Source organism: Oncorhynchus masou, unplaced genomic scaffold, assembly GCF_036934945.1.
Source record: "Oncorhynchus masou masou isolate Uvic2021 unplaced genomic scaffold, UVic_Omas_1.1 unplaced_scaffold_1850, whole genome shotgun sequence".
Lineage (NCBI taxonomy): Eukaryota > Metazoa > Chordata > Actinopteri > Salmoniformes > Salmonidae > Oncorhynchus > Oncorhynchus masou.
The window spans coordinates 1-57,687 of NW_027008359.1; the positions used below are offsets into that span (position 1 = coordinate 1).

The 57,687-nt window shown below is 45.8% G+C and overlaps 1 protein-coding gene across 1 annotated transcript; it reads left to right on the forward strand.

The window, feature by feature from the left end:
* Positions 1 to 6,753: 6,753 nt before the first annotated feature.
* LOC135532385 (tetraspanin-11-like) lies at positions 6,754 to 37,664 on the forward strand (the record flags this gene model as incomplete). The annotated part of the gene is made up of 8 exons (XM_064959942.1): positions 6,754 to 6,855; positions 11,488 to 11,670; positions 25,019 to 25,093; positions 26,068 to 26,172; positions 26,695 to 26,853; positions 30,399 to 30,485; positions 33,872 to 33,994; positions 36,334 to 37,664. Coding segments are annotated over 7 exons (789 nt in total), but the record flags the coding sequence as incomplete, so codon positions are not given.
* Between the last annotated feature and the right edge of the window lie 20,023 nt (positions 37,665 to 57,687).

Sequence of the window (57,687 nt, forward strand, 5' to 3'; positions counted from 1 at the left end):
CTCTCACAGGAAGCGGCGCAGGTCCTAATCCAGGCACTTGTCATCTCCCGTCTGGATTACTGCAACTCGCTGCTGGCTGGGCTCCCTGCCTGTGCCATTAAACCCCTACAACTCATCCAGAACGCCGCAGCCCGTCTGGTGTTCAACCTTCCCAAGTTCTCTCACGTCACCCCGCTCCTCCGCTCCTCTCCACTGGCTTCCAGTTGAAGCTCGCATCCGCTACAAGACCATGGTGCTTGCCTACGGAGCTGTGAGGGGAACGGCACCGCAGTACCTCCAGGCTCTGATCAGGCCCTACACCCAAGCAAGGGCACTGCGTTCATCCACCTCTGGCCTGCTCGCCTCCCTACCATTGAGGAAGTACAGTTCCCGCTCAGCCCAGTCAAAACTGTTCGCTGCTCTGGCCCCCCAATGGTGGAACAAACTCCCTCACGACGCCAGGACAGCGGAGTCAATCACCACCTTCCGGAGACACCTGAAACCCCACCTCTTCAGAATACCTAGGATAGGATAAGTAATCCTTCTCACCACCCCCCCTTAATGATTTAGATGCACTATTGTAAAGTGGCTGTTCCACTGGATGTCAGAAGGTGAATTCACCAATTTGTAAGTCGCTCTGGATAAGAGCGTCTGCTAAATGACTTAAATGTAAATGTAAATGTAAGTATTGACTCTTACTGTCATGTCTTGTTATGTCTGTTCCTGTCCTTTCTCTTCACTCTGTCTCTCTCTGCTGGTCTTTTTAGGTTACCTTCTCTGTCTCTCATTCTTCAGCTGTTCTACATCTCCCCTAACTAGCTCATTCACTCTTTCACACCTGTTCTCTCTTCCCCCTCTGATTAGGTCTCTATTTCTCTCTCTGTTCCTGCTACTTTCAGTGTCTGATTCTTGTTTGTGTTTTTGATGCCAGAAGCAAGCTGTCGTCTCGTTTGCTTCCACCTTGTCCTATCCTGTCGGAGTCTGCCTGGCAGGTGCATCCTGCACTATACTACGTTCTTTTTGTTCCATTGTCAACGTTGGAAGAGGATTTATGCCATTCCTGTTTTTCATTAAAGAACTCTGTTTTCTGTTAAAACCGCTTTTGGGTCTTCACTCAAGTACATAATAGAAGAATCAGACCAAGAATGGACCCAGCGGCTCCGGGACCCTTTTCACTCCGCCGTCGAGATCCAGGGAGCGCGATGCTAGGCAGACACGAGGAGGAATTGTCTGCTGCTCGACATGCCGTTGAGACCCTGGCCGTCCAAGTCTCCGACCTCACAAGACAGGTTCACCAACTCCACCTCGATCCACCGCCCACTTCCAGGGTTTCCGAGTCTCCGGAGCCCAGGATCAACAACCCGCCCTGTTACTCAGGGGAGCCCACTGAGTGCCGCTCATTCCTCACTCAGTGTGATGTGGTGTTCTCTCTCCAGCCCAACACTTACTCCAGGGGCGCAGCCCGCATCGCCTACGTCATTTCTCTCCTCACCGGACGGGCGCGTGAGTGGGGCACGGCAATCTGGGAGGCGAGGGCTGAGTGTATTAACCAGTTTCAGGACTTTAAGGAGGAGATGATACGGGTTTTTGACCGTTCTGTTTTTGGGGAGGAGGCTTCCAGGGCCCTGTCTTCCCTATGTCAGGGGAATCGATCCATAACGGATTATTCTATTGAGTTTCGCACTCTCGCTGCCTCTAGTGACTGGAACGAGCCGGCTTTGCTCGCTCGTTTTCTGGAGGGTCTCCCTCGTCGAGGTTAAGGATGAGATCCTCTCCAGGGAGGTTCCTTCCAGTCTGACTCCTTAATAGCTCTGCTATTCGCATAGAGCGACGGTTTGATCTTCGTCGCCGAGCACGTGGAAAGGAGTTCGCGTTCTCCGTTGCTCCCCTCTCCACATCACTGCCACCTGCCGCATCACTGCCACCCTCCTCCGCCGGCTCGGATGCTGAGCCTATGCAGCTGGGGGGTATCCGCATCTCGGCCAAGGAGAAGGAACGGAGAATCACCAATCGCCTCTGTCTCTACTGCGGCTCCGCTGGTCATTTTGTCACCTCATGTCCAGTAAAAGCCAGAGCTCATCAGTAAGAGGAGGGCTACTGGTGAGCGCAACTACTCAGGCCTCTCCTTCTGGATCACGCACTACCTTTCCGGTCCATCTCCGCTGGCCCGGTTCATCTGCTTCCTGCAGTGCCTTGATAGACTCTGGGGCGGAGGGCTGTTTTATGGACGAGACCTGGGCTCGGGAACATGACATTCCTCTCAGACAGTTAGGGGAGCCAACGGCCTTGTTCGCTTTAGATGGTAGTTCTCTCCCCAAGATTCAGCGTGAGACGCTGCCTTTAACCCTCACTGTCTCTGGTAATCATAGCGAAACCATTTCTTTTTAATTTTTCGTTCACCTTTTACACCTGTTGTTTTGGGTCATCCTGGCTAGTGCGCCATAACCCTTCTATTAATTGGTCTAGTAATACTATCCTATCCTGGAATGTTTCTTGTCATGTGACCTGTTTAATGTCTGCTATCCCTCCTGTTTCCTCTGTCTCTTCTTCACAGGAGGAGCCTGGCGATTTGACAGGGGTGCCGGAGGAGTATCACGATCTGCGCACGGTGTTCAGTCGTTCCAAGGCCACTTCTCTCCCTCCACACCGGTCGTATGACTGTAGTATTGATCTCCTTCCGGGAACTACTCCCCCGGGGTAGATTATACTCTCTGTCGGCTCCCGAACGTAAGGCTCTCGAGGATTATTTGTCTGTTTCGCTCGACGCCGGTACCATAGTCTCCTCCTCCTCTCCCGCCGGAGCGGGGTTTTTTTTGTTCAGAAGAAGGACGGGTCCCTGCGCCCATGCGTGGATTATCGAGGGCTGAATGACATAACAGTTAAGAATCGTTATCCGCTTCCTCTTATGTCTTCAGCCTTCGAGATCCTGCAGGGAGCCAGGTTTTTCACCAAATTGGACCTTCGTAACGCCTACCATCTCGTGCGCATCAGGGAGGGGGACGAGTGGAAGACGGCGTTTAACACTCCGTTAGGGCACTTTGAATACCGGGTTCTTCCTTTCGGCCTCGTTAACGCTCCAGCTGTCTTTCAGGCACTAGTTAACGACGTCCTGAGAGACATGCTGAACATTTTTGTTTTCGTTTACATGGACGATATCCTGATTTTTCACCGTCTCTCTCGATTCATGTTCAGCACGTGCGACGCGTCCTCCAGCGCCTTTTGGAGAACTGTCTTTATGTGAAGGCTGAGAAGTGCACTTTTCATGCCGCCTCTGTCCCTTTCTCGGTTCCGTTATTTCCGCTGAGGGCATTAAGATGGATCCCGCTAAGGTCCAGGCTGTCATTGATTGGCCCGTTCCTAAGTCACGCGTCGAGCTGCAGCGCTTTCTTGGCTTCGCGAATTTCTATCGTCGTTTCATCCGTAATTTCGGTCAGGTGGCAGCTCCCCTCACAGCCCTTACTTCTGTTAAGACGTGCTTTAAGTGGTCCGTTTCCGCCCAGGGAGCTTTTGATCTTCTTAAGAATCGTTTTACATCCGCACCTATTCTTGTTACACCTGACATCTCTAGTCAGTTTGTTGTTGAGGTTGACGCGTCAGAGGTGGGCGTGGGAGCCATTCTTTCTCAGCGCTCTCTCTCTGACGGCAAGGTCCATCCTTGCGCGTTTTTCTCTCATCGCTTATCGCCGTCAGAACGTAACTATGATGTTGGTAATCGCGAACTGCTCGCCATCCGCTTAGCCCTAGGCGAATGGCGACAGTGGTTGGAGGGGGCGACCGTTCCTTTTGTCGTTTGGACTGACCATAGGAACCTTGAGTACATCCGTTCAGCCAAACGACTTAATGCGCGTCCAGGCTCGTTGGGCTCTGTTTTTCGCTCGTTTCGAGTTTGTTATTTCTTATCGTCCGGGCTCAAAGAACACCAAGCCTGATGCTTTATCTCGTCTCTTCAGTTCTTCTGAGGTCTCCACCGACCCCGAGGGGATTCTCCCTGAAGGGCGTGTTGTCGGGTTGACTGTCTGGGGAATTGAGAGGCAGGTAAAGCAAGCACTCGCTCACACTCCGTCGCCGCGAGCTTGTCCTAGGAACCTTCTGTTCGTTCCCGTTCCTACTCGTCCGGCCGTTCTTCAGTGGGCCCACTCTGCCAAGTTAGCCGGCCACCCCGGCGTTCGGGGTACGCTCGCTTCCATTCGCCAGCGTTTCTGGTGGCCCACTCGGGAACGTGACGCGCGTCGATTTGTCGCCGTTTGTTCGGTCTGCGCAGACTAAATCTGGGAACTCTCCTCCTGCCGGCCGTCTCAGACCGCTTCCCATTCCCTCTCGACCGTGGTCTCACATCGCTTTAGATTTCATCACCGGACTGCCTTCATCAGCGGGGAAGACAGTTATTCTTACGGTTGTCGATAGATTCTCTAAGGCGGCTCATTTCATTCCTCTCGCTAAGCTCCCTTCTGCTAAGGAGACGGCTCAGATCATTATCGAGAATGTTTTCCGAATTCATGGCCTTCCGTCTGACGTCGTTTCCGACAGAGGCCCGCAGTTCACGTCTCAATTTTGGAGGAGTTTTGCCGTTTGATTGGGGCTTCCGTCAGTCTCTCGTCCGGCTTTCATCCCCAGTCTAACGGTCAAGCCGAACGGGCCAATCAGACTGTTGGTCGCATTTTACGCAGTCTTTCTTTTCGTAACCCTGCGTCTTGGTCAGAACAGCTCCCTGGGCAGAGTACGCCCACAACTCGCTTCCCTCGTCTGCTACCGGTCTATCTCCTTTTCAGAGTAGCCTCGGGTACCAGCCTCCGCTGTTCTCATCTCAGCTCGCCGAGTCCTGCGTCCCCTCCGCTCAGGCTTTTGTCCAGCGTTGCGAGCGCACCTGGAAGGGGGTCAGGTCGGCACTTTGCCGTAATAGGGCGCAGACTGTGAAGGCCGCTAATAAGCGTAGGACCAAGAGTCCTAGATATTGTTGCGGTCAGAGAGTATGGCTCTCCACTCAGAACCTTCCCCTTAAGACAGCTTCTCGCAAGTTGGCCCCGCGGTTCATTGGTCCGTTCCGTATTTCCCAGGTCATTAATCCTGTCGCAGTGCGACTTCTTCTCCCGCTATCTTCGTCGCGTTCACCCGGTCTTCCATGTCTCCTGTGTTAAGCCCGTTCTTCGCGCCCCCGCTCGTCCCTCCCCCCATCCTTGTCGAGGGCGCACCCATCTACAGGGTTCGTAAGATTTGGACATGCGCCCTCGGGGCCGTGGTCATCAGTACCTAGTGGATTGGGAGGGGTACGGTCCTGAGGAGAGGAGTTGGGTTCCCTCTCGGGACGTGCTGGACCGTTCGCTGATCGATGATTTCCTCCGTTGCCGCCAGGTTTCCTCCTCGAGTGCGCCAGGAGGCGCTCGGTGAGTGGGGGGTACTGTCATGTCTTGTTATGTCTGTTCCTGTCCTTTCTCTTCACTCTGTCTCTCTCTGCTGGTCTTTTTAGGTTACCTTCTCTGTCTCTCATTCTTCAGCTGTTCTACATCTCCCCTAACTAGCTCATTCACTCTTTCACACCTGTTCTCTCTTCCCCCTCTGATTAGGTCTCTATTTCTCTCTCTGTTCCTGCTACTTTCAGTGTCTGATTCTTGTTTGTGTTTTTGATGCCAGAAGCAAGCTGTCGTCTCGTTTGCTTCCACCTTGTCCTATCCTGTCGGAGTCTGCCTGGCAGGTGCATCCTGCACTATACTACGTTCTTTTTGTTCCATTGTCAACGTTGGAAGAGGATTTATGCCATTCCTGTTTTTCATTAAAGAACTCTGTTTTCTGTTAAAACCGCTTTTGGGTCTTCACTCAAGTACATAACACTTACACAGTGTGTGGCAGTGACTAAAACCATTCTATGCAATGCTTTGGACATAAACCTTCATGAAATTAGTTGATGAAAATGGCATAACTAGTCAATAAAGACAGTTTTACGGGAATAGTTGACTCTTGTTAGTATCTCAGTCCTATGATTGACAGGTCTGAGAAATGAAGAAGTGGATAGCCATGCCATATTAGATTACGCTGTTCAGTGATGCTGTCCAGTGATATTGTCATGGCGATGTGTCAATCAAAGGCCTTCAGAGGCGAGGCAGCATCTTTCTCCCTCTATTTAATTGGAATGTGTGTGTGTGTGTGTGTGTGTGTGTGTGTGTGTGTGTGTGTGTGTGTGTGTGTGTGTGTGTGTGTGTGTGTGTGTGTGTGTGTGTGTGTGCGTGTGCGTGTACATGTCTCCACAAATACTTTTGTTTTGGCTTTTGTTATAACACTCAACGCCTCTTCACAGGGTGTTCACAGAGTGTGAGGATAGTCAATGTCCCTTGTCTGGTGTGCTACAAGGCTACAGTTGCTAGTTATCGTGCAGAAGGGAGGAAGTAACCAACAACAGTTTGACTGACTGTGATTTGGGTTATTGTTTCTGCTCATGTCATACCTTGTGTGATGTGTTATTGTCCTCAAAATGTCCCCACATTTTATGTCTTAATTTGAATTAGAATAACCGGTTTGCATTTTCTATGTTGTCAGACCATTTTTCAGCCACTTGAAATGCTATGTGAACTGTCAAGTACTCAGAACTCCTGGCCTGATTGTTTTGTACCCTGTTCTTAGAATATTCTTCAAACTTTGGAGAATCTTGTGAGAACAGAAAGTCTGTGAGAACTGCTGCTTGGGGTTTTCTACCCTGTTTTCAACCCTGCTGACTGTAAAGATAACAGTCAAGTACTTCAGATTCAGAACTGCCAGTGTAAGTTTTGTGCCCTGTCTGTCCAGAGCTGTGGAGGGGAGATGACGGCCGTGTACAAAGACGACCAGGGTGACTGGATGACTGTCTGCCTCAAGTACCTCCTCTTCGTCTTTAATGTCCTCTTCTGGGTGAGTAGCACTAGCAAGCTACCCTGCATCTGTTTGTGCTGCAGTAGCCAACAACCATGGGAGTTGGTCATAGGAGTTTGCTATACATGACAAACAGATCTGGGATCAGGCTATAGCAAATTAGCAAGCCCTCCTGTTTGTCTTCAACTTTCTCTTCTGGGTGAGTAGCAATCTAGCCTGGTAAGATGGCCTGGTAAACTGGCCTGGTAAGATCTTTTTGTGTTGGGAAAAACTAAGTGAGTTGGCTTGACAGCACAAAACAGATCTGGGATCAGGCTGTATTAAACCTCTAGTACACAGAAACGATAGTTTTCTTCCAGTGACAGGTTCATAGTTGATTTATTTCAGAGGGGACTCAGGGAGAGAGTGAATTGGGTTAACGTTCGCAAAGGCATGCACAGGGAAGGTTTTTACATCAAAGTTAGACTTCTTGTGTGACTTCTTGTGTTGCTCTTTCTTAGCCAAGAGAGAGAGAGAGAATCAGAGAGAGAGAGTTACGGTGAGGAATGAGAGGGAGAGAGTTACGGTGAGGAACAAGAGGGAGAGTTCAGGTGAGGAGAGAGTTATGGTGAGGAACAAGAGGGAAAGAGTTACGGTGAGAAGAGAGTTACGGTGAGGAACGAGAGGGAGAGAGTTACGGTGAGGAGGAAGAGAGGGAAAGAGTTACAGTGAGGAACGAGAGGGAGTTACAGTGAGGAACGAGAGGGAGAGAGTTACGGTGAGGGAGAGAACGAGAGAGGAAAGAGTTACAGTGTTACGGTGAGGAACGAGAGGGAAAGAGTTACAGTGAGGAACGAGAGGGAAAGAGTTACAGTGAGGAACGAGAGGGTGAGAGTTACGGTGAGGAATGAGAGGGAGAGAGTTACGGTGAGGAACGAGAGGGAAAGAGTTACGGTGAGGAACGAGAGGGAAAGAGTTACGGTGAGGAACGAGAGGGAGAGAGTTACGGTGAGGAAGAGTTACGGTGAGGAGAGAGTTACGGTGAGGAAAGAACGAGAGGGAAGAGTTACGGTGAGGAACGAGAGGGAGAGAGTTACGGTGAGGAGAGGGAGAGAGTTACGGTGAGGAACGAGAGGGAGAGAGTTACGGTGAGGAACGAGAGGGAAAGAGTTACAGTGAGGAACGAGAGGGAGAGAGTTACGGTGAGGAGAGAGTTACAGTGGGAACGAGAGAGAACGAGAGGGAGAGAGTTTACGGGAGGAACGAGAGGGAGAGAGTTACGGTGAGGAACGAGAGGGAGAGAGTTACGGTGAGGAACGAGAGGGAGAGAGTTACGGTGAGGAAAGAGTTACGAGAGAGAGAGAGTTACGGTGAGGAGAGGAGAGTTACGGTGAGGAACGAGAGGGAGAGAGTTACGGTGAGGAACGAGAGGGAGAGAGTTACGGTGAGAACGAGAGAGAGTTACGGTGAGGGAGAGAGTTACGGTGAGGAGTTACGAGAGGGAGAGAGTTACGGTGAGGAACAAGAGGGGAGAGAGAGTTACGGTGAGAGAACGAGACGGGAGAGAGTTACGGTGAGAGAGTTACGGTGAGAGGGAGAGAGTTACGGTGAGGAATGAGAGGGAGAGAGTTACGGTGAGGAATGAGAGGGAGAGAGTTACGGTGAGGAACAAGAGGGAGAGTTCAGGTGAGGAGAGAGTTACGGTGAGGAACGAGAGGGAGAGAGTTACGGTGAGGAATGAGAGGGAGAGTTCAGGTGAGGAGAGAGTTACGGTGAGGAACGAGAGGGAGAGTTCAGGTGAGGAGAGAGTTACAGTGAGGAACGAGAGGGAAAGAGTTACGGTGAGGAACGAGAGAGAAAGAGTTACGGTGAGGAACGAGAGGGAGAGAGTTACGGTGAGGAACGAGAGGGAGAGAGTTACAGAGTGAGGAAAAAGAGACACAGAGGGAGAGAAAAAACATGACAGAGAGATGGAGTGGGAGATTACATTTAGGAGCGCAAAGAAATGGACTTCGCCCAGTGTACTCTAATATTTATGGCCTGTCGGTGTTGAACCGATGGGCTGTGGATCAAACCTGGTCCCTGGCAGCTGGTGTACGTTTAATGTCTAATAACACAGTTAACTATTAAAGCTATGTTCTGCTGGGCCTGAAAACAGCTGTTCTCTGTCTACAGAGGAAGGGATCAGATTCAAACAGGTTCTCTTTTATATCTCTCGCATTACATTTCACACTAACCTAAGGACTTCCCTTCAAACCCCACATTGTGTAACAGTAATGCCTCCCACTTTCCCCAACGGCCACAGCCCCAGCCTCCCTGTTTCTCTATATTGTAACTCTACACCCAAAGATACTACATACTAATACTCCAGAGTTGCCCATTCCTTTAATTAAACTATCACGTTTTCCCATGGCATGTTGTTTTAGCACTACAGATGTCACATCTGAATTTGAGCCAGTTTGCTACAGAAGGAAAATAATCCAATAATCCTGCAGCAACAGGACATGTGAGTTATTATGTGAATTATAATTAATGGACATTTTTATAAGGGTTGATACATTTTCCAGTGGAAATGACAAACGTCAGAAGCCTTTTTAAACCTAAAATACGCTTCATGTTTGAGTTCTGCAACAGGGGGATCACATTAAGATCCTACATCTGTAGCAGCAGTGCTTGTTGTTTGGGAGTAGGGGCTTGGCGTGTAGAGGAGGAGGAAAAGGATGGAAGGCTGAATAGGAGCAACTCTCCCTGGGATTTCCTGCACGTCCGGGTGTGTCATAGATGACAGAGATGGGGAAAACAGATTAATGGCATCGCCACGTCACCCCTCTGATGTGGCCACCATTGTTTATGGAAACAAATCACTCCACTCTGGCTCTGTTTGGCTCTCTCTCCTTTTTTGTCACTCTGCTCTCTTCCTTTCTCGCTCTCTTTTTCTCTTCATTTATGTCTCTCTTTTCTCTTCCTTTCTCTCTTCTTTTCTCTTCCTTTCTCTCTCTCTTTTTTTCTTCTTCTCTCTTCCTTCTCTTCCTTTCTCTCTCCTTTCTCTCTCTTCCTTTCTCTCTCTTTCTCTCTCTTCCTTTCTCTCTCTCTCTTTCTCTTTCTCTCTCTTTTCTCTCTTCTCTCTCTTTCTCTCTTCTTCCTTTCTCTCTCTCTTTCTCTCTCTCTTCCTTTCTCTCTCTCTTTCTCTCTTCCTTTTCTCTCTCTTTCTTTCTCTTCCTTTCTCTCTTTCTTTCTCTTCCTTTCACTCTCTCTTTTTCTCTTCCTTTCTCTCTTTTTCTCTTCCTTTCTCTCTTTTTCTCTTCCTTTCTCTCTCTTTCTATTCCTTTCTCTATCTTTCTATTCCTTTCTCTCTCTCCTTTTCTCTTCCTTTCTCTCTCTCCTTTTCTCTTCATTTCTCTCTTTTTCTCTCTCCTTTTCTTTTCCTTCCTTTCTCTCTCTCCTTTTCTATTCCTTTCTCTCTCTTTCTATTCCTTTCTCTCTCTCCTTTTCTCTTCCTTTCTCTCTCTTTTTCTCTCTCCTTTTCTCTTCCTTTCTCTCTCTCATTTTCTCTTCCTTTCTCTCTCTTTCTATTACTTTCTCTCTCTAATTTTCTCTTCCTTTCTCTTTCTTTCTATTCCTTTCTCTCTCTCATTTTCTCTTCCTTTCTCTCTCTTTCTATTCCTTTCTCTCTCTCTCTCATTTTCTCTTCCATTCTCTCTCTTTCTATTCCTTTCTCTCTCTCCTTTTCTCTTCCTTTCTCTCTCTCCTTTTCTCTTCCTTTCTCTCTCTTTCTATTCCTTTCTCTCTCCTTTTCTCTTCCTTTCTATCTCTCTTTTTCTCTTAATTTCTCTCTTTTTCTCTCCTTTTCTATTCCTTTTCTCTCTCTCTCATTTTTCTTCCTTTCTCTCTCTTTCTATTCCTTTACATTTACATTTACATTTAAGTCATTTATTCAGTTTCTCTCTCTCCTTTTCTCTTCCTTTCTCTCTCTTTCTATTCCTTTCTCTCTCTCTTTTCTCTTCCTTTCTCTCTCTTTCTATTCCTTTCTCTCTCTTTTTCTCTTCCTTTTCTCTCTTTCATTTTCTCTTCCTTTCTCTCTCTTTCTATTCCTTTCTCTCTCTTTCTTCCTTTCTCTCTCTCCTTTTCTCTTCCTTTCTCTTCCTTTCTCTCTGTTTCTCTTCCTTTCTCTCTTTTTCTCTCTCTTTTTCTATTCCTTTTCTCTCTTTTTCTCTTCCTTTTCTCTCTCCTTTTTCCTTTTTCTCTCTTTCTCTTCCTTTCTCTCTCTTTCTATTCCTTTCTCTCTCTTTCTATTCCTTTCTCTCTCTTTTTCACTTCCTTTTTCTCTCTTTTTCTCTTTTTCTCTCACTGTTTTTGTGCATATCCCCTTCCTCTCTGACTCACTTTATTGACACTGCTTTCTCTCTCTTTCTATTCCTTTTCTCTCTCTCTCTCTCTCTCTCTCTCTCTCTCTCTCATCCTCCTCTTTGTTTTTCTGTCTCTCTTTCTCCCTCTCTTGGTCCTTGTTTGTCTCCCCTTTCCCTCTCTGACTCACTTGTTGACAGCCAACACTCTCCCCCTCACACCCCTCCTGTCACTGTTCCTACTCTCTCTCTCTTCCATAATTGAATTGAATTCAATTAGATTTCATGAAACATTTAAAGCCAAAACAAACATATGGGAACACTTTGACATCAACTTTTCTCTCCTCAGGTGGGCTCGGCGGTGATGGGTGTGGGCATCTGGACCCTGATAGACAAGAGTGATTACCTGAGCCTGCTGGCCTCCAGCACCTTCCTGTCCGCCTACATCCTCATCCTGGCCGGGGCCCTGGTCATGGTCACGGGCTTCCTGGGCTGCTTTCTCATCAGGGAGCAGAGGAGCTGCCTGTCCACGGTGAGGGAGCCTTCCTTGGGCAGGGTGACTACTCTAGGCCCCAGGCTTTCTGGATGTCTGGAAGGCCCTATTCCGGTCTTCTAAATGTTTATGTTGATTAAAGGGATAGTTTTCACATATTACAACATTAGTTAGATGCATTATATTGAAAGTAGTGTATGGCTCATAGATAACTCTTCAGGGTAAGATCTAACTAATGCTGTAGTTTGTTCTTTATCTCTTTAATGGCAGTATTGGTGTTTGCATAAGAAAGGGGCAGGTTATATACTGTAGGTGAAATGAGAGCACACAATGAAACAAGGAGAATCCTTTATCTGCACTTTCTGTTCTCCTTAAGGGAATGTTCATTTAGAACATCCGCTTAGCTTGTTCAATTCAAACTCACCTTCCTTTTGCACTCATGACTGTTTTTGGGTACATTGTATACTTCTGACTCACCCCAGATACTGTTTCCTTTGAAACGTCACTCTCTCTCTCTGACGCTCCTTCCCTGCACTCCCTGCTCTCACAACTCCACTTGTGTTTTTCTCTTGTGCGTGTGCTCGCGAGCTTGTGTGTGTGTGTACGCTGGGAGCTGACAAATGAGCTGACAATACTGTCCTCATTGTTTTAAACAGACAGGCCAGGCAGGAGAGGAACAGGCCGGAGGTGAGCTGTTCCACTAACTCTGCTACTGCAGCAGGATTGGTTATAGTCAGGCATTAGTAGTCATATATGAAACTGATGGAGGGGGAGGGGGGCTTTGGGTGGTGGAGGGCAGTGGTATAAATGACATAAAAACCTTTAAAGTACTCCTAAGTAGTTTTTTGGGGGTATCTGTACTGTACTATTTATATTTGACAACTGGACCCTGACGTTCCAAAATAAAGTGATGTACTTTTTATTCCTTACATTTTCCCTGACATCCAAAAGTATTTTAAATCTTGGCAGGGGGAAAACGGTCCAATTCACGTATAAAGGATCATCCCTGGATCATCCTACTGCCGTCATCTAATCAGAGGGGACTCACTAAACCACATGCTTCATTTGTAAATTGTGTCTGAGTGCTGGAGTGTGCCCCCGGCTATTCGTAAATTTAAAAAAACTAGAAAATGGTGCTGTCTGGTTTGCTGCCTGGTTTCTTAATATAAGGAATTTTTAATTATTTATACTTTTACATTTGATACTTAACATGTTTAAAACTAAATACTTTTAGACTTTTACTCAAGTAGTATTTTACTGGCTGACTTTCACTTTACTTGAGTCATTTTCTATTAAGCTATCATTACTTTTACTCAATGTGAGTGTTGAGTGTTTGCATACCAACACTGGTGGAGGGTGTGTTTTGGTTGTGGGGTTAGGTGAAATGTGAGCACACAATGGAACAAGTGAAGAGTTGGTGTTCATCAGATCACTATGGCTGTGGGGTTGTATGAAAGGAGATGTGTCTGTTGTCTGTGTGTGTTTGTGTAGAATACAATATAATTCAATATTATTGCCAATCAACAATGGCTGTTAGGAATTAGCTTTAGTGTGGTGTGTAATTACCCTCCCACCTTCCTCCATCTGCCATAACCAATTTTACATTTACACTGCACCTTTAACTCATCTTGTGTCTTTATTATCCGTGTGCGACGCGAGCAAATTGTGTGAATGTCACCTTGTGACATCAGTGGAACAGCCACTTTACAATAGTGCATCTAAATCATTTAAGGGGGGGTCCTCATTGTTTTATCCTATCCTAGGCCAGAAGAGGTGAGAGGTTTCAGGTGTCTCCGGAAGGTGGTGATTGACTCCGCTGTCCTGGCGTCAGGAGGAGTTTGTTCCACCATTAGTAGCCAGAGCAGAAACAGTTTTGACTGGGCTGAGCGGGAACTGTACTTCCTCAGTGGTAGGGAGGCGAGCAGTATAAAGAGGTGGATGAACTTTAAAGTACTGTTTGGTAGTTTAGGGGTATCTGAGCCTGTACTATTTATATTTCCCCTCACAGCTTTTAGGCAAGCACCATGGTCTTGTAGCGGATGCGAGCTTCAACTGGAAGCCAGTGGAGAGAGCGGAGGAGCGGGGTGACGTGGAGAGAACTTGGGAAGGTTGAACACCAGACAGGCTGCGGCGTTCTGGATGAGTTCACACACGTTTAATGGCACAGGCAGCCCAGCCATCATCCTACTGCAGTAATCCAGACGGGAGATGACAAGTGCCTGGATTAGGACCTGTGTCTGAGTCCTGTGTGAGGCAGGGGCGTACTCTGCGGATGTTTAGAGCATGAACCTAGAAAATGGTGCTGTCGGGCCACCGCCTTGATGTTAGTTGAGAACGACAGGGTGTTTTCCAGGATTACGCCAAGGTTCTTAGCGCTCTGGGAGGAGGAAACAATGTTTCAACCGTGATGGCTTTTAGACTTTCATGGAACGGGTAGTATTTTACGGGAGGTGAGCTTTCCGTCTTGCTGAGGTTCAGCTTGAGGTGGTGATCCGTCATCACACTGATTTCTGCCAGACATGCAGAGAATTCGCCACCTGGCCATCAGAAGGGGGAAAGGGAAGATTTTGTGTTGTCTGCATGGAGCAATGATGTGAGAGACCATGTGTTTATGACAGAGCCAAGTGACTTGGTGTATAGCGAGAATAGGAGAGGGCCTAGAATGGCTGTGGGGACACCAGTGGTGAAGAGAGATGTGTCTGAGACAGATGTCTGCCACGTGTTTGGTAGGAACCTGTATAATTCAATCCAAGCGTATTGCCGCAACAATGGCTGTTAGGAGAGGGTGCTTTAGGAGGATCTGATGGTTCACAGTGTCGAAGGCAGCCGATAGGTCTAGAAGGATCCAGAGGAGAGAGAGTTGCCATAGTGCGGAGCATTCTGGCATTACCACGCACACACTGTGTTTGTTGATGATGTGTGTGTGCTTGTGCGTGTGGCTATGCGGGTGCACGTGTGTGTGTAGTGTCATGACGTGGCCCTCTTTGGGTATAGCGAGTGCCTTCCCCCTCTCTCCCTCTTACACCCAGGTTCTGTTATCTCAGGTCGTAAATTCCTAGAGGAGACTCTCCTCATGGCCAGGCAGTATAGAGAGAGAGTTTCACAGTAGAACAAATTAACTTATTCTACAACACAGAACTTGAGAACTGAACAATATCCATGTTTTGGAGAATGTGTAAACGGCCGGTGGAGAATCCAGGTACGACCGGTCCATTTTGTTTTATGATTGTGACCTCAGGAAAGACAATACAGCCACATTGCCATAATACTGTTTATACAGGAGCCTCCGTTCTGAGGCTTGCATCTAATTATTGTTTAAAATGAATGAGTAAAGATGAAACTATTTGTGAAATGCTGTTATGTGATTTTAAACCTTTAATGTGAGAGAATTGTATTTCTGTTTAAAGTTTCACTAAGTTATTGGCCCGCCCCCATGAGCACTGACATCGATCTGGCGTCATGGGACAGCTTTTCAACAGTTCCGAATAAAACCCCACCTGGAGTAATCCTCTTTAGACCATGCCTACCTCGGTCAGCTGAGGGAGCTAAGGTTTGAGTAGAGACCAGAAAAACCTCAGGACAAGCTAAGGTTGTAATGGTTGCTGAATTCTTAACTATACCACGTGGTTAAACTCTGAGACTATCAGTACCGACAGAATAAGAGCAACTCTTCAATACTAATTACTAGTCTGCAGCTAGGAATTATGTACCATTGAATGCGAAGACCGAAAACCGCCAAAACATCTATCTTTAAGAACATTTCTGAATGGAACTCTGAAGTATCCATTCTAACCACGAAGACTCCAGGGACGCAAAGAGAAGTTCAGATGAACTTTCCAACAGAAAGACGTACGATTCCAACAGAGATCATGACGACACACTGAGCGTAAATATATATACTGATTGCAATTATTCCCGAATGAGTAAGGATTAGCATTTCAATTATTATAATTATCAACTGTGTAGTGTCTTCTGTCTTTTGCACCCTTCTCAGTCCCTTTGTCGACCAAACCGTCATATCGGTTTAGCCCACTAGGGCACATCCTCTATCATTTCCTTGTAACCATATCTACTTTTGTTTGTTTGTTATGCATTTCTGTGATTATTTAGTTAGTAAATAAATGATTAAGACAATTGGTGTATGGATGACTCATAGTGAAGACTGGGTTCGTGCAGATAGCCAACAACTTACGGCGTTTGGAATGAGGCTAACGTGAAGTAAAGAACAATTCATTAATTAGAAGACTAATTGATCAGATATTAAAATATCTGAAAAGTTATATTAGAAAAATTATAACTTTGTAATCTGAAGATTTTCCTTGGTGCCCTGACTTCCTAGTTAACTACATTTACATGATTAGTTTAATCACATAATAATAATTACAGAGAATTGATTTGATGAAATATCAGTCTTCAATTTAATGATGCCAAAGACACGACAGTAGCCTGCAAGTTAAAGAGGAAATGGCTGCTTTAACTCTGTTATAGACTATGGTCTCCTAAATGAAGGCTCTCCTGCATCTGTGTGTGTGTGTGTGTGTGTGTGTGTGTGTGTGTGTGTGTGTGTGTGTGTGTGTGTGTGTGTGTGTGTGTGTGATAAACAATGGTTTTGGCATAGCTTTGTTTTTCCTCACCTCCACGCGTCACATCAGCGCCAGGCTGGGAATGAGCATCTGTCTCCCGGTGATGGCCTTGAGCGCCACGCTGCACGCCAAACGCTTTGTGTCCCGCCTCTACAACAGGTGTGCCTAATTAGCCTTGGTGTGTGTGTGTGTGTGTGAATGTGCACGAATGTGCCTGTGTGTATAGCTCTCTAAAAAGCTCAACTACCCGTCTTGTTAGTCCATTGTTGCTTTGTGTGTATGTGGTTGTGTACGTGTGGTTGTGTGTGTGTGTGGTTATTTGTGGTTGTGTGTGTGTGTGTTTGGCTGTGTGTGTGTGTGTGTGTGTGTGTGTGTGTGTGTGTGTGTGTGTGTGTGTGTGTGTGTGTGTGTGTGTGTGTGTGTGTGTGTGTGTGTGTGTGTGTGTGTGTGTGTGTGTGTGGGTGAAACATTCTCACCATTTACATACTCTGCTGTTAAATCCAAACAGTGTTACGTCACAATGATACAGAAGAAGATTTTACACAGCAGATAATGGTTGGTTGGAACCGCCTATCCCCCAGCCACCCCATTTCTCATTGATAAAATACACATATTGATATCTTCCAGACTAATTGGCTAATAAGGTGCTAATAAGGCCACTGAGACTTGTGTGATGTCCTCTCTTCTCCAGTAGCATACTAATGATGGTTTTGTTTTAACAAAGCGTTTTTCTATTAATGTTGCATTCTGTGGCCACGATTTCTATGAAACATCCACAGTAGATTCATTTATAGCACCTTAGTTATATCACCCCGTAACATAGACTTTATAAGCATTGCTGGAAAAAAAATCCATAACAGCTCATAGCTCCTTTTAGGAATGTGTTGGATGGACATTGGTGGTACAATGCATTATAACACTTGATTCATTCATAATGGCTGATGATCCATATGAGTGAATATAAATGTATGTATGCCTCCAGTGCATCATATATAACTCATTATTGAAAGGTAGTTTAAATGAGTTACTAGTATTATTATTAATTGTCCAGAAGTGACTCACAGAAAGTCTTACCTGTATTTTTCCTCCCATGAAGCCTGTATTTCAGCTCTATATCAACATAATCATACAGTAGCTAATCCCTGGATCAAAGCTTTTTCATTCTGTCAATATTGCTGTTGTTTTCTGGTGTTCTTGTTGCACCACTGAACGAAGTACTGAATGTACTGGTTTGGAGGTGTTGCAGGATTCTTTACAATTAGTTTAGAGGTGTTGCAGGTTTTTTTGTACAATTAGTTTGGAGGTGTTGCAGGGTTCTTGACTATTAGTTTGGAGGTGTTGCAGGTTTTTTTTGTACAATTAGTTTGGAGGTGTTGCAGGGTTCTTGACTATTAGTTTGGAGGTGTTGCAGTCTTTTTTTTTACAATTAGTTTAGAGGTGTTGCAGGGTTCTTGACTATTAGTTTGGAGGTGTTGCAGGGTTTTTTACTATTAGTTTAGAGGTGTTGCAGTCTTTTTTTTTACAATTAGTTTAGAGGTGTTTCAGGTTTTTTACTATTAGTTTAGAGGTGTTGCTTGGTTTTTTACTATTAGTTTAGAGGTGTTGCTTGGTTTTTTACTATTAGTTTAGAGGTGTTGCTTGGTTTTTTACTATTAGTTTAGAGGTGTTGCAGAGTTTTACTATTAGTTTAGAGGTGTTGCTTATTAGTTCATCTACAAGGTCATCTACAAGTCCATGCTAGGTAAAGCTCCGCCTTATCTCAGTTCACTGGTGATGGCAACACCCATTAGCACGCGCTCCAGCAGGTGTATCTCACTGATCATCCCTTCATTTGGCCGCCTTTCACTCCAGTACTCTGCTGACTGGAACGAATTGCAAAAATCCCTGAAGTTGGAGACTTTTATCTCCCTCACCAACTTCAAACATGTGTTTGAGCAGGTCGCTGCAGCTGTACATAGTTATTTAAATAGCCCACCCATTTTCAGTCATCCCCATACTGTTTTTATTTATTTACTTTTCTGCTCTTTTGCACACCAATATCTCTACCTGTACATGACCATCTGATCATTTATCACTCCAGTGCTAATCTGCAAAATTGTAATTATTTGCCTACCTCCTCATGCCTTTTGCACACAATGTATATAGACTCCCCTTTTTTTGTACTGTGTTATTGACTTGTTAATTGTTTACTCCATGTGTAACTCTGTTTGTCTGTTCACACTGCTAGCTTTATCTTGGTTTGCAAATGAGAACTTGTTCTCAACTAGCCTACCTGGTTAAATAAAGGTGAATTAAAATTAAAAAAAATCTAAAAAAAAGTTTGGAGGTGTTGCAGGGTTATTTACTGAGTACTGGTTTGGAGGTGTTGCAGGGTTTTAACTAATAGTTTGTAGGTGTTGCATTTTTTTTTTACTGAGGACTGGTTTGGAGGTGTTGCAGGGTTATTTACTGAGGACTGGTTTGGAGGTGTTGCAGGGTTATTTACTGAGGACTGGTTTGGAGGTGTTGCAGGGTTATTTACTGAGGACTGGTTTGGAGGTTTTGCAGTTTTTTTACTGAGGACTGGTTTGGAGGTGTTGCAGGGTTATTTACTGAGGACTGGTTTGGAGGTGTTGCAGGGTTATTTACTGAGGACTGGTTTGGAGGTGTTGCAGGGTTTTAACTTTTTACAGTTTTTTACTGAGGACTGGTTTGGAGGTGTTGCATTTTTTTACTGAGGACTGGTTTGGAGGTGTTGCAGGGTTATTTACTGAGGACTGGTTTGGAGGTTTTGCAGTTTTTTTACTGAGGACTGGTTTGGAGGTGTTGCAGGGTTATTTACTGAGGACTGGTTTGGAGGTGTTGCAGGGTTATTTACTGAGGACTGGTTTGGAGGTGTTGCAGGGTTATTTACTGAGGACTGGTTTGGAGGTGTTGCAGGGTTATTACTGACTGGTTTGGAGGTGGCAGTTTTTTACTGGACTGGTTTGGAGGTGTTGCATTTTTTTTTACTGAGGACTGGTTTGGAGGTGTTGCAGTTTTTTTACTGAGGACTGGTTTGGAGGTGTTGCATTTTTTTTTACTGAGGACTGGTTTGGAGGTGTTGCAGGGTTATTTACTGAGGACTGGTTTGGAGGTTTTGCAGTTTTTTTTTACTGAGGACTGGTTTGGAGGTGTTGCAGTTTTTTTTACTGAGGACTGGTTTGGGGGTGTTGCAGTGTTTTTTACTGATGACTGGTTTGGAAGTGGTTTTTTACTGAGGACTGGTTTGGAGGTGTTGCAGGGTTTTAACTATTCATTTATAGGTGATGCAGTTTTTTTGTTTACAGAGGACTGGTTTGGAGGTGTTGCAGGGTTATTTACTGAGGACTGGTTTGGAGGTGTTGCAGGGTTATTTACTGAGGACTGGTTTGGAGGTGTTGCAGGGTTATTTACTGAGGACTGGTTTGGAGGTGTTGCAGGGTTATTACTGTTTTTTTACTGGACTGGTTTGGAGGTGTTGCAGGGTTATTTACTGAGGACTGGTTTGGAGGTGTTGCATTTTGTTTTTACTGAGGACTGGTTTGGAGGTTTTGCAGGGTTATTTACTGAGGACTGGTTTGGAGGTGTTGCAGGGTTATTTACTGAGGACTGGTTCGGAGGTGTTGCAGGGTTATTTACTGAGGACTGGTTTGCAGGTGTTGCAGGGTTATTTACTGAGGACTGGTTTGGAGGTGTTGCAGTTTTGTTTTACTGAGGACTGGTTTGGAGGTGTTGCAGGGTTATTTACTGAGGACTGGTTTGGAGGTGTTGCAGGATTATTTACTGAGGACTGGTTTGGAGGTGTTGCAAGGTTATTTACTGAGGATTGGTTTGGAGGTGTTGCAGGGTTATTTACTGAGGACTGGTTTGGAGGTGTTGCAGGGTTATTTACTGAGGACTGGTTTGGAGGTGTTGCAGGGTTATTTACTGAGGACTGGTTTGGAGGTGTTGCAGGTTTATTTACTGAGGACTGGTTTGGAGGTGTTGCAGGGTTATTTACTGAGGACTGATTTGGAGGTGTTGCAGGGTTATTTACTGAGGACTGGTTTGGAGGTGTTGCAGGGTTATTTACTGAGGACTGGTTTGGAGGTGTTGCAAGGTTATTTACTGAGGACTGGTTTGGAGGTGTTGCAGGGTTCTTTACTGAGGACTGGTTTGGAGGTGTTGCAGGTTTATTTACTGAGGACTGGTTTGGAGGTGTTGCAGGGTTATTTACTGAGGACTGGTTTGGAGGTGTTGCAGGTTTATTTACTGAGGACTGGTTTGGAGGTGTTGCAGGGTTATTTACTGAGGACTGGTTTGGAGGTTTTGCAGGGTTATTTACTGAGGACTGGTTTGGAGGTGTTGCAAGGTTATTTACTGAGGACTGGTTTGGAGGTGTTGCATTTTTTTTACTGAGGACTGGTTTGGAGGTGTTGCAGGGTTATTTACTGAGGACTGGTTTGGAGGTTTTGCAGTTTTTTTACTGAGGACTGGTTTGGAGGTGTTGCAGGGTTATTTACTGAGGACTGGTTTGGAGGTGTTGCAGGGTTATTTACTGAGGACTGGTTTGGAGGTGTTGCAGGGTTATTTACTGAGGACTGGTTTGGAGGTGTTGCATTTTGTTTTTACTGAGGACTGGTTTGGAGGTTTTGCATTTTGTTTTTACTGAGGACTGGTTTGGAGGTTTTGCAGGGTTATTTACTGAGGACTGGTTTGGAGGTGTTGCAGGGTTATTTACTGAGGACTGGTTCGGAGGTGTTGCAGGGTTATTTACTGAGGACTGGTTTGCAGGTGTTGCAGGGTTATTTACTGAGGACTGGTTTGGAGGTGTTGCAGTTTTGTTTTACTGAGGACTGGTTTGGAGGTGTTGCAGGGTTATTTACTGAGGACTGGTTTGGAGGTGTTGCAGGATTATTTACTGAGGACTGGTTTGGAGGTGTTGCAGGGTTATTTACTGAGGATTGGTTTGGAGGTGTTGCAGGGTTATTTACTGAGGACTGGTTTGGAGGTGTTGCAGGGTTATTTACTGAGGACTGGTTTGGAGGTGTTGCAGGGTTATTTACTGAGGACTGGTTTGGAGGTGTTGCAGGTTTATTTACTGAGGACTGGTTTGGAGGTGTTGCAGGGTTATTTACTGAGGACTGCTTTGGAGGTGTTGCCGGGTTATTTACTGAGGACTGGTTTGGAGGTGTTGCAGGGTTATTTACTGAGGACTGGTTTGGAGGTGTTGCAAGGTTATTTACTGAGGACTGGTTTGGAGGTGTTGCAGGGTTATTTACTGAGGACTGGTTTGGAGGTGTTGCAGGTTTATTTACTGAGGACTGGTTTGGAGGTGTTGCAGGGTTATTTACTGAGGACTGGTTTGGAGGTGTTGCAGGTTTATTTACTGAGGACTGGTTTGGAGGTGTTGCAGGGTTATTTACTGAGGACTGGTTTGGAGGTTTTGCAGGGTTATTTACTGAGGACTGGTTTGGAGGGAGGTGTTGCAAGGTTATTTACTGAGGACTGGTTTGGAGGTGTTGCATTTTTTTTACTGAGGACTGGTTTGGAGGTGTTGCAGGGTTATTTACTGAGGACTGGTTTGGAGGTTGTTGCAGGGTTATTTACTGAGGACTGGTTTGGAGGTGTTGCAGGGTTATTTACTGAGGACTGGTTTGGAGGTGTTGCAGGGTTATTTACTGAGGACTGGTTTGGAGGTGTTGCAGGGTTATTTACTGAGGACTGGTTTGGAGGTGTTGCATTTTGTTTTTACTGAGGACTGGTTTGGAGGTTTTGCAGGGTTATTTACTGAGGACTGGTTTGGAGGTGTTGCAGGGTTATTTACTGAGGACTGGTTTGGAGGTGTTGCAGGGTTATTTACTGAGGACTGGTTTGGAGGTGTTGCAGGTTTATTTAGGGTTATTTACTGAGGACTGGTTTGGAGGTGTTGCAGGGGTTATTTACTGAGGACTGGTTTGGAGGTGTTGCATTTTGTTTTTACTGAGGACTGGTTTGGAGGTGTTGCAGGGTTATTTACTGAGGACTGGTTTGGAGGTGTTGCAGGGTTATTTACTGAGGACTGGTTCGGAGGTGTTGCAGGGTTATTTACTGAGGACTGGTTTGCAGGTGTTGCAGGGTTATTTACTGAGGACTGGTTTGGAGGTGTTGCAGGGTTATTTACTGAGGACTGGTTTGGAGGTGTTGCAGGTTTATTTACTGAGGACTGGTTTGGAGGTGTTGCAGGGTTATTTACTGAGGACTGGTTTGGAGGTGTTGCAGGGTTATTTACTGAGGACTGGTTTGGAGGTGTTGCAGGGTTATTTACTGAGGACTGGTTTGGAGGTGTTGCAGGGTTTTTACTGAGGACTGGTTTGGAGGTGTTGCAGGGTTATTTACTGAGGACTGGTTTGGAGGTGTTTTATTTACTGAGGACTGGTTTGGAGGTGTTGCAGGGTTATTTACTGAGGACTGGTTTGGAGGTGTTGCAGGGTTATTTACTGAGGACTGGTTTGGAGGTGTTGCAGGTTTATTTACTGAGGACTGGTTTGGAGGTGTTGCAGGGTTATTTACTGAGGACTGGTTTGGAGGTGTTGCAGGGTTATTTACTGAGGACTGGTTTGGAGGTGTTGCAGGGTTATTTACTGAGGACTGGTTTGGAGGTTTTGCAGGGTTATTTACTGAGGACTGGTTTGGAGGTGTTGCAGGGTTATTTACTGAGGACTGGTTTGGAGGTGTTGCAGGGTTATTTACTGAGGACTGGTTTGGAGGTGTTGCAGGGTTATTTACTGAGGACTGGTTTGGAGGTGTTGCAGGGTTATTTACTGAGGACTGGTTTGGAGGTTTTGCAGGGTTATTTACTGAGGACTGGTTTGGAGGTGTTGCAGGGTTATTTACTGAGGACTGGTTTGGAGGTGTTGCAGGGTTATTTACTGAGGACTGGTTTGGAGGTGTTGCAGGGTTATTTACTGAGGACTGGTTTGGAGGTTTTGCAGGGTTATTTACTGAGGACTGGTTTGGAGGTGTTGCAGGGTTATTTACTGAGGACTGGTTTGGAGGTGTTGCAGGGTTATTTACTGAGGACTGGTTTGGAGGTGTTGCAGGGTTATTTACTGAGGACTGGTTTGGAGGTGTTGCAGGGTTATTTACTGAGGACTGGTTTGGAGGTGTTGCTGAGGACTGGTTTGGAGGTGTTTTTATTTACTGAGGACTGGTTTGGAGGTGTTGCAGGTTTATTTACTGAGGACTGGTTTGGAGGTGTTGCAGGGTTATTTACTGAGGACTGGTTTGGAGGTGTTGCAGGGTTATTTACTGAGGACTGGTTTGGAGGTGTTGCAGGGTTATTTACTGAGGACTGGTTTGGAGGTGTTGCAGGGTTATTTACTGAGGACTGGTTTGGAGGTTTGCAGGGTTATTTACTGAGGACTGGTTTGGAGGTGTTGCAGGGTTATTTACTGAGGACTGGTTTGGAGGTGTTGCAGGGTTATTTACTGAGGACTGGTTTGGAGGTGTTGCAGGTTTATTTACTGAGGACTGGTTTGGAGGTGTTGCAGGGTTATTTACTGAGGACTGGTTTGGAGGTGTTGCAGGGTTATTTACTGAGGACTGGTTTGGAGGTGTTGCAGGGTTATTTACTGAGGACTGGTTTGGAGGTGTTGCAGGTTTATTTTGAGGACTGGTTTGGAGGTGTTGCAGGGTTATTTACTGAGGACTGGTTTGGAGGTGTTGCAGGGTTATTTACTGAGGACTGGTTTGGAGGTGTTGCAGGGTTATTTACTGAGGACTGGTTTGGAGGTGTTGCAGGGTTATTTACTGAGGACTGGTTTGGAGGTGTTGCAGGGTTATTTACTGAGGACTGGTTTGGAGGTGTTGCAGGGTTTTATTTACTGAGGACTGGTTTGGAGGTGTTGTTTATTTACTGAGGACTGGTTTAGGTGTTGCAGGGTTACTGAGGACTGGTTTGGAGGTTGTTGCAGGGTTATTTACTGAGGACTGGTTTGGAGGTGTTGCAGGGTTATTTACTGAGGACTGGTTTGGAGGTGTTGCAGGGTTATTTACTGAGGACTGGTTTGGAGGTGTTGCAGGTTTATTTACTGAGGACTGGTTTGGAGGTGTTGCAGGGTTATTTACTGAGGACTGGTTTGGAGGTGTTGCAGGGTTATTTACTGAGGACTGGTTTGGAGGTGTTGCAGGGTTATTTACTGAGGACTGGTTTGGAGGTTTTGCAGGGTTTGTGGTGTTCTGTTCGTTGTTGTTCTCTCATGAGATAGTAGTGTTTTATGTCTCTCTTAGTTCTCAGTACATTTAGCTGTCTGCAGCGGAAATCAAAACCTCTCTCTCGCTTTTATTTTTCTCTCTCTCTTGCTCTCTCTCTCTCTCTCTCTCTCTCTCTCTCTCTCTCTCTCTCTCTCTCTCTCAAATATGAAATGTATCCCCCCCTCTACACTCTGTTCGCTCCCTATTCCCCCCTCTCTTTCTCTGCAAGGAGATATATGACAGACATCTCACACCCCATTTCTCCTCATTCTGCTTTGTCTGTCATATTGCTCTTTTTCCATTCTCTATCAGCTTTGGGAATGCGGGTGCGTGACAATACAAAGACACTTGATGGAACGTTTTATATCTGCATTGTCACAATAACTGAGTGATTTTTGGTAGGAGTCTAAGAGTGAGTGTTGGTAAAGATGTTAAGTGAGACTGTTCTAAACAGAGACATGCAGTTAATGCTGCATTTTGTCTTATATTCAAGAGAGAGTTTTGCCTGTAAGTGTTGAACTGAACTGTGTTAAGACTGATCTCTCTCTCTGTCTCTCTGTCTCTCTCTGTCTCTGTCTCTCTGTCTCCAGTATTTCTGCTGTCTGTTATTGATCTTTCTCATAGAGCTGGTGGCAGGAGTCCTGGCCTACGTGTATTACCAGAGGGTGAGTGACTATGTCTCCACCTTCATCTTTTATCCTCTTGTGTACCCCCCCTGTATTTGTTTTATTTTTAAATACTGATCTATTCATTGAGTCTGGAGTGCAGTTCTGGGACTATCTCCATTGCATTTGAGTGGCCATGTGTGTGCATGCTTACCTGGTGTGTGTGTGATACCTGTGTAATAACCATGTATCTGGAGCCCTAATCTCCAGACAGAGCTCAACCCTGAGCCCTGATCTCCAGACAGAGCACAACCCTGAGCCCTGATCTCCAGACAGCGCTCAACCCTGAGCCCTGATCTCCAGACAGAGAACAACCCTGAGCCCTGATCTCCAGACAGAGCACAACCCTAACCCTTGATCTCCAGACAGAGCTCAACCCTGAGCCCTGATCTCCAGACAGACCTCAACCCTGAGCCCTGATCTCCAGACAGACCTCAACCCTGAGCCCTAATCTCCAGACAGACCTCAACTCTGAGCCCTGATCTCCAGACAGATCTCAACCCTGAGCCCTGATCTCCAGACAGATCTCAACCCTGAGCCCTGATCTCCAGACAGATCTCAACCATGAGCCCTGATCTCCAGACAGAACTCAACTCTGAGCCCTGATCTCCAGACAGATCTCAACCCTGAGCCCTGATCTCCAGACAGATCTCAACCCTGAGCCATGATCTCAACCCTGAGACCTGATCTCTAGACAGATCTCAACCCTGAGCCCTGATCTCCAGACAGATCTCAACCCTGAGCCCTGATCTCCAGACAGATCTCAACCCTGAGCCCTGATCTCCAGACAGACCTCAACTCTGAGCCCTGATCTCAACCCTGAGCCATGATCTCCAGACAGAGCTCATCCTGAACAAGGCAACCCCACTTCACTCTCCTCTGCCACTTAACTGAGGTGTTCTCTCTCTCTCTCTCTCTCTCTCTCTCTCTCTCTCTCTCTCTCTCTCTCTCTCTCCCTTCCCTCCCTCCCCTAGCTCAGTGAGGAGCTGAAGCAGCACCTGAATGAGACCATGACAGAGAACTACGCCCAGCCAGGGAAAGAGGCCATCACCCTGGCCGTGGACAGACTACAGCAGGATGTAGGGACTCAATCTCCCATTAGCCTTTGCTTAGTTTTGCTTGAAGGGACAGGAGGGCCAGTGGTAAAGCTGGTTGATACTAGTTATGGTACATAGTTGTTACACTCAACTCATAAAACTGCTGTAGGATACACACACACACACACACACACACACACACACACACACACACACACACACACACACACACACACACACACACACACACACACACACACACACACACACACACACACACACACACACACACAATCATCCCTGTTCACCTTGAAGCATGTGAGGTTCAATGTTAATCATATGCGAGGTCACATCCACTATATGGGTACAGTATGATGCAAGATGTCAATGCAGTCTGTAATATGTAGTTATGACTACTTGGTTTACAAATGTTTTTTGTGATGTGTTTTTTCTGCCTCTTCATTATGTTGTTGATTGATTTGAATTAGATGTGATGGTTTTCAGACATCAACTAAGTGTAGCTAATGATAAACACAATTCCACTTTTCTTCTTCTGTTGGTCAGTTCAAGTGCTGTGGCAGCAACAACTCATTTGATTGGCTGCATAGTGTGTACATGACCTCGGCTGTGGCGGAGGGCAGGGTGGTCCCGGACAGCTGCTGTAAGACCATCACCACCCTCTGTGGCCGCAGAGACCACCCCTCCAACATCTACAAGACTGAGGTGGGTGGGACCATTGGAAAATCATCATTCAACAGCAAATATGTGCCAAATGGGTTCCAGCAGACTTTAGGGTGTCATAACTGGACTCTACCACAGTAAAAATGTGTTATGTTGTCATTCTATTTCATAGCGATGACAGCAGAGCCCAGCACTGTCAGTGGAATGGAACGGTCCATCATGATTTCAGATCTAACCATTTGTTCATATTTAATGGATCAATACAATTCAAGTTGGATCCTAAAATATTCCTTCAAATAAATCTTTCCAAAAAAATGAATGGATCTCGACATGGAACAATTGATCAATGTTTCAGGACCAGATGGTTGTATTGGGCTAATGTCTGAAATGGGGACAGACAGATGATATGTCCCTCAGAGCTCAACTGTCTCCTTTCTTATTCTGTCAATGAAACTGAAACAGTCAAATACTCTGATTTGGAAAGTCACTTTCGCCAGCAACTTTTCTCTACTTGACAGGCTTTCTTATCAGTAAGGGCTGAGAGAGTAAGAGCTCGGAGAATATTTCATACAATATTTGAGATGCTCCTTTTGCTTTTATCTGTGACAAGCAGGAGAAGTCTGTGCTTGTTTCTCTCTTTCACACACTCACACACACACACACGTCTCGCTCCTTGGTTCCCGCTATCATCATTCCACTTGTCAATGTCACTCCAGTTCAGAGGAGTGAAACTTTGATAAAATCGCTTTATAATTAAACAAAGTTTATATGGGTGGAACTGAAATATTTACTGTGCATTTAGGGAGTCAGCTGTGGTTGACAGCTCCCCACACACTCGGAAAACACTTGGGTTGAAAATGTGCTCGTCAATGTGTTTTCACTTGTCTAGGAAGCTGAGATGTTTCTGAAAATGTCCTCAGAACTGTGACTCACAACATGGCTTGAAACAACCTACTCGGTCAAAGCTCTTTGGTAAAACAGTATGACACTGGATGTACAGAGGTGACTGCACATGGACATGTACGTGCACTCCATCCTGCCATGGCTCCTCCATGCCCCCTCTACCCACATCTGAGTGACGTGTGTGTGTGTGTGTGTGTGTGTGTGTGTGTGTGGTCAGGGAAGGAGCCTCCTGAGAGAGGCCTAATAAATCCCACTGTTCTCTCTACTTCTCTCAGGCTGCCTGTTAGCAGTTGATGTTACTCTTCAATAACACAGACCCCAAAGCAAATCAGGGGGAGATAAATAGGTTTATTCAAAGAGGGAAAATCATAGTTGTTATGCTGAGAGGTAGATGTTCATTATTCCCTGTCCTCAGTGATTCTCTCCACAGAACAAAGAGACAGGATGTAATTTATAACCCAACCCTATCCTGGGGTTGACCAATTAGAATTCCTTGCAAATAAACTGGGCCACTGGCCAAATAACAAGTATCCTATTTCAGGCTCAATGTATAGACAAATTCCTCCCATGTCTCTGACCCATTGATCATTCATTCCCTATTACAGAAAAAACACTATTCCATTCATAGTTAATTCCCTCTTGACCTTTAGTCCTCTGTGTTGTGTATTACCTTAAAATATATTTACACTGCCCAAGTCCTTTATCTTACGGTAGTTTGTTCTCTGCAGTGTAACTCTGTATCACACACACACACAATTACTGCAGCAATTTGGAGACAGACATAGAAAAAGCTGGAATGGGTAGGGTTGATAAAAATACTATGGTAAATGAAGAGCATAGCCCAATTTCAATTCTCCTTGTTCACACCCCCTCAAGGATTTAAAAGCATTGGATTGATCCAAATATGATAGACACTGACTACACCAATCAGGTGTGTGTGTGTGTTCATAATGCATGTGTGTGCATAATGTGTGTGTGTCTGTGTGTCTGTGTGTGTGTGTGTGTGTGTGTGTGTGTGTGTGTGTGTGTGTGTGTGTGCGTGCGTGCGTGCGTGTGTCCATCCTCCCATGAGAAAATATGGCAAGCTGCTAATTATAGATTAGCCACATTGATGCCTAGGAGAAGTTTAGCTCATTGCCATTACAACCCAACTATACACATTGATGCCTAGGAGAAGTTTAGCTCATGCCATTACAGGCCAACTATACACATTGATGCCTAAGAGAAGTTTGGCTCATGCCATTACAGGCCAACTATACACATTGATGCCTAGGAGAAGTTTGGCTCATGCCATTACAGCCCAACTATACACATTGATGCCTAGGTGAAGTTTAGCTCATGCCATTAAAGCCCAACTATTGATGCCTCAGAGAAGTTTAGCCCATGCCATTACAGCCCAACTATACACATTGATGCCTAGGAGAAGTTTAGCTCATGCCATTACAGCCCAACTATACACATTGATGCCTAGGAGAAGTTTGGCTCATGCCATTACAGCCCAACTATACACATTAATGCCTAGGTGAAGTTTAGCTCATGCCATTACAGCCCAACTATACACATTGATGCCTCAGAGAAGTTTAGCCCATGCCATTACAGCCCAACTATACACATTGATGCCTAGGAGAAGTTTAGCTCATGCCATTACAGCCCAACTATACACATTGATGCCTCGGAGAAGTTTAGCATGCCATTGCCATTACATTGATGCCCAACTATACATGCCATTACAGCCCAACTATACACATTGATGCCTAGGAGAAGTTTAGCTCATGCCATTACAGCCCAACTATACACATTGATGCCTCGGAGAAGTTTAGCTCATGCCATTACAGCCCAACTATACACATTGATGCCTAGGAGAAGTTTAGCTCATGCCATTACAGCCCAACTATACACATTGATGCCAGTTTGATGCCATTACAGCCCAACTATACACATTGATGCCTCGGAGAAGTTTAGCTCATGCCATTACAGCCCAACTATACACATTGATGCCTAGGAGAAGTTTAGCTCATGCCATTACAGCCCAACTATACACATTGATGCCTAGGAGAAGTTTAGCTCATGCCATTACAGCCCAACTATACACATTGATGCCTAGGAGTAGTTTGGCTCATGCCATTACAGCCCAACTATACACATTGATGCGGAGAAGTTTAGCTCATGCCATTACAGCCCAACTATACACATTGATGCCTAGGAGAAGTTTGGCTCATGCCATTACAGCCCAACTATACACATTGATGCCTAGGAGAAGTTTAGCTCATGCCATTACAGCCCAACTATACACATTGATGCCTAGGAGAAGTTTGGCTCATGCCATTACAGCCCAACTATACACATTGATGCCTAGGAGAAGTTTAGCTCATGCCATTACAGCCCAACTATACACATTGATGCCTGGAGAAGTTTAGCTCATGCCATTACAGCCCAACTATACACATTGATGCCTAGGAGAAGTTTAGCTCATGCCATTACAGCCCAACTATACACATTGATGCCTAGGAGAAGTTTAGCTCATGCCATTACAGCCCAATTATACACATTGATGCCTCGGAGAAGTTTAGCTCATGCCATTACAGCCCAATTATACACATTGATGCCTCGGAGAAGTTGAGCTCATGCCATTACAGCCCAACTATAAGTGATTTGACCTATGACCTGTAACCTTTGCCCCACAGGGTGGTTGCATCACCAAGCTGGAGCAGTTCCTGGCTGACCACCTGCTGATCATCGGAGCTGTGGGGATAGGAGTGGCCTGTCTACAGGTCGGTCCCCTAACACTGGCCAGTGTCTTTATTAACAGGAAATGACGAGGCCCTATTATATTTCAGTACTGTGGTAGCACCTCACAACAGACACAAGCTATCACTATCAGACTATCACAAGTATCATTTAGTTTTTGGGGGATTTGGAGTATCACCGATGTCGTGGATATCAATATAATGTAGTGATAATAGTGGATATAATCTGCTACTGTGGATACTGGTAGCCTTGCTGTTGAAATGTCTTCAATGCTAGCTAGTATCTAGATGGATAGGAGGGGAGATTGTGAACAGAAAGAGAGAGAGAAGGTGATGTTAACTTTGCTTCTTCCTCTTAGTAGAGTAACGGGTTAAGAGGTGAGACCATTGCTTAAGAATTTTTTTTTATATTTTTTATATCAGTCTCAAAATATATCCACATGATAAAAGGCTTTCCAAATGTTATTTTTTAAATAAACATCAATGTGGCCATAATCTTTCTATTACCTCAAAGATGCATCCAGTAACTCCTATTACCGGTCGGACAACCTTTCAATGCACTCTACCTCCCTATATCCTTTCAGCTGTAATCTGATCCCATTCACATTCTGGGATTTGATTTGCTGCGGTCTCAGATGGACCAAGCTCGTAGCCCAATCCACTCACAGCCCCTGTCATCCCGTATACGGCTTCAAAATGGCAGATTTTGCCATTGATAAGCCCCTGAATTGGAACGAAGTGGCTGTACAGTAACATGCTATACCTGACTTCAGAGCTCTGGGTCTCCGCTTCACAGCTCTGTATGGGTTTTGACTGACAGCCGTGAACTTGAGCACAGCCCGCGACAAGAAGATGCCCCCATCCCTTCCGCTGATTGGGCTACGTTTGCACATTTGTTGTTGTTTGAGTGAGAGAAATGATATAAATAGAGAGGAGTCGACATGTTCTGAAAGATGAGACGTTGAGGATTATAATAAATAATGCTTTGATGTCATACAAGCAAACCACACACCCGTGAGTCCAAATGTGCACTTTATATTTCCATATTTGAAACTCATGTCGTTTACAGTATCGTAACGTTTCTGATCGACATAACCCTAACCCTTCTCAGCAGTATCGTAACGTTTCTGATCGATATAGCCCTTAGCAGTATCGGAAGAAAAAGCCCCCCCCCAGACCAATGTGTTTTGAAGAGGAAGTGAGGAGATAGGATGTAAAGAATCAAGGAAAGACACATTGAGATGGGGCCATGGACAGGAAACGGTATACCTTTCTCTCCCAGCATGCTTTGTAATAACTCTTGGATGGGGCGGCTGCTCTCCACCATCCATCTGCTCTCTGAAAATAAACTCCACAGGGACTGGACTCTCCATCCCCCAGCATGGAACGATCTCATGAAAATCTCCTGAGAATGGATTACTGTTCAGTCAATGCTGTTCATAGATTGGTGTTTTCGTCAAGCTTGGGATGTGATGCTCGGGTTGAGAGGTTTCTTATTGCAGTCCGGTGATGTTTAGTAGCCAAATCTCAGATTTAGCTTTTGCTCTCTAGCCAACCCTCGTCATGCTCTGTCAGTCAGTTATATCCAGCACACAATACGGCATCAACACATCTGGGACCAGCTAGATGTGTTGCGGTCAGGAGCAGGACATCTCCAATCTAGCTGTGGTACCACTTCACTCTGTTAATAATTCCAGACTGTGCCATTTCTTTGCTTATTTACAATATTATTGTCGTATTCTCCATAAATGATCTTTGTATGGCGAGAAAACAAGGCCTTGTTAATTCATTTAGGCTGTATCAAAATGTTAAATCAAATCTAACTGATAAAACTGCACCGTTTTGATTTGTACATTTTAGATAAAGTATAGTCTTGCACTTCACGATATATCGTCATTGTCAAATATCATGATATTAGATTTAATCATATATCGGCCCAACCCAAGCTTAGACCAAACCTGAACATACGGTACTGGCTCCCTCTTGGCTACTCCTTCCAACCAACCAGGGCTCCCACTCTTCTCAGTGTTCCCATAGCTTTTCTCTTGGAATTCCACAGAGGAGTCATGTGATCTTGTCACCGTGGAGACTGTCGACATGGGAATTTGGGGTTCCTAAGAAAAACACATGTTTTATTAGCCCAAAGACCCACCCCCTCTATTAGACAAAATATTCCCAAATAAAACGCTGACATTTTCCCACACACATATATATGAAGCATAAGATAAGATAACTACTGTAGCTATGTCCTTAATATGTGTTAGTGATCCCATTGACAAATCACCCATCTTGTCCCAAACTAATTTCGACCAGCTTTTGATCTAAATGGGCTCTTCTCTATTGGGCTTGAAGGTCTCTGTCTGATTGTATGTTAGTTGTATGTCAGTAATGTCAGTCTGTCAGTAATGTCAGTCTGTCAGTGATGTCCCTGTACTGTCTCTGTGTCAACTGTTCCTCTCTGTCTTTAATAACTGAAATAGTCATAGTCTCTGTGTCAACTGTTCCTCTCTGTCTTTAATAACTGAAATAGTCATAGTCTCTGTGTCAACTGTTCCTCTCTGTCTTTAATAACTGAAATAGTCATAGTCTCTGTGCCAACTGTTCCTCTCTGTCTTTAATAACTGAAATAGTCATAGTCTCTGTGCCAACTGTTCCTCTCTGTCTTTAATAACTGAAATAGTCAGTCTCTGTGTCAACTGTTCCTCTCTGTCTTTAATAACTGAAATAGTCATAGTCTCTGTGTCAACTGTTCCTCTCTGTCTTTAATAACTGAAGTAGTCATAGTCTCTGTGCCAACTGTTCCTCTCTGTCTTTAATAACTGAAGTAGTCATAGTCTCTGTGTCAACTGTTCCTCTCTGTCTTTAATAACTGAAATAGTCATAGTCTCTGTGTCAACTGTTCCTCTGTCTTTAATAACTGAAATAGTCATAGTCTCTGTGTCAACTGTTCCTCTCTGTCTTTAATAACTGAAATAGTCATAGTCTCTGTGCCAACTGTTCCTCTCTGTCTTTAATAACTGAAATAGTCATAGTCTCTGTGTCAACTGTTCCTCTCTGTCTTTAATAACTGAAATAGTCATAGTCTCTGTGTCAACTGTTCCTCTCTGTCTTTAATAACTGAAATAGTCATAGTCTCTGTGTCAACTGTTCCTCTCTGTCTTTAATAACTGAAATAGTCATAGTCTCTGTACCTTAGTTCTTAGTTTGGTTGTAATTACGCTAATCAATTTAGTCTCTATCCTCTTTCAGTGTTCCCCTATACTTTGTCTAATATAGGTCACTAACCCCTCTGTGTGTGTATCTCTATGTATGTCTGTGTGTTTACGTTTGTGTCTATGTATGTCTGTATGTGCGTGTATTTCTTTGTGTGTGTGCGTATGTCTGTGTGTGTGTGTGTGTGACCTCTATAGCTGGCCGGGGCCATGTTGACGGCCTGCTTTATCTATCTGCTGTATAAAGAAGAGGAGGAGGACTTCTCTGCCGTGTGATTGGCTAAGCCTCTGTCTGGTCACACTCAGTGGGGACGGGACAAGGTTGGAGGGCATTGTGGGAAATGTGTTCTGTGTGTGTGTCTATGTGTTCATTTTTTTGATTGTGTCTTTTGTGTAGATATGTGTTGTCTGCATGTTTGAGTGTGTGCGCACTCGTGCGTGTTTGTGTGTGCGAGTGTGTGCATGCGGGTGTCTGTATGTGTGCGCGCGTGTGTGTGTGTGTATCTCTGTTTGTATGTGTGTGTGTGTGTGTGTGTGAAGAAGACAAAGAGACAGTTGATCACAGATCATGCATGCTATATTGCCTGGCCTATGCTTTATTCTCAGTACCATCGAGCAACGCTCACCCCAATAGGGACACCATGCTGACCGACACATGCATGTTGACCTTTGACCTTTGCATGGCTGAAAGGGCTTGACAACATTATCCACAATCCAAGGACAAACAAACAGTTCACTGAAGTGCTCCCACAGACTAGACTATGAGATTAATGCTCACAAATAAACACGAATGACAGCTGTGCTGGACCAGATTTGAAAGAAACCCTTACAATACATTTCTCATCATCTAAAATTGGGTAATAATAAGAAAAGAGGACACTGCTAAATGTATTGTTCATGATTTCTTTCTTCATAGTTTCTTATGATTGCAGCACATTTGATAACTTATTTCTTGTCAGTGTCTTCACCTGCCACATTGAAACTACTTTCCATATATTCATTGTCATTCCAAATGCTAAACTAACGAGCAGAAAGGAAGTTTAGCACATTCTGTCCTCCATCCTCTGTCTCCTTCTCCTTGCTTCTGTCTCCTCCTCCCTCCCTCCTGCCTCCGGCTGCTCCTCCCTCCTCCGTTTCCTCCTTGATCCCCTGTTTCCTCGTCCCTCCTCCGCCTCCCTCCTCCGTCTCTTCCTTCTCCAGCTCCCTCCATCTCTCTGTGAGTTGTGAGTTTCATTCTCTACCTCCTCACTCTGTCATCTGAATTGTCAGTGGTGCTGGCAGGGTTAGAGGCATCGTAAAACCGCCCTGAGTGCCGAGCCGCCAAGGCCTTCTTTGACAAATCTACTTCCCATGTTGTGACCCCGGTCGATAATACCCTCAGAGAGGAGAAGACTTGCAGGGGGGCCGTTGATTGAATCTCAGCCCTCCTCTGTTTGTCGTTTCTCATCCGTCACACAACACACACACACACACACACACACACACACACACACACACACACACACACACACACACACACACACACACACACACACACACACACACACACACACACACACACACACACCCGTCCAGCGAATGTGCCTCATCTAAGTCCTAACCTCTCAGCCTTTTCCCTGTGTGTTACTGTAACTCTGCTGTTGTCTCACAGATCAATGAGACCTTTCATATCCCCTATCCCTTAATAGTGATGACGTGGGATGATCTTGTTAGAAATAAGGACAGTTTAATGCTTTTGGCAGAGTGAAAGCACAAGTGTGTGTGTGTGTGTGTGTTGCTATGTTGTGTGCGTCAAGGCCTATTGTATCCTCCCATTTCTTCTCTACCTTAATCTCATCTTATTGATGTCGGCTCCTTCATCCAAACAAGCGGCAACTAAAGCTCTCTGGGCGTCCTGCCGCAAGCTGAAAATGACATATTGTTCTCAGATCAGCCAAAGTACCTACACAGGTCTGTTGTATCCCAGCATCACTTCACTTCTTTCTTTTTCCTACACACAAAGTATTCATAGGATCTTAAAGCAGTCCAACTCACAAGTGGAGTTTTGAATGTACTTTATAGAATACTTAAGGAGAAGAAATATCAAGTGGGAGAATTTGGAGTGCACTAGGCAAAATGTTTTGCATCACAAACCTCCAAAATGCCACACTCCTTGTGTCCATAGACTCCTTTCTAAGTATTTGCAAATGTTACATTCATCATTTGTTATTTCTTATTATTTTAAATGCCTCACAGAAAATGACAAAAAACATCATAAAACATTCTTCATTTTTAAAACATCCATTTAATTGTACCCAATATTTTCCCTCAGTTTACTCATGTGATTTTTAGTAGATTCATTATTAATGGATTATAACACTACATTATGGTTTTGAGAACATTGGCTGGGCTTCAGAGAGAAATGTCCTTTGAAAAATGGAAGTTGCTAAATGAATGTTTGTTCACAGATTATCTCTCTCCGACAACAGTCATAGTGGGAGCTTTAGCATTCACCACAGGCCCAATTACACCACTGCTGCTGGCTGCTCGGCACTCCTGTTCCCATAGTAACCACACACTTCCTCACCCCTAACCCACTCTCCTCATGCTATCCCACTATGCTACCATGACGACTCACCTTTTCCCTTGATTGACCTTCACAACAATTGTGTGTGTTTCAGATCTGTGGGATGGTGTTCACATGCTGCTTACACAGAAGGATTAAATTGGATCCTTACTGAACCCTACCGTCAAGCCCCCCCAACACCATCCTGCCTCATGGGCCAGGGAGCAACGATGCCTGCTGAACACTCACCCTTGACCTCTAACCCCTCCTAACCCCTGAACCTTACGATCCAACCCTGCCTGGACCTTCCTGGGTCCTTCTGCACCCCTCCTTTAGCTTGGATGCATGCACAGCCCCCCCCCTCTCTCAAAGACAAGGCCAATGAAGAAGAGATGATTTGGTATTATGGTATTGTTATTTTCTGTAGGTAACCTGCTGCTGTTTATGTAAGGTAGTTCTTACTGTATGTTGTCAATACAGTCAAATCCTTACTGTAGATTTCACAACATTCCACACAACTGGAAGGCAACCCGAAGTGGTTGTGACTGAGAATCAAGTGTACTGTACACACTCTCATGGTGTTGCTGCTTACGAAGGGTTATTCAGTTAGTGCTATATCCAGTGTGTCACGGATGTGGCCCACAACGTGCCTCTGTCATTGTTTTATCACGCATTCTTTGATAGCAATGTTACACCAATTTAATGGTTCACCACAAAGGGAATCCCATGGTCAGCGATGTTTGATCTACGTCACAAAGAAAACAATCACGAGTTGATTGATATCCACAGAATAATCAAGCCGATATGGGGAAAACTTGATATGAATGAAAATAGCACTAAACGCTGCTAAGAGTAACGTTGCAACATTTCTGTATGTGTTGCCTCCGTAGCTTGACTAACACATGTGGTTCTGTGTTGTATGCTATGCTAAAGGTGTTGATATCGGCCAAATTGCCTTTCTTGCAGTACCATATAAACCTACCACCCATCTTTCAATACCAGAACCAATTGACTTGTTTTACGACCACTTTTATGCTGGAGAAACATGTTGTCATTTACCACTGATACAGCTTCAGATCTTTCTCTGTCACGCTACTGGTTAAGATTAGGATTCAGGGGTTATGGGTGACTTCTAGTTGAACGGGAGAGGTTTGAACTGTCATGAGTCAGTCCTCTCCTCTGGTGTGGGTTAGAGTCAGTCCTCTCCTCTGGTGTGGGTTAGAGTCAGTCCTCTCCTCTGGTGTGGGTTAGAGTCAGTCCTCTCCTCTGGTGTGGGTTAGAGTCAGTCCTCTCCTCTGGTGTGGTTTAGAGTCAGTCCTCTCCTCTGGTGTGGGTTAGAGTCAGTCCTCTCCTCTGGTGTGGGTTAGAGTCAATCCTCTCCTCTGGTGTGGGTTAGAGTCAGTCCTCTCCTCTGGTGTGGGTTAGAGTCAATCCTCTCCTCTGGTGTGGGTTCTCCTCTGGTGTGGGAGTCAGTCCTCTCCTCTGGTGTGGGTTAGAGTCAGTCCTCTCCTCTGGTGTGGGTTAGAGTCAGTCCTCTCCTCTGGTGTGGGTTAGAGTCAGTCCTCTCCTCTGGTGTGGGTTAGAGTCAGTCCTCTCCTCTGTGTGTGTTAGAGTCAGTCCTCTCCTCTGGTTAGAGTCAGTCCTCTCCTCTGGTGTGGGTTAGAGTCAGTCCTCTCCTCTGGTGTGGGTTAGAGTCAGTCCTCTCCTCTGGTGTGGGTTAGAGTCAGTCCTCTCCTCTGGTGTGGGTTAGAGTCAGTCCTCTCCTCTGGTGTGGGTTAGAGTCAGTCCTCTCCTCTGGTGTGGGTTAGAGTCAGTCCTCTCCTCTGGTGTGGGTTAGAGTCAGTCCTCTCCTCTGGTCTGGGTTAGAGTCAGTCCTCTCCTCTGGTGTGGGTTAGAGTCAGTCCTCTCCTCTGGTGTGGGTTAGAGTCAGTCCTCTCCTCTGGTGTGGGTTAGAGTCAGTCCTCTCCTCTGGTGTGGGTTAGAGTCAGTCCTCTCCTCTGGTGTGGGTTAGAGTCAGTCCTCTCCTCTGGTGTGGGTTAGAGTCAGTCCTCTCCTCTGGTGTGGGTTAGAGTCAGTCCTCTCCTCCAGTGTGGGTTAGAGTCAGTCCTCTCCTCTGGTGTGTTAGAGTGCTCTCTGGTGTATTTAAGTAGTATATCCTCTGGTGTGGGTTAGAGTCAGTCCTCTCCTCTGGTCTGGGTTAAAGTCAGTCCTCTCCTCTGGTGTGGGTTAGATTCAGTCCTCTCCTCTGGTGTGGGTTAGAGTCAGTCCTCTCCTCTGGTGTGGGTTGCAAGAGTCAGTCCTCTCCTCTGGTGTGGGTTAGTATCCCCATCCAGGTACCCTCTGGTGTGGGTTAGAGTCAGTCCTCTGTGAAAGGTTGCAAAATTTGGAGAACTTTCAATAAATTCCCTGGTTTTCCAGAAACCTGTTTGGGGGATTCCGGATTGTCTGCTTATTCCCTCCAGATTCCAGGATTCCTCCAACCGAGATTTCAGGAAAACCAGGGAATTTCTTGAACGTTGCCGAAATGTTGCAACTCTATTTCTGTCTGATTGGTTGTGGAGCAGCCAGGCATCGACTACTGATTCTAAAGACTAACTACATTCCTCAAGGCAGAAGATATATTTACATGTTATTGTTTCCTACGACTTAGAACATGTCTGATACGTTTCCACAAGAGAGCATTCATTGGCTTGACTATTGCCAAGGACACATTCAAATAGTATTGGTTGCCCATTACCAAGACAGGACATGGGTCTTTGTTGTTTAGGAGTGCTGGTAATTCAGCTGACCAATTCCAGTTGATACAATGACAACAATCCTTTGTCAAAGCTCTATGGATGTTTTGCTGTTTTCCAAGAGATGAAGACACTTATACAGATGGTATTTTCTCTATTCCTCCTAGTGACCAACAGAAAGCTGTTCTTGTTATTCATGTATTTTTCTAATCGAAATGGGTCAGAATATGATATAACATTATAGTATGTATAATATAAAGTATATAATAAAACATATATGATCTGGGCTCTTTCTGTACTGTAGACTGTAGTAATCAAAGTATGCCTTTGTCTGTTTAACAACGTCATAATAGCTTTTGAATTTATGTTGATGTTAGTCTTTAACCGGATAAACTTTATTTGTGTTTCCTACATCATTCAGTGGTTTGGTATTATGATTCCCTGCCGTTCTCTTTGCATCAATGTCTTGAATGTTTTGTTACAGTATATGACTATTGCTACTTTAAGACATCATAAAATGTTGATATTTATACTCTGAGATATGAAGAAGGTTATACGTGCACAGACCATGTTTGAAAGAAGTGCATATGGATGGACACATTCATCTTCAGCGACATGTAGTCTATCTTTTAAGAGTGTTGCAAGGTAAACAAATCTGCCAATGTGCCCTTGAACAAGGCACTTTACCCCAATTGCTCCTGTAAGTCTCTCTGGATAAGAGCGTCTGCTGAATGACTCAAATGTAAGTGTTTGTCAAAGCTGATGTGACAATGGTATTGGGATGCACTGTATGACTTGTTCTATACAATATGATGACATAAATGGTTCCTAAACCTTACTCAATAAATATAATACTATATTACTGATTATATTACTATTTATACGATTATTTATTAATGTTGTGGAAGATTGTGGTTGGGTTGAATCGTCTAGTTGTGGTGGATATAGTGTATGTTATGGTGATATGTTGTCACTAGGTGGAGACAAAGTTGTGCCCCTGACAAGCATTTGAAGGTAATCGTCCCAGGATGTTTTGTCTTCCTCAGTTCCTGTATGGATTTATCAGTTAGTTAGAAAATGTTCATGTTTATTACCACTTCCGTTAACCTGTTAACAGGTTATTTTTCACAGGACAAAAAGTACATCCTTCAAATCCAAACTTAAAAGCCATGATCATTGTGAAATAAAACATTGTTTATTTGTTATATTCACCTATTCTCCTAACCTCGTACAACCATAGCTCAGAGGTAATCAGTCTGGTAATACAAGGCTACTATTCTCCTAACCTCGTACAACCATAGCTCAGAGGTAATCAGTCTGGTAATACAAGGCTACTATTCTCCCTAACCTCGTACAACCATAGCTCAGAGGTAATCAGTCTGGTAATACAAGGCTACTATTCTCCTAACCTCGTACAACCATAGCTCAGAGGTAATCAGTCTGGTAATAGGCTACTATTCTCCTAACCTCGTACAACCATAGCTCAGAGGTAATCAGTCTGGTAATACAAGGCTACTATTCTCCTAACCTCGTACAACCATAGCTCAGAGGTAATCAGACTGGTAATACAAGGCTACTATTCTCCTAACCTCGTACAACCATAGCTCAGAGGTAATCAGTCTGGTAATACAAGGCTACTATTCTCCCTAACCTCGTACAACCATAGCTCAGAGGTAATCAGTCTGGTAATACAAGGCTACTATTCTCCTAACCTCGTACAACCATAGCTCAGAGGTAATCAGTCTGGTAATACAAGGCTACTATTCTCCTAACCTCGTACAACCATAGCTCAGAGGTAATCAGTCTGGTAATACAAGGCTACTATTCTCCTAACCTCGTACAACCATAGCTCAGAGGTAATCAGTCTGGTAATACAAGGCTACTATTCTCCTAACCTCGTACAACCATAGCTCAGAGGTAATCAGACTGGTAATACAAGGCTACTATTCTCCTAACCTCGTACAACCATAGCTCAGAGGTAATCAGTCTGGTAATACAAGGCTACTATTCTCCTAACCTCGTACAACCATAGCTCAGAGGTAATCAGTCTGGTAATACAAGGCTACTATTCTCCTAACCTCGTACAACCATAGCTCAGAGGTAATCAGTCTGGTAATACAAGGCTACTATTCTCCTAGCCTCATACAACCATAGCTCAGAGGTAATCAGTCTGGTAATACAAGGCTACTATTCTCCTAGCCTCGTACAACCATAGCTCAGAGGTAATCAGTCTGGTAATACAAGGCTACTATTCTCCATCAATCTGACAGTATTGACGCTTCACTATGCTTGCTGACTGTATTTGCACTTATGCCAACTAAATACCCTCAACTCAATACACCGTTATGTATACATACAAGAGTGCTGTGGCCATAGCAGGATTCATCTGTAGGTTAATGGTATTACCATATGACTGGGCATGTGTCCCAATATTCTTTAATAGCTCCCTTGCCTCATTTGGTTTCTTTCAAAACCACTGATCTGACATGACATGCCTAGTGAGTGCATTGTGACGCAGTGATCCAATGCTTTAGTCTCTCAGTAAGGGAAGGAGATGAGGAGGGAGAGCCAGTTTAGTGTGTTGGGAGACAGTCCAAGACATCAGCCGGTTAGGGAAGGAGATGAGGAGGGGGAGCCAGTTTAGAGTGTTGGGACATAGTCCAAGACATGGGGCCGGGGGAGTCTGTCTGTCAGTACTTCCATCTCCATCAGCAAGCAGAGGATGGCTCCTATTTCCACAGCATGTCACACACACCCTGGAGAGAGGGTGTACATGCATGCATACACACCTACTGTACACACATAAAAACACACACACACACACACTGCTAGAGCTTACAAACACACAGACACACCCACATGAAAAAAACATTCAGTTTACTATACAGTATATACTATAGAATAATACAGAATACTACAGTTTACTATAGAATAATACATTATTTACTATTTACTATATCATTTACTATACTATTACATTATTTACTATATCATTTTGTAGTATACATTTTGTAGTTTACACACACATACTGTACACACACACACACACACGCACGCACGCACACACACACAGCGTGCTTTACACACACATTGCTGGGGCCGACACATGGGGGTGAATTGGAAGCATCTGGAGATACACTCCTCCCATAGTTGACTCTGCACATCATCCACATAATTCACACACACCCTCTCCCATATCTCACCCTCTGACAGCCAGGGGGTGGACGTTTCTTTTCTCTCCCATATCTCACCCTCTGACAGCCAGGGTATGGACGATGCAGAGGCAGATATCCAGCAGGCAGCTACTAACACATGCTGTGGTCTCCACACACTCTCTCCATCTCTACATACCATATTGTATACACACATACACTCACTCGCAGGCGTATACACACACACACACACACACACACACACTTCTGGTCTGGATATCCTTTTCACATTGATAATATGCTGCTTGAATAGGAGTCATTTTTACAAATGACCCATATTGATTCCTATGCCATGTGGAACTCAGTGTATGATGATATCATTGTGGCATGGATATCTGATGTCAGAAAAGGGTTTTGTCCTCAACACATATAATATATCATGGCACTTTACAACACAACCATTGTCCGAGCAGTAGGCCTACACCTGCACTCAATATGTGTGAAAACGCTGGGAGGCTTAGGTATGAATAAATACGGTTGATGTACAGTACAAGGAAGTGCCGTAGGCCCTGTGTAAACTGATGCATGTGTGTAAATGCAACTCCTCCTCACCTGCCTGTGGAGTCATGAGACTGAAAGTCGTCTGGGTCTGTACTGGGTTTAGACTGGGCCTGGACCAGATCTGACCTTTCTGTGTTGATTGGGTCCAGGTAAGACTTGGAATGGATTTGGACTAGGTCCAGACTTGGTCTTGACTTGATCTGGATTGTCTGTCTAAACATGGCCAGGACTAGATCTGGACCAGAGATCTAGAATGAGATTCTATGGTCTAGACTTGGTCTGGAAAGATTTGGACTGTCTTAGTATGGACTTGGTCTACTTTGTCTAGACTAGATCTGGACCGGGTCTAGGCAAGGACTTGGTCTGGACTGAATCTGGACTAGACATATTCTAGCTGTTACCTGTGGTCTGGACTAGACCTATTCTAGACTGCCTGTTACCTGAGGTCTGGACTAGACCTTTTCTAGACTGCCTGTTACCTGGGGTCTGGACTATACTTATTCTAGACTGCCTGTTACCTGGGGTCTGGACTAGACCTATTATAGACTGCCTGGGTCATGGGGTCTGGACTAGACCTATTCTAGACTGCCTGGGTCCTGGGGTCTGGACCAGACCTATTATAGACTGCCTGGGTCCTGGGGTCTGGACAAGACCTATTCTAGACTGCATGTTACCTGGGGTCTGGACTAGTCTGGACTAGACCTATTCTAGACTGCCTGTTACCTGAGGTCTGGACTAGTCTGGACTAGACCTATTCTAGACTGCCTGTTACCTGGGGTCTGGACTAGTATGGACTAGACCTATTCTAGACTGCCTGTTACCTGGGGTCTGGACTAGACCTATTCTAGACTGCCTGTTACCCGGGGTCTGGACTAGTCTGGACTAGACCTATTCTAGACTGCCTGTTACCTGGGGTCTGGACTAGACCTATTCTAGACTGCCTGTTACCTGGGGTCTGGACTAGACCTGCCTGTTACCTGGGGTCTGGACTAGACCTATTCTAGAGTGCTTGTTCCCCGGGGTCTGGACTAGTATGGACTAGACCTATTCTAGACTGCCTGTTACCTGGGGCCTGGACTAGACCTATTCTAGACTGCCTGTTCCCCGGGGTTTGGACTAGTATGGACTAGACCTATTCTAGACTGCCTGTTACCTGGGGCCTGGACTAGACCTATTCTAGACTGCCTGTTACCTGGGGTCTGGACTAGACCTATTCTAGACTGCCTGTTACCTGGGGTCTGGACTAGACCTGCCTGTTACCTGGGGTCTGGACTAGACCTATTCTAGAGTGCCTGTTCCCCGGGGTCTGGACTAGTATGGACTAGACCTATTCTAGACTGCCTGTTCCCCGGGGTTTGGACTAGTATGGACTAGACCTATTCTAGACTGCCTGTTACCTGGGGTTTGGACTAGTATGGACTAGACCTATTCTAGACTGCCTGTTCCCCGGGGTTTGGACTAGTATGGACTAGACCTATTCTAGACTGCCTGTTACCTGGGGCCTGGACTAGACCTATTCTAGAGTGCCTGTTACCTGGGGCCTGGACTAGACCTATTCTAGACTGCCTGTTACATGGGGTTTGGACTAGTATGGACTAGACCTATTCTAGACTGCCTGTTACCTGGGGTTTGGACTAGTATGGACTAGACCTATTCTAGACTGCGTGTTCCCCGGGGTTTGGACTAGTATGGACTAGACCTATTCTAGACTGCCTGTTACCTGGGGCCTGGACTAGACCTATTCTAGACTGCCTGTTACCTGGGGTCTGGACTAGACCTATTCTAGACTGCCTGTTCCCCGGGGTCTGGACTAGTATGGACTAGACCTATTCTAGACTGCCTGTTACCTGGGGCCTGGACTAGACCTATTCTAGACTGCCTGTTACCTGGGGTCTGGACTAGTATGGACTAGACCTATTCTAGACTGCCTGTTCCCCGGGGTTTGGACTAGTATGGACTAGACCTATTCTAGACTGCCTGTTACCTGGGGCCTGGACTAGACCTATTCTAGACTGCCTGTTACCTGGGGTCTGGACTAGACCTATTCTAGACTGCCTGTTACCTGGGGTCTGGACTAGACCTGCCTGTTACCTGGGGTCTGGACTAGACCTATTCTAGAGTGCCTGTTCCCGGGGTGGACTAGTATGGACTAGACCTATTCTAGACTGCCTGTTACCTGGGGCCTGGACTAGACCTATTCTAGACTGCCTGTTACCCCGGGGTTTGGACTATGGACTAGACCTATTCTAGACTGCCTGTTACCTGGGGCCTGGACTAGACCTTTTCTAGACTGCCTGTTACCTGGGGTCTGGACTAGATTCTAGACTGCCTGTTACCTGGGGTCTGGACTAGACCTATTATAGACTGCCTGGGTCATGGGGTCTGGACTAGACCTATTCTAGACTGCCTGGGTCCTGGGGTCTGGACCAGACCTATTATAGACTGCCTGGGTCCTGGGATCTGGACAAGACCTATTCTAGACTGCATGTTACCTGGGGTCTGGACTAGTCTATTCTAGACTGCCTGTTACCTGAGGTCTGGACTAGTCTGGACTAGACCTATTCTAGACTGCCTGTTACCTGGGGTCTGGACTGGACTAGACCTATTCTAGACTGCCTGTTACCTGGGGTCTGGACTAGTCTGGACTAGACCTATTCTAGACTGCCTGTTACCTGGGGTCTGGACTAGACCTATTCTAGACTGCCTGTTACCCGGGGTCTGGACTAGTCTGGACTAGACCTATTCTAGACTGCCTGTTACCTGGGGTCTGGACTAGACCTATTCTAGACTGCCTGTTACCTGGGGTCTGGACTAGACCTATTCTAGACTGCCTGTTACCTGGGGTCTGGACTAGTTACCTGGGGTCTGGACTAGACCTATTCTAGAGTGCCTGTTACCTGGGGTCTGGACTAGTATGGACTAGACCTATTCTAGACTGCCTGTTACCTGGGGCCTGGACTAGACCTATTCTAGACTGCCTGTTCCCCGGGGTTTGGACTAGTATGGACTAGACCTATTCTAGACTGCCTGTTACCTGGGGCCTGGACTAGACCTATTCTAGACTGCCTGTTACCTGGGGTCTGGACTAGACCTGCCTGTTACCTGGGGTCTGGACTAGACCTATTCTAGACTGCCTGTTACCTGGGGTCTGGACTAGACCTGCCTGTTACCTGGGGTCTGGACTAGACCTATTCTAGAGTGCCTGTTCCCCGGGGTCTGGACTAGTATGGACTAGACCTATTCTAGACTGCCTGTTACCTGGGGCCTGGACTAGACCTATTCTAGACTGCCTGTTCCCCGGGGTTTGGACTAGTATGGACTAGACCTATTCTAGACTGCCTGTTCCCCGGGGTTTGGACTAGTATGGACTAGACCTATTCTAGACTGCCTGTTACCTGGGGTTTGGACTAGTATGGACTAGACCTATTCTAGACTGCCTGTTCCCCGGGGTTTGGACTAGTATGGACTAGACCTATTCTAGACTGCCTGTTACCTGGGGCCTGGACTAGACCTATTCTAGACTGCCTGTTACCTGGGGCCTGGACTAGACCTATTCTAGACTGCCTGTTACCTGGGGTTTGGACTAGTATGGACTAGACCTATTCTAGACTGCCTGTTACCTGGGGTTTGGACTAGTATGGACTAGACCTATTCTAGACTGCCTGTTCCCCGGGGTTTGGACTAGTATGGACTAGACCTATTCTAGACTGCCTGTTACCTGGGGCCTGGACTAGACCTATTCTAGACTGCCTGTTACCTGGGGTCTGGACTAGACCTATTCTAGAGTGCCTGTTCCCCGGGGTCTGGACTAGTATGGACTAGACCTATTCTAGACTGCCTGTTACCTGGGGCCTGGACTAGACCTATTCTAGACTGCCTGTTCCCCAGGGTTTGGACTAGTATGGACTAGACCTATTCTAGACTGCCTGTTCCCCGGGGTTTGGACTAGTATGGACTAGACCTATTCTAGACTGCCTGTTACCTGGGGCCTGGACTAGACCTATTCTAGACTGCCTGTTACCTGGGGTCTGGACTAGACCTATTCTAGACTGCCTGTTACCTGGGGTCTGGACTAGACCTGTTACCTGGGGTCTGGACTAGACCTATTCTGCCTGTTAGGTCTGGACTAGTATGGACTAGACCTATTCTAGACTGCCTGTTACCTGGGGCCTGGACTAGACCTATTCTAGACTGCCTGTTCCCAGGGTTTGGACTAGTATGGACTAGACCTATTCTAGACTGCCTGTTACCTGGGGCCTGGACTAGACCTATTCTAGACTGCCTGTTACCTGGGGTCTGGACTATACCTATTCTAGACTGCCTGTTACCTGGGGTCTGGACTAGACCTGCCTGTTACCTGGGGTCTGGACTAGACCTATTCTAGAGTGCCTGTTCCCCGGGGTCTGGACTAGTATGGACTAGACCTATTCTAGACTGCCTGTTACCTGGGGCCTGGACTAGACCTATTCTAGACTGCCTGTTACCTGGGGTCTGGACTAGACCTATTCTAGACTGCCTGTTACCTGGGGTCTGGACTAGACCTGCCTGTTACCTGGGGTCTGGACTAGACCTATTCTAGAGTGCCTGTTCCCCGGGGTCTGGACTAGTATGGACTAGACCTATTCTAGACTGCCTGTTACCTGGGGCCTGGACTAGACCTATTCTAGACTGCCTGTTCCCCGGGGTTTGGACTAGTATGGACTAGACCTATTCTAGACTGCCTGTTACCTGGGGTCTGGACTAGTATGGACTAGACCTATTCTAGACTGCCTGTTACCTGGGGTCTGGACTGGACTAGACCTATTCTAGGCCTGTTACCTGGGGCCTGGACTAGACCTATTCTAGACTGCCTGTTACCTGGGGTCTGGACTAGTATGGACTAGACCTATTCTAGACTGCCTGTTACCTGGGGCCTGGACTAGACCTATTCTAGACTGCCTGTTACCTGGGGTCTGGACTAGTATGGACTAGACCTATTCTAGACTGCCTGTTACCTGGGGTCTGGACTAGACCTATTCTAGACTGCCTGTTACCTGGGGTCTGGACTAGACCTATTCTAGACTGCCTGTTTCCCCGGGGTTTGGACTAGTATGGACTAGACCTATTCTAGACTGCCTGTTACCTGGGGTCTGGACTAGACCTATTCTAGACTGCCTGTTACCTGGGGTCTGGACTAGTATGGACTAGACCTATTCTAGACTGCCTGTTACCTGGGGCCTGGACTAGACCTATTCTAGACTGCCTGTTACCTGGGGTTTGGACTAGTATGGACTAGACCTATTCTAGACTGCCTGTTCCCCGGGGTTTGGACTAGTATGGACTAGACCTATTCTAGACTGCCTGTTACCTGGGGCCTGGACTAGACCTATTCTAGAGTGCCTGTTACCTGGGGCCTGGACTAGACCTATTCTAGACTGCCTGTTACATGGGGTTTGGACTAGTATGGACTAGACCTATTCTAGACTGCCTGTTACCTGGGGTTTGGACTAGTATGGACTAGACCTATTCTAGACTGCGTGTTCCCCGGGGTTTGGACTAGTATGGACTAGACCTATTCTAGACTGCCTGTTACCTGGGGCCTGGACTAGACCTATTCTAGACTGCCTGTTACCTGGGGTCTGGACTAGACCTATTCTAGAGTGCCTGTTCCCCGGGGTCTGGACTAGTATGGACTAGACCTATTCTAGACTGCCTGTTACCTGGGGCCTGGACTAGACCTATTCTAGACTGCCTGTTCCCCGGGGTTTGGACTAGTATGGACTAGACCTATTCTAGACTGCCTGTTACCTGGGGTCTGGACTAGTATGGACTAGACCTATTCTAGACTGCCTGTTACCTGGGGCCTGGACTAGACCTATTCTAGACTGCCTGTTACCTGGGGTCTGGACTAGACCTATTCTAGACTGCCTGTTACCTGGGGTTGGACTAGACCTGCCTGTTACCTGGGGTCTGGACTAGACCTATTCTAGAGTGCCTGTTCCCGGGGTTTGGACTAGTATGGACTAGACCTATTCTAGACTGCCTGTTACCTGGGGCCTGGACTAGACCTATTCTAGACTGCCTGTTCCCCGGGGTTTGGACTAGTATGGACTAGACCTATTCTAGACTGCCTGTTACCTGGGGCCTGGACTAGACCTATTCTAGACTGCCTGTTACCTGGGGTCTGGACTAGACCTATTCTAGACTGCCTGTTACCTGGGGTCTTGGACTATTATACTGCCTGGGATGGGGTCTGGACTAGACCTATTCTAGACTGCCTGTTCCTGGGGTCTTGGACTGGGTAGTCTGGACAAGACCTATTCTAGACTGCATGTTACCTGGGGTCTGGACTAGTCTGGACTAGACTTATTCTAGACTGCCTGTTACCTGAGGTCTGGACTAGTCTGGACTAGACCTATTCTAGACTGCCTGTTACCTGGGGTCTGGACTAGTATGGACTAGACCTATTCTAGACTGCCTGTTACCTGGGGTCTGGACTAGTATGGACTAGACCTATTCTAGACTGCCTGTTACCTGGGGCCTGGACTAGACCTATTCTAGACTGCCTGTTCCCCAGGGTTTGGACTAGTATGGACTAGACCTATTCTAGACTGCCTGTTCCCCGGGGTTTGGACTAGTATGGACTAGACCTATTCTAGACTGCCTGTTACCTGGGGCCTGGACTAGACCTATTCTAGACTGCCTGTTACCTGGGGTCTGGACTGCTAGACTGCCTGTTACCTGGGGTCTGGACTAGACCTGCCTGTTACCTGGGGTCTGGACTAGACCTATTCTAGAGTGCCTGTTCCCCGGGGTCTGGACTAGTATGGACTAGACCTATTCTAGACTGCCTGTTACCTGGGGCCTGGACTAGACCTATTCTAGACTGCCTGTTCCCCGGGGTTTGGACTAGTATGGACTAGACCTATTCTAGACTGCCTGTTACCTGGGGCCTGGACTAGACCTATTCTAGACTGCCTGTTACCTGGGGTCTGGACTATACCTATTCTAGACTGCCTGTTACCTGGGGTCTGGACTAGACCTGCCTGTTACCTGGGGTCTGGACTAGACCTATTCTAGAGTGCCTGTTCCCTGGGGTCTGGACTATGGACTAGACCTATTCTAGACTGCCTGTTACCTGGGGCCTGGACTAGACCTATTCTAGACTGCCTGTTACCTGGGGTTTGGACTAGTATGGACTAGACCTATTCTAGACTGCCTGTTACCTGGGGTCTGGACTAGACTAGACTGCCTGTTACCTGGGGTCTGGACTAGACCTATTCTAGACTGCCTGTTCCTGGGGTCTGGACTAGTATGGACTAGACCTATTCTAGACTGCCTGTTACCTGGGGCCTGGACTAGACCTATTCTAGACTGCCTGTTCCCCGGGGTTTGGACTAGTATGGACTAGACCTATTCTAGACTGCCTGTTACCTGGGGTCTGGACTAGTATGGACTAGACCTATTCTAGACTGCCTGTTACCTGGGGTCTGGACTAGTATGGACTAGACCTATTCTAGACTGCCTGTTACCTGGGGTCTGGACTAGACCTATTCTAGACTGCCTGTTACCTGGGGTCTGGACTAGTATGGACTAGACCTATTCTAGACTGCCTGTTACCTGGGGCCTGGACTAGACCTATTCTAGACTGCCTGTTACCTGGGGTCTGGACTAGTATGGACTAGACCTATTCTAGACTGCCTGTTACCTGGGGCCTGGACTAGACCTATTCTAGACTGCCTGTTACCTGTCTGGACTAGACCTATTCTAGACTGCCTGTTCCCTGGACTAGTATGGACTAGACCTATTCTAGACTGCCTGTTACCTGGGGTCTGGACTAGACCTATTCTAGACTGCCTGTTCCCCTGGGGTCTGGACTAGTATGGACTAGACCTATTCTAGACTGCCTGTTACCTGGGGACCTGGACTAGACCTATTCTAGACTGCCTGTTCCCCTGGGGTCTGGACTAGTATGGACTAGACCTATGGACTAGACCTATTCTAGACTGCCTGTTACCTTCTGGACTAGACCTATTCTAGACTGCCTGTTACCTGGGGTCTGGACTAGTATGGACTAGACCTATTCTAGACTGCCTGTTACCTGGGGCCTGGACTAGACCTATTCTAGACTGCCTGTTCCCCTAGGGGTCTGGACTAGTATGGACTAGACCTATTCTAGACTGCCTGTTACCTGGGGCCTGGACTAGACCTATTCTAGACTGCCTGTTACCTGGGGTCTCTGGACTGTTACCTGGGGTCTGGACTAGTCTGGACCTTCTCCCAGTGGTCTCAGTCAGACCTCAGAGCTGCTGAATGGGGCTCCCCCTGTTCCTGCTCCTGTGGGGTATACTACAAAGCATCAATGAGTTAGCCAACTAACTTTGATCAACAACCAGAGATAACCACACATGTTCTGGTTCATTAAGAATGCTAAACTTGATATGTGTTTTTGGTTGCTGGATAAACTAAATCATGCTCATTTCAAGCTTATCTTTCAAAAAAAAGTTATTTAAAAATATTTAGCCAAGTTGGCTGTCTAGCTCCTTGACCCTGCTATGTAGTATACCCCTCTGGGCTACTTGTGGGAATGAATGCATTATATTAGCTGCGGCAGTAAATGTGTCGGACAGATTCCTCCAGGGATCAAAGGGGGATAACCAAAGCACCGGAGGCAGAGTGCATGAGGCCAGAGAGCCAGCATAAATCCAACATAATATCGCTGTCAGCATACGGCTATGTGTTGTCAGCGTCACAGAACCAAAAACACAGAGAGATGCCAGATGTGCTGGTTGGGTGGGCGGAAGCTGCCTGCAACCACTGATCTGGTCAGATATATTTGATTGGTATTATGGTTGAGTTTAGGCTCGGAGGTGGAGTAATCTGATCCGATCTGTGGTTAGCATGTGACCTCTTATCTTAGATAGAGTTCACATTGTGGCTTCCCATTTCATTAAATATATCACTTTGCCTGAGAATGAAGGCTATGTGAGGTTTACACATCTTGGAATGAAATTGAATTAAGATGTAGAAACACATGACAAATGCATGAACTAATTTCCTGAACAGAGATGTATTCCATTAGGTTAGTTTAAAGGGGGGGGATGTTGTTTCCCCAGTCTAGGTTGTCTAGGAACAAGAGTGCTTTTATTTCTGCAACATTTATTTTGACTCAGCAGCAGAGTGATAGAGTGGACTGGGTCAATGGGGTCACATTAGGGGTTAACACATCTATTAATGTGTACTGCCTTAGTATTTTACCATAACAATGGTATTGTGTAATTTCTCAAATCAATGCAAATCTGTTTGATCTGTATGTCCAGTCTTAGCACAGCTATAAGAGAATATGAAGATAAAATATCATAATGGTTCGGTCCATTCCCTGGTTTAACCATTACATTTTTCAGGTCATGTCTAGATGGGATACAGCTTTTGTCAAATTGACATCAAAAGATCGACAGATGGAAGCACTTTATGATTGGCTCAATATTCAGGTATGCTATCCCTGTACAATCACACAGCCTAGCCCTATGGAGTTGGAAGTAATGGGATGGGGAGCTGAGGGACATGTTGGGCTTGAGGGAGTGGGATGGGGAGTTGGGGGGAATGGGATGGGAGTTGGGGGGAATGGGATGCGGAGTTGGGGGGAATGGAATGGTGAGTTTGGGAACATGTTGGGCTGGGGGAATAGGATGGGGAGTTGGGGAGAATGGAATGGAGCTTTGGGGGACATGTTGGGCTAGGGGGAATGGGATGGGGAGTTGTAGGGAATGGGATGGGGAGTTGGGGAGAATGGGATGGGGAGTTGGGGGGATGTTCGGCTAGGGGGAATGGGATCGGGAGTTTGGGGGAATGGAATGGGGAGTTGGGGGGAATGGGCTGGGGAGTTGGGGGAATGGGGAGTTGAGGGAGTGGAATGGGGAGTTGGGTGAATGGGATGGGGAGTTGGGGGAGTGGAATGGGAGTTGGGGGAATGGGATGGGGAGTTGGGGGAATGGGGAGTTGGGGGAATGGGATGGGGAGTTGGGGGAATGGGATTGGGAGTTGGGTTAATGGAATGGGGAGTTGGGGGAATGGGGAGTTGGGGGGAATGTTATGGGGAGTTGGGGGAATGTGATGGGGAGTTGGGGGAATGGGGAGTTGGGGGAATGGGATGGGGAGTTGGGGGAATGGGATGGGGAGTTGGGTTAATGGGATGGGGAGTTGGGGGAATGGGATGGGGAGTTGGGGAATGGGGAGTTGGGGGAATGTGGGGAGTTGGGGGAATGGGGAGTTGGGGAGTTGGGGGAATGGGATGGGGAGTTGGGGGAATGGGATGGGGAGTTGGGGGAATGGGATGGGGAGTTGGGGGAATGGGATGGGGAGTTGGGGGAATGGGATGGGGAGTTGGGGGAATAGGATGGGAGTTGGGGGAATGGGATGGGGAGTTGGGGGAATGGGATGGGGAGTTGGGGGAATGGGAGTTGGGGGAGTTGGGGGAATGGGATGGGGAGTTGGGGGAATGGGATTGGGAGTTGGGGGAATGGGATGGGGAGTTGGGGGAGTTGGGGGAATGGGATGGGGAGTTGGGGGAATGGGATGGGGAGTTGGGGGAGTTGGGGGAATGGGATGGGGAGTTGGGGGAGTTGGGGGACTGGGATGGGGAGTTGGGGGAGTTGGGGGAATGGGATGGGGAGTTGGGGGAATGGGATGGGGAGTTGGGGGAGTGGGATGGGGAGTTTTGGGTGTAGGCCCACCTCTTTTTCTTTCTTTTTTCTTTACTTACCAATTGTATTATTACAAAATCCTGTGTGATCAATATAATAATTTATATTTATGTATTTCTTACTTTAGAGTGTCAGCCTATGTGGTATATACTAAGTGTGTAAATTGACATGAATATTGTACCTTGATATTTTTTGCATTTTAGCTAACCCTACCCTTTTCCTAACCTCAACCTAATTCTTCTAACCTGCTACATAACTTATCCTAACATGTCATGAATAGTCAATTTTTATAAAGGCTGTTTCCCTTCTAGCCAAACCCATTTGTTTTGCACTCTTTTCAGTTTACCTCACCTGCGAGAAGGTAGGCCCTTTTCTGCTCTATTTATTCTGACATGTATAAATATCGCTCCATGGCTTTTACAACATAGTCATATTTCCCTTGTCGACTTTTCTCACACTTATGTTTCTTCGAATAGAATATTTGTGCCCCAGCTACATAGCCCTGTGAAGTAGGGGTGCTGCAGTACCCCCTGATAAGCATGTCCAGCTTCACTCAACAGAATGTTCACAGCCATTTCCATGCTTCAACTGCTAGTATTAGCCAGGGCCCATAAATACACTGCTTTTTACCAAAGGAAATAACACAGTATGATCATAGCTTAAAGTTGCATGCTGAGTTTTGACTCTTTCTTTTTTCCTTGGTAGAACCAGTGTATTTGTATTTTCCCTGGTCAGACACCGAGGGTTATTGTATTCAGTAGAGCTGCAAATATGCTGCTTTTTTGATATGGGAATGCAAATGTTACATCATTTATTAATATTGTAATATCTTGTAGGCTTGTACCATATACTTTGCTCCATCGCTTTATAAAACTCTATGCAGTAATGACCTTTGACCTTTCTATGAAGGAGGCCAAAAGTAAATACTTAGATCCACTCCATCAATCAGTCGTTGTGGTGTCGTCTTTATACTCTGAATAAAACCCAATGAGAAACCCCCTGCCATTTACAAGACCCCGCATGCAATAATTACCTTTGAACTTTCCTTAAACAGGAAGTGTGGGACTAGGAAGCATGTGGAGAAATCTGTGGTTTTCAAGGTATGTGTGTTGTGTTCAATCAGAGTGAGATGGAAAACAATGTAAAGTGTTTCAAGACGGATTTCAAATCCAGGTCTATGATGATGATGATGGATGCCAAACATTAGGAGGGTGGTCTGGAGGTTACCATGGCCACACCATGATGGATTGACATTTCCTTTCCAGTCTCTAATGGCGTTTTAAAAAGGAAGCCACTGTAAACAATGAGAAAGACCCAGCAGGAGTCTCTGACATGGGAGTTAAAAATGGACACCTAGATCGATGCCGGCCCAGCTTCCTGCTGCTCTCTGGCCGTGACATGGAAGCACAGTGCATTCTACCACTCAACAGAAGGACGAAGTTCAACCCCTAGGAATAGCTGTCACCTGGAGGTAAGTGATCTGCCATTGTTTAACTATATTTCCCACTGTGTTGAAGACAAGTGAACAGGCCCCAGCAGTGACAGAACTGAAGAATAGTTGTCAGCGTTGTAGTCTAGCTTGGTGTGTTTGGGTCAGTGCCCAGGCCATGTTGGTGTATTGTATTGACTTTGTAACTGGTCTGGAGGTGTTAAGGAATTTGTGTTTGTGATTTGTAATGCTTTGTCAGACTAGCTTCTGACTGTGAATCTCTTCAACACATGCTTCGGAACTTTGGCGACTACTACATTTTTGTTTTTTAACCTCCTGCTTTGTGCTTGATGTGTCAATGTGTAGTTCATACATGCATAATTACTGTCTTACCTCAGTTAGCCGTGAAGTCCCTAGTTTGAAAGCGACTGTTTTTCTGGAAGCCCCCTTCATTTCCCCCCACTTGGGTCAGCCCCCTAACAATTCGAGATCAACCAATGAGCTTGTTTGCGTGTTTGCGTTTTTGTGGATGCATGGAGTTCCAAGCTGCATCTTGCATCCAACCTTCTTTTTGTTACTGACAGTATACGGTTGTTTTATGTAGGCCTGATACTTTTAGTTTGTTGTGTGGGGGCACACATTTGCACGAGTGTGTGTGCTCCCGGACATTTAGATATTTATGGCCCTCAAGAGAGGGAAATACTTTTTGTGTGAATGTTTACACAGAATAATATCTGAGCATCTCTTTTTCCTCAATGCTGTCCCCAATGGACCGGTCAGGCTTCTCGAGTAATGAGAATGTCTGCCATTAGATTTAACCCTGCTTTCTAAGCCAATAGAAAGAGAGGAGGAACGCCATTTAAAACAGATTAGGCTGTCACCTTGTGTTTGTGTGAGGGATGCCCGGGGAACTAGAGAGAGAGAGCAGGAGGAAGAGAGAGAGAGAGAGGGTGAAAATAAGAGTTTATCGTGTGAGATTGACGGTAAGGAAAGATGAGAGAGACTTTGGCTTGACCTTAGAGTGGTGAGCAGTGAGGACACAGAGTGAATCATCAGAATGGAAGGTAAACAGCCTTATTTCACTTCCAAGGGGAAGTAAACACTCACATTTACGGGTGCAGTGCTGCCCTTGGGGGCTTTCAGAGGAATACGAGACAAAATAGGAGAGACTGAAAATAAATCCATTGGCCTGTTGGAGGGAAAGTGGTTTGTGGTCAATGGATAGAAATGTGCAGGATTGACATGCTGTTCATCAACTGTACTTTATAAATGTCCTCTTCCTTCCTCTTCTCTTGACCAAACCACTGATCTGGTGTGAGTATCCAGGCCAAAGTAAGGCTTCAACTGCATAGTCTAGCAATGTCCTGGTCTCAGTTCATCTTACCATAACCACATGACAGGATACGAATGGAACATCGGCCCCTACCTTCTACCTACACCTGCAGGTATCACGTTCATCTGTACAAACAATAGTGCGCAAGTATAAACACCATGGAACCACGCAGCTGTCATACCGCTCAGGAAGAAGACGCGTTCTGTCACCTTGAGATGAACGTACTTTGGGGCGAAAAGTGCAAATCAATCCCAGAACAACAGCAAAGGACCTTGTGAAGATGCTGGAGGAAACATATATCTATATCCACAGTAAAATGAGTCCTATGTCGACATAACCTGAAAGGCCGCTCAGCAAGGAAGAAGCCACTGCTCCAAAACCGCAATAAAACATCCAGACTACGGTTTGCAACTGCACATGGAGACAAATATCATACTTTTTGGAGAAATGTCATCTTGTCTGATGAAACCAAAATAGAACTGTTTGGCCATAATGACCATTGTTATGTTTGGAGGAAAAAGGGGAAGCTTGCAAGCCGAAAAACACCATCCCAACCGTGAAGCACAGGGGGTGGCAGTATCATGTTTTGGGGTGCTTTGCTGCAGGAGGGACTGGTGCACTTCACAAAATAGATGGCATCATGAGGAAGGAAAATGATGTGGATATATTGAAGCAACATCTCAAGACATCAGTCAGGAAGTTAAAGCTTGATCGCAAATGGGTTTTCCAAATGAACAATGACCCCAACCATACTTCCAAAGTTGTGGCAAAATGGCTTAAGGACAACAAAGTCAAGGTATTGGAGTGGCCATCACAAAGCCCTGACCTCAATCCTATAGAAAATATGTGGGCAGAACTGAAAAAGCGTGTGTGAGCAAGGAGGCCTACAAACCTGACTCAGTTACACCAGCTCTGTCAGGAGGAATGGGCCAAGATTCACCCAACTTGTTGTGAGTGTGTGTAAACTTCTGACCCACTGGGAATGTGATGAAAGAAATATTCTCTCTACTATCATTCTGACATTTCACATTCTTAAAATAAAGTGTTGATCCTAACTGACCTAAGACCGATAACTTTATACCCTAGTAAAAATTTACTAGAGTTTAAATGTATTTGGCTAAGGTATATGTAAACTTCAGACTTCAACTGTATATGGAATTGTTTTAAAAAGGTCATACCAAGGATAATTGTGCTATTTGATTTTGAATTGTAAGACCCCTTGAATAATCAAGAAAAAAAAAAAAAAAAAAAAATGTTTAAATGTTTATTTGGCCTTCACGCTGTTAGCCCGTACCAATGCATTGAATAACAGATTCACTGCAGATAATCCCCCCCCATAAAAATCTAAAGGAAGTTTGTTCTGAAATGTCTGTCCCATATCTGAGAGGTATGAGAAAGATCAGGAAACATTATTATATATATGTTTTTTTACATGTATTTAACCCCTTATTTGTGACACTAAAAAGTATCCATTATATACTGTACTTCCATTCATTTTTTTCAACTGCTCCCGTGGGACCTTCAGAAAGTAACAGTTTGTAGGCCAAACTATTCGGGTGCAACAGACACTTTTGTGA